General features: G+C 35.9%; 2 protein-coding genes across 2 annotated transcripts; one reads left to right on the forward strand and one right to left on the reverse strand.

The window, feature by feature from the left end:
• The first annotated feature begins 4,480 nt into the window (after positions 1–4,480).
• LOC124534260 lies at positions 4,481–32,236 on the forward strand. Its single transcript, XM_047110009.1, has 5 exons — positions 4,481–4,662; positions 25,262–25,308; positions 27,205–28,514; positions 28,701–28,868; positions 32,110–32,236. The coding sequence occupies exons 2-5, from the start codon at positions 25,284–25,286 to the stop codon at positions 32,149–32,151; spliced, it is 1,545 nt and encodes a 514-aa protein (XP_046965965.1). The 5' UTR covers positions 4,481–4,662; positions 25,262–25,283; the 3' UTR covers positions 32,152–32,236.
• On the reverse strand, positions 9,720–14,954 carry LOC124534172 (uncharacterized protein K02A2.6-like). The gene is made up of 4 exons (XM_047109883.1): positions 14,014–14,954; positions 12,877–13,905; positions 10,959–12,753; positions 9,720–9,836 (listed from the first exon to the last, which is right to left on the reverse strand). Exons 1-4 carry the CDS (start codon positions 14,952–14,954, stop codon positions 9,720–9,722), a joined length of 3,882 nt encoding a protein of 1,293 aa, XP_046965839.1.
• Positions 32,237–72,089: the final 39,853 nt, after the last annotated feature.

Consider the following 72,089-nt stretch of genomic DNA (forward strand, 5'->3'; position numbering starts at 1 on the left):
GAAAAATAAATTAACATATTATTATTAACCTTTGTCCGACCTAGAAGTGTAAACTAATATATTATTAAAGTTTCATATCAGTCGAAACAGTGATTTTGCAAGAGACCAGAAAAAACAATTGAAATTTACATCTTTATGATATTCCCAATGCTGGGTTAAGGTCTCATCTTCCATTAAGGAGAGGGTTTGAAACATATTCCACCGCGCTGTTCCAATGCGGGTTGGTGGAATGCACATGTGGCAGAATTTCGATGAAATTAGACACATGCAGGTTTCCTCACGATGTTTTCCTTCACTGCCGAGCACGAGACGAATTATAAACACGAATTAAGCACATATATACTGGTGCTTGCCTGGGTTTGAACCCGCAATCATCGGTTAAGATGCACGCGTTCTAACCACTGGGCCATCTCAGCTCTCTCTATGATATTAGTAGTTGTAAAAAACTAACTACAGTCTGGCTGCTTCAAATTTAACGCTATACGAATAAAATAGCGGAGGTATTTAATTGTTATTACCTGAGTTAATTTCATTTTAACCGACTTCAAAAAGGAGGATTCAATACGTCTGTATTTTTTCTTTTATGTTTGCTACCTCATGACTTTTCACTGGGTAAACCGATTTTGATATATTTTTTTATTGAAAGCTAATGCTTCCCTGGCCCCTTTTAACTTTAACCAGCTCCAAATATAACAGTAATTGTAAGTTCTACATTATATAATCGTAAATCGACTAATCTTTTCATTTCTTTTTACTTTGGAGTATTTTGAATACGTATTTTTTTACTTTTTAGTGCATATAAATTTGTATTGGAATCATTAATCATTGTTATTCGTTTATCTCGCTTGCACTTAATAGGTTTATTAAACACCATAATGATATGCAAAATAGTAGAGTCGTTATCGATTAATGTTACGATACGATTTTAACTATGTTTTATAAAATTATTAAAGATGAAAAGGAAATAATTTGTTTTAATAAATTATTTATAAAAATTTAATTTACTGGCTTTTTTAATTCAATTGATTATAAAACAAAATTGCATTTTATATAGGACAGAATTAAATTATTTAGTTATTAAAGTTTTCAATTACACATCAGATTACTTTCTCGTTTAAGTCCTCAATATCACTTTCGTTTTCCTGTAAAATTATTACCATAGGTCGAACTCAATTATCATCATCCTCCTGCCCTTATCCCAATTTTATTTGGAGTCGGCGCAGCATGTCTTCTCCTTCCATACTTTGTCAGACGTCATCTCACAAGTAACATTATTTCTAACCATATCGTCTTCCACACAATCCATCCATCGTTTCCTTGGTCGTCCTCTACCTTTATATCCATCCACATCCATGCTCAAGGCCTTCCTCACAATATGTTCCTCATTCCTCCGCATTACATGCCCATACCATGATAGCCGCCTTCCACATAACTTCTCGGCTATCGGTGTCACTTTCAAACTTCCTCATATGTACTCATTTCTTACTCTATCCATTCGCGTAACATCACACATTCCTCTCAGCATTCTCATCTCCGCAACATGCAATTGTCTTTCAGTCATCCCTTTTGTAGCCCAAAACTCTGATCCATATAGAACAGCAAGTCTGATTATGGTCTTATAGATCTTCCCCTAAAGTTTAAGGGGAATACGGGGTCACAAATTGTTCCTGTAACCTGCCGCCACTACATCCATCCTGTGTTAATCCTGTGCTTCACCGTTCGATCTATTTCGCCATCGCCTTAAATCAGTGAACCAAGATATCGGAAGTCGGAGCAGACTGGAAGAGCTGCGCCATAAGCGGCTTCAGGACCGGAGAGACCGCCGAAATTGCAGAACATGTATTCAGTCTTCGTTCTACTGATTTTCAGGCCAAAATTCTCCAGTTTCCGTTGCCAATCCTCTAATCTGCTCTGGATCTCAGGTCCATCTTCACCAACCAGTACAATGTCGTCGGCAAAAAGCATGTACCAGGGTGCTTCCTCCTGTATGTCCGCCGTTAGAGCGTCCATAACCAGCAGGAGGAAGTAAGGACTTAGAGCTGACCCTTGGTGCAAACCTACAACTCTAGGTCCAACTCAATTAATTCAAATAAATTAAAAGGAGACAAGGTAATGCAAAGAAATATGTTATTAGCGAGATCAGTGTTACAGGCACAGCTACAGGGTACAGAGTAATAATTAGTTAGTTGTTACTTTTAGTTAGATTATAATGCATATTATATCCTGAAATAGGGATGACTCCAATACAAATGACCGTAAAAATAATTTGTATGGAGACTAGCACCATCTAATTTACAACGTTTAATTCTTTTCCGATTTTCCGATTCTTAATTCTTTTTATTTTTTTTAATGTTGAATATACAAATTAAAAAATTCAAAATAAAATATTGTTTAAAAAATGAAAATCAAACTCACAGTAAATTTTTACTATGAATAAATTTATTCGAGATAACAATTTTGCAATGGCAATACTACCCATCACAGGGTTAAAACTTAAAGTTTAAAACTAAGCTTTTAAAAAAATCTAACTTTGTTTTCTCTGCTTTGATATAGATATATTATTTTTATTTTGAGCTTGGCCTGTTTTAAAGGACTCTAATAGTGCCATTTTTATTTAGGCTGTTTTTTACGAACACAGTCTCATATGCCTTTATTGATCAACTTCGGCATCGTTTTTATGTTGTTAATAATGGCGAAGATAGCCCGCAATCTAACTTTTATTTCGGGTAGAAGAAGGAGGTAAGTAAGTAAGGAGGTAATACATACATTTATTAACACGTGCACAGGACGATTGTCAGTTTCCTGTCACTTTGTCTAAAAATTACCAGTGCATTTTCTTTTCGCCAAATTCTTTCATTTAGCTGTATACTTGGCCAATGTTTGTTCTAAATTAGTTTTTATAAACTAATAACTAAATAATGTTAATCAGAGTTCCGTTCCGTTTAATATTTTATCATTAATTTAATATCTTACTTTTTTTCAAAATTTAAATCAACATACTTGGTATGAAGATGTTATTAATTTTATAATGTTTGTCTGAACTATCTGGCTTTACCAAAATACCTTAAATTTCAGGTTGCGGACATTATTTCTTAAACATTATATAAGCACAAATTATCATGTGTGTATGAATAAATTGCTGAACAATAAAATAATGTTCTTTTAACATTAATTATTCTACTCTTTAAACAACATCCCTCGAAGCAAATAAAAATGAATTATTTTTATATATCGCTCATCCAGAACGACATCGTCACAATTGCAAAAATCTCTAAAATGACTTTTTCATTCCAAACGATCTCATTCTATTGAAACACTATTATCCTGCATTCATTGTAGAACATTCCTGTGTGTGCTGTGCTCTGTTATAGAGAGTTTCTCGGATTCCCTTATGAATACTTTATTTAGGCTAGGTATATTACACAATGTCATATTTATAACTTAGCTATTGAACTGTTTCTGTTTCTAAATTTTATTTTAAATTTGTATTAAGTATGTCAGTTCAGTAAGTAAGTAAGTTTTTTTTTCATTTGTTTTTATTTTTAGTTAATTTTGTGAGAATTTTAAAGAGCGACCTTTCGTACGAATTCGTTCATGTTCGAATACGAATGTCCACCAGCTTCCTTTCTGGTGATTTTATTTCGATTGATTTGAAATAATTTCCTTCTTTTTATAAATTTTTGGAAAGCTAAGAAAATGGTTATGTTTTTAAAATAATCTGCAGGCCAAGTTTCATAAAGATTTTAGTAGTTTTTGAGGCATTTTTGAGAAAAAAAAATCAAAAAAATATTGAAATAAATTCGTTTTCCGTCTCGCATTTTTAAATTTGTACCGACAATAATTTTTAAATATTGACAAATATCTAGTGTTTAATCATTTTTATAAAACAAAAGACAAAAAATAGATTTTAATTGAAACTTTTTTTTTTAAATTTTTGAAGTTGCTTTTTTGACAAATTTTTAAAAAAACGAAAAAACGTAATTACTCAAAAATGGTTCACTTTTGGATTATGTATATGAGCGTTAAAATTATTGCAAATAGTCACCCCTATCACCTCCTAACGGATATACGTCGAGTTACCAATAACCCTGTAATTGTTGGAATAAACAAGCAACATCTGCGTCAAGTCTCACAACTTCCCTTAAAAACAAAGGCGGGAGATTCGTGGCTGACACATTGAGATCGCGAATGTAATTATTACGGTGTAATATGATTATTGATGGTTATTTGTGTTGTAGACTAAATGTTTTTCTTATGTGGTAGATTGATTGTTATTTTAAATTAAAGATAATTGTTTTAGAGGTTAACCTTCTTCCAACTTCTGGTTCTAAAAATATATATTCACATAATCTAAGAAACGCCATCTAGCGGACGGGCTAAGTGTTAATAAAGAACTGATTCAGTATATATTATTATCTATGCCCCCGTGTTTACGACCCGACCGGCGCGCCGTCCGCCGACCGCCATACGCTACGGAGTACGGGTACGGCCACTATCGCAAACGGGCATTTCGGTCTTGTGCGCGCTCTCAAAGTTTTAATAATTAAGAGTGTATTGTTGTTGTGTGCTTGGTGTAAATCAGCGTGTTTTAATTATTATTATGGGGTATTTGTACAGCGTTTAAGAACAGTATACTTTCATGTTTTAGTGTAAAAACAGAAGGTACGGTATATTTTTGTTTTTATTGCCCAATTATTTTTAAGTGTAAACAATTTTTTATCTAAAAGTATTCTGTTAAGTACCGATATATATATATTTTGGTGCATTTATTCCCTGGCTTTTTATATTTAATTCATATATTTAAAACCAATAAGATATATAAGTAACATTTAAATACAAGAAGCGATTTAAATTTTAATAGTGGTGTTCGTGAACACCAATGTGTTTCCTTGTAGGAAAAGAAATATACATATTATATACAAAGAAAAGGGAAAAAAGATGGAAAGCTAATTTAATTCTGTAAATACAGATGCTTCGCAATCGTTTTTATCTCTTGTGAAGTTTTGTTTTTGATTGATTTAATAATGATTATATGTCCTATAATATTAAGTAGATTCGACAATAATTATACCAAGAGTACTACATTAAAGATAAGAATCCGCAATATAAACGATTGCGTTGTCAATAAACAATAAGTGTATTAATAGGCTGAACGATATATAAGTATATACATATTATGTTTTATGTAGTTTGGAAGTTGAGTTGAACGCACAACATAAAAAATTGACCTTGACATTCCATTTAAGCTATATCAGAGTGCATCGTTTTCTCAGTATAAAGGAGGTTTATTAAAATAATATACTACATACTACGTTCTAAATTAAATAATGATTTTGAATGTCATCAACGAGTTCCCACGCGAGTGTGTATAGTGCGACAATTATGTGTTATGTTGCAGAATATATGTGCATGTTATAGGTCTAGTCAATGAGATTCTAATAAACAGATATGTTATACCCATACTAAACAACAGAAAAAAGAGTGCCGTGCCACGCCGTTTATTTTAGTTTATTTTTACATTTCGTTAAAAGTAAAAAGGATAGCTTGATAAAAACAATAAGTAAAAGGGATAACTAGATGTTTTAATTACGCAAAACGTATTACTACGTAATTATGATGTATTATAACGTATTACTACGTAAAACAACTAAAGGCAAACGTCCCAATTAGGACGTTTTCTAGTCTTTACTTTTTGCGCGTTAATAACATATCTGTTTACTACAACATCATTGGGTCTAGTAGTTCAGTAACTATTATTCTATTCTATTAAAAACTTCGAATTTGAGCTTTAGCGTTTACATTGATTTAATCATATCGGATAGTGAACAAGAAATTGCAGTAATAATTTCATCATTATCATTAAGAAAAATTGTCATTCTACAATTTCGCTACTCATGAGTAAATAAACATATTAATAATATGTAATCGGTATAAACCAGCCACAATACTTATTTTTCCTTGACTATTAAGGAAGGTGTAGCTGAAAAATGTTTCTGTTGTTTTAATATTAATGATCTCGCAGCTAGAACCATGAGTAAAAGAATTGACTTATATCAAAATCGTACCTAAGTCATTTTCGTTTCTATCTGTACCATAATATATCTAAGCATATATATATATTCGCTGGGAATCCTACATTAACACCCTCTTATACATATATGTCACCGTAACATACTACTTGAAATTTTACGGTCAAATAATATGGCGGATGCGGGGTCAACGGGGTGACGGGGGGCACATAAAGTTCAGCCAATCAGCGCGAGATGCATTCCACTGTACGCGAGTTCACAATTTGACCGCTTCCCATCGATAGATTACAATATAGCGAAAAATAATGCAACAAACAAAAACAACAACAACAGCCTGTAAATTATCACTGCTGGGCTAAAGGCCCCCTCTCCCTTTGAGGAGAAGGTTTGGAACATATTCCACCACGCTGTTCCAATGCGGGTTGGTGGAATACACATGTGGCAGAATTTCTATGAAATTTGTCACATGCAACCTCACGATGTTTTCCTTCATCGCTGAGCACGAGATGAATTATAAAGACTGAATGGATTTAAAGGGTTTGAACCCGCAATCATCGGTTAAGATGCACGCGTTCTAACCACTAGGCCATCTCGACTCTTAAAAAATAATGCGTTAAATTGCAATCATATATTACGGTTCACAAAATTTTGACAGTTTACAATCCTGACGAGATAGACTTTAATCTAACGAATTTTTTAATCTTACGGTGACATACCTATACAGTACCCACTGATTTTCTAATAGTTCTACGACATTTTACACTGCTGATAGTTAATGATTTATCTAACTTTAATAATGATTTGCACGTGTTTTATGACTCTAAGCGTAATGGATGGAATAGGATGGCGCATCTGACCCATCTATTCTTCTATTGTTGAACTTAAAAAAGACACTAATTAAAATAATAACTAAAATAACCAATAACTAAATAACAACTTGATGATGAGACGACTGTAATCGTTGCTGCGAGCCGTCAGTTCCACGTGCATCTCATCTCATCGAATTAAACATTGTTCGGTATTGTCCAATGATATTCTAATAAACAGATATGTTATAACCATACTAAACAACAGAAAAAAGTGCGCCGCGCCGGGGACCGTTTATTTTAGTTTAGTTTTACATTTCGTTAAAAGTAAAAAGGATAGCTTGATAAAAAAAATAAGTAAAAGGGATAACTAGATGTTTTAATTACGCAAAACGTATTACTACGTAATTATGATGTATTATCACGTATTACTACGTAAAATGACTGAAGGCAAACGTCCGAATTGGGACGTTTTCTAGTCTTCACTTTTTGCGCGTTAATAACATATCTGTTTACTAGATCATTGGTATTGCCTCAAATTAATGTAAAGTAAAGTAAGTAACAGCCTGTAAATTTCCCACTGCTGGGCTAATGACCTCCTCTCTCATTAAGGAGAGAAAAATTCTAAGGAGCACGTTAGCCATACTCGGCCGAATCTTTTAGAAACAAAAATTTTGACAAAAAAAAAACTGACTTCAAAAGACAAAGTAATAATATGCTCTAAAAAGTAAAAAATAATTGCTTATTATTCTACACCTTAATAATCTGACGAGATGGACTGTAATCTAACGAATTTTATAACCTTACGGTGACATATATAGTACCCAGTGATTTTCTAATAGTTCTACGACATTTTACACTGCTGATAGTTAATGATTTATCTAACTTTAATAATGATTTGCACGTGTTTTATGACTCTAAGCGTAATGGATGGAATAGGATGGCGCATGTGACCCATCTATTCTTCTATTGTTGAACTTAAAAAAGACACAAATTAAAATAATAACTAAAATAACCAATAACTAAATAACAACTTGATGATGAGACGACTGTAATCGTTGCTGCGAGCCGTCAGTTCCACGTGCATCTCATCTCATCGAATTAAACATTGTTCGGTATTGTCCAATGATATTCTAATAAACAGATATGTTATAACCATACTAAACAACAGAAAAAAGTGCGCCGCGCCGGGGACCGTTTATTTTAGTTTAGTTTTACATTTCGTTAAAAGTAAAAAGGATAGCTTGATAAAAAAAATAAGTAAAAGGGATAACTAGATGTTTTAATTACGCAAAACGTATTACTACGTAATTATGATGTATTATCACGTATTACTACGTAAAATGACTGAAGGCAAACGTCCGAATTGGGACGTTTTCTAGTCTTCACTTTTTGCGCGTTAATAACATATCTGTTTACTAGATCATTGGTATTGCCTCAAATTAATGTAAAGTAAAGTAAGTAACAGCCTGTAAATTTCCCACTGCTGGGCTAATGACCTCCTCTCTCATTAAGGAGAGGGCTTAGAACATATTCCACCACGCTGTTCCAATGCGGGTTGGTGGAAATTAATGTAATAATTTACTTTTAATTACAGTACTGTCATGATTTTTAAATAATTTTAATTGAAGTAATAATATTTAGTACTGCTTTAATTTTTAAATACGTTGTTTTTAAATTAAATAACATTTTTAAGTTCGGTTATCGACAACATATTGGTGCAAGCCCGTGCCTTCCTCGGGTGGCGTGGCGTGGTGTGGCGACTGGTACCGCCTGGCACGAGAAAAAGAGCAAAAGAGGATTGATTGGGAACGAAAAAGAAAAAAAGGACATTGTTGTGAGAATGGTGGTGAAGACTAGTTAATTTAAATATAATAAGCGGATACTTAATATTGTATGAAGTGATAAATTAATATACTGAAATAATTAAATGTTACGTGAGTAGTTTTATTACAGTAGTTATAAAATTACTTTTTGTAATACTATGGCCGTCAAAAACATATTCAAGGCTCATGCACAAATGTCATGATAAAAAGTTGACGACCTTTTTCCGAAATTCGAAAATAATTATTATAGTTTGTTTGGAATAATTCTCAAGAAATTCTTCTTTACTTTAATAACAAAATAAAAAGATCGGTGGAATGCGAAACCTAGATACTAATTAATGTTTGTAGATATCGCATAATCAATATAAATTATGAGAGCATTGAAAGAGTCAAATGTTAAATTTGCACGAATGAACGCGATAAAACATTGAGCTAATCAAAACATTTATATAGTGTAGCTTCAGTAGATTGACAAAATAAAATCACGTTTTATATTAATTCTCTAACAAATATATTTTTCAATAACTTCCATGTCATATTTCTCGAGACAACTCAATGTTTTTAAAAAAAGTAGTACAGATGACATGTATTTGATTAAAGATTAATTATTAAACACCTAATAACAACAATAATTTTATAAGTAACTAATAATGTAAAATAAATTGTTGAGATTATAATAATTATCTATGGAACGGCTGGACCGATTTTGACGTGACATTCACCGGCAGATCTATACTAATATATAAAACGGAAAAGTTTGTTTGTTTAAACGCGCTAATCTCAGGAACTACTGGTCTGATTTGAAAAATAATTCTTTTGTTGAATAGTCCATTTATAGAGGAAGGCTTTAGGCTATAACATTAGTCTGCGACCAATAGGAGCGCAGCGAGAGTAAGAAATGTTGCAAAAACTGGGAAAATTATTCACATTTAAGGACTTTCGTTGCGTGCGCAACATAAACGGTTTAAGTTGCTCAAACAATGTATATGAAAGATATATTCCTCTTTTAATAGTTAAAAAAAGTCCGTGACACTATATGTCTATTTGTTAAGAGTCTGCTAGCAGGCGGGGCGCGGCGGTGGATGAGAGGGAGGCGGGTCAGCCCCGCCCGCGCCGCCGCGCTCGTCAGTCTCACCCGCGGGTGTAGTTCTGCGAAGTAGCAATGCACATAACGACTTAAAAAAATTAACATTCTTAATAGTTAAATTATTTATCAAAATTAAGTTTTGATATCAGCTTATTTGCTCATTATTTTTTATCGTTTAAAATCGATTACATTTAAATCATAATCTGCTGTAGTTTTAACTATATAAGATCAAATTTCAATGAACATTCCTTCGTACTTTGCAAGTAAACAATTCAAACGTTTCACGGTATAAATAATGTATAAAAATGACATACACACACATAGAATATATACACACGTAAAAAAGTTCAAAATGGCGAGCGATAATTTCAACGATGCTGATTAATCATCACTGAGAAAATAAATTATGCAAATAAACAAATAGGTGAATATCGTTTAAAATGTTTGCATAAATAAATTAGTAGTATATTCAACACTGTTGTACTATAATCACCTTATGAAATAATAACACCAAAGGAGAAACAATCTAAACTTCTTATTGTTCGGTTTTTTTATCTTATTACGTTTAAGTTAATATTGTTTTTGTTACGTCAATGAAAGGCCGAGATCCAAAGCAGACTGATTTATTCAAATAATTCTCTATCTACCTTACATTACACATATTGTACATAACACCTTCCTTCTTATTATTAACTATACTTATTAAGCTAATACATCAAAATGGTATGGTAATACAACTTTTAAACGCAAGTGATTCTTTCAACACAAACAATATAAGCAAACAAAATATAATAACAAAACACTTATATACTATCACTATATTATACTAAAGAAAATGGTATTTTTATATAAATATAGTTATATTTAAATAATACCAGATTATGCAGTATGTTTATAAACCACTAATGACAACTGACAATGTGCAGATCAAATACTATACATTTGTGTTACATAACTTTTACTAATGACAAACAACAACAATAACAATTTAAAACTTTAGACATGATAATTATAAGCTAAACATAACATATTATATTATTATTTTATTTGACAATAAATTGGTACAGTTGGTATCTATGTGCATTGTACAAAGTAGTTCATGTATTATAATGAACGAGTTACAACATAATTATTTGCGGGGGCCGTTGGTCTTTTAAATATTTTATCTCACTTTTTTTTACTTTTTTTTAATCTTTTGTAAGCATTGTACAGCGGCCTGCCGCCGGACATGACCAACCGCCGCAACCGGGGACATATGGTCCGTAGATAACCTCGAGCTCTTTTCTGGAGACGAACGATTGACTAATTCATCCTTCTCCTTCAGCTCTCTAGCCTCACTGCCCTCTTCTGCTTCTACTCCAGGCCTATCATAGGCCTCGATTTTCGTAAGGGAGAAGCGTGATTTACGATTTTTATCGCACATTATCTGGTCCATGTGACGTTTGTGTATTTGACCGTCACTCGTTTTGACGGAGTACGACACCGGACTCGAACGATCTATAACCACTCCTTCCGCCCACTTCCGATTGCGTCTAGAGTAGTCTCGAATCAACACTGAGTCACCGGGAGCCACAACTCTCAGTGGTGCGTCTTGACGCAGCTCGCTAGCTAGTTGCCGGTCGCGGACGCGCTCATCAGTGTCGGGTCGTAGCAGATCGAGGCGACCACGCAGCCTCCTGCCGAGCAACGCCACAGACGGTTCCCGCCCGGTGGTACTGTGTTCGGTGTTTCGGTACGAGAATAAAAATCTACTTAAAGCAGTATTCTCGTCCTCGTTTTCTAAAGAAGCCTTTTTTAAAGCCCTTTTTACCGAGCGCACAGCATTTTCAGCCGCTCCGTTGCTAGCGGGATGGTACGGAGCCGTAAACGTGTGCCCTATTCCATTTCGTTGGAAATACGTCGCGACCTCCGCTGACGTAAAAGGAGGCCCGTTATCACTAATTATTCTTTTTGGGAATCCAAAACGGGCAAATATTTTCCTAAGAACAGAAATGAGGTTTGCTGCTGACGTGCTGCTGACCTTTTCTGCTTCAATCCACTTAGAGTGAGCATCAATAATAACAAGGTAATATTTATTATTAAAGGGCCCCAAATAGTCGAGATGGAGGCGGGACCACGGCTCAACCGGCCACGGCCACGAGTGGAGCGGAGCAGGCGGCGGCGCGGGCCGCACCGCGAGACACGCGCCGCAATCGCGCACTGCCCGCTCGATATCCGCGTCTATAGTCGCCCACCAAACGTAGTTACGAGCTATTTGCTTCATTTTAACGATACCCGGATGTCCGTCGTGAATTTCTTTTAGAATAGCGTTTTGCAACGTCCCTGGTATTATTATTTTGTAGCCCCACAATAAGCAGCCTTGATCGATATAGATATTTTCTTTACGCCTAAAATATGCAATGTACTCCTTATCCACGGCCGTTGGCCAGCCGTATAAGACGTAGCCATAAATTTTGCTTAAAATGGGATCTTTTGCCGTTTCACTTTTGATGTCTTTAAAACTGAGCGGGAAACTATCTTGCACAAAATTCAAGTAAGTCGCAGCCTCGGATTCCTTTGTGCCTCGTCCAACAGACGAACGCGGCAATGGGAGTCTGGACAGCGCATCGGCCTGACAGTTCTCCGCGGACCTCACGAACTCGACCGTGAAGTCGTAAGCGGCCAACTTCATGGCGTAGCGCTGTAGTCTGCTCGCGGCTGTTGTGGGAATACCTTTATTTTTTCCAAAGATATAACTGAGGGGCTTATGGTCACTGCGAAGTATAAATCGTCGGCCGTATAGATATTGGTGATGCTTAGTTACACCGAAAACTATAGCCAAGGCCTCCTTGTCGAGCTGAGAGTAGTTGCGTTCCGCGGCGTTGAGCGTGCGAGAAGCGCAGCTAATGGGACGTTCGCGACCGTCCGCGCCGCGCTGCATTAGAACCGCGCCAAGCCCGTAGGCGCTGCTATCCACCGCCAGAATGAGTGGCAGCTCCGGGTCGTAGTGAGCGAGCACCGGAGCACTACTCAATAATTCTTTTATTTTAATAAAAGCCTTATCGCACTTGTGTGTCCACACCCATTTGACATCTTTTTTTAATAAATCATATAAAGGTTTTAAAATCTCACTTATATTACATACAAACTTGGCATAGAAATTGACGAGGCCTATAAAACTCCTCAACTCTGTTATGTTAGTAGGCAGCGGCGCGTCGACGATTGCTTTTATTTTCTTGGTATCAGTATGCAAACCGTTTTTGTTAATTTTATATCCTAAATATGTAACGCTGTCCTTAAAAAATTGACATTTATCAAAATTAATACGAAGACCGTTATCTTTTAACCTCTGTAGGACAGCTCTTAAATTTTTAAGGTGAGTATCACTATCTTTACCCGTAATACAAATGTCATCAGCGAATACGGCAGTAGACGGCAGGCCGTTAAGTGTTTCCTCCATAATTTTCTGAAAGTTTTCCGGTATACACTTGATACCGAACGGTACTCGACGGTATACAAATGTTCCCACATGCGTTGTTATGGCCGTCATAGCCTGAGACTCCTCATGAAGAAGACACTGCTGAAATGCGCTAGATAAGTCAAGTTTCGTATACTGCTCGCCCCCCGATAAAATTGAAAATATTTCTTCTATCCGTGGCAAAGGATAGTGAAAATCTTTAAGTATCGGATTTAAAGTGATTTTATAGTCACCACATATGCGAATATCGCCATTAGATTTAATGACAGGCACAATGGGAGTGCCGTAGTCCGAACGGTCCACCTTATAGATAACTCCCTCGCGCTGTAAGCGCTCGAGCTCAGCCTCCACGCGCTCGCGCAGCGATAGCGGCAAAGGACGCGCCTTGACAAAAACCGGTTTCTTATCATTCAAATGTAAACGAATGCACGATTTAAAAGTACCTAGACCCTCCGCAAACACTTCTGGATATTCTCGTTTTAATCTACTAGCGATTGAATCAGGTTCGGTTATTTTATGACATTCTACAATTGATAACTTTAATTCTTTGATCCACGTACGACCCATCAAAGGTGGGCCTCCGTTTTCAACAACATATAGTTTTAGTTTAGCCGAATTTTGACCAAAACGTACATCCACATCAATATACCCGAGGGTATCGATGGTATCACCAGTATATGACTTCAATATCAAATTTTTACTATAAATTACAATATCATTAAAGTATTTATCATAAAATGTTTTGGATATTGCGGATATTCTACTCCCCGTATCAATTTCGAATTTACATTTGACATTATTGACAAACAAGGTAGCGTAATAAGGTTTATCACCTTCGCCACCCGTAACTAAATTATAAAAGTTACCATCGTCGCCCTCGGAATCACTACTGTTATTTATAAAGTACTGACCTTTCGACTTTGCCCTTCCAATAGGCCCCGCGTTATTACTTTTATTTAAACACATAACTTTTAAATGTCCTTTGATGCCGCACAAATCACATGTGAAATTTTTGTAACGACACTTACTCGGAGTGTGAGTAGCCCTACCGCATCGCGCACACGGCACGCGGCCGTCCGCTACTCGATCGCCGCCGCCGTCGCTCGCCGCTGCACCGCCCGCGCCGCCGCTCCGGCCGGCTCCGCTCATGCGCGCGCGCGCACGCGCCGCCGCTCCGCCGCCGCTCACCCGGTGCACCGCGTCCACGCCAGCGCCTTCACCGCCGACCGGAGCGCCCGCCGTGCTCGCGTGCCGCTCCGCCGCCTCGAGAGCGCTAGCCAATTCCACAGCCCTCTTGTAGTCGATGTCCTTCTCGGCGAATATTCTCGACCGCATTTCTTCACTATATAATCCGGAGACAAATTGGTCTCGTAGATTCTCTTCCAGGTTCGACCCAAAGTTACAAGTCTTAGCCAAATGTTTTAATCCTTGTAGATATAAACGAATGCTTTCACCTTGTAGCTGGGTTCTTTGTCTAAAAATGTGTCTCTCGGCTATCTCGGACTTCTCAGGTTCCAAATGATGTTTTAGCAACTCAACGAGTTCATCGAAGTCTTTATCTTCCGGGTGGTCGGGTGAACACAAATCACAAAGTAAATTGTAACACTCGCCGCCGACTAATGTTAGCAACGTGGCGACTTTAAGTCCGTCGTCGATACTATTTAAAGTTATAAACTGTTTTAGGCGACGCACGTAACTGTCCCAGTTTTGTGATTCAACGGAAAAAGGTTCAATTTTACCGATAGGCATTTTGAGATATATGTATATATTTATTTTTTAAAAATAACTTTTTAAAATCGATAATTACTTTTATAAGTAACCGACTGCGCCAATGTTACGTCAATGAAAGGCCGAGATCCAAAGCAGACTGATTTATTCAAATAATTCTCTATCTACCTTACATTACACATATTGTACATAACAGTTTTGTTTTCAACCTACTTCAAAAAGCAGGAGGTTATCAATTCTTCTGTATATTTTTTTCTTTTTTTTTTTATGTTTGTTACCTTTTCACTGGGTGGATTTTGATATTTTTTTTTTTGTTTGAAAGATAGTGCTTCCCGTGGGGCCCCAATTTAATTTTATCCTGTTACGATGATGGTATCCCTATGAAAACGATGTAAGTCTTAAATGTGCATTATGTATGTGCGCGATAAATAGGTGAATAACTCAAAATTGTGCCAACCAATTTTAATGATTCTTTTTTACTATAAAGGATATACTTCAAGCGTACTATGGTGAAAGTTTGGTAAGGTTCTGAGCATATGATCCATGACAAAGTAACGGTATGGAAGGGAACGGAAAAATTCTAAGGAGCTCGTTAGCCATACTCGGCCGAATCGTTTAGAAACAAAAATTTTGACAAAAAAAAACTGACTTCAAAAGACAAAAGTAATAATATGCTCTAAAAAGTAAAAAATAATTGCTTATTATTCTACACCTTAATAATCAAGTAGTAAGTAAGTTGCCCTCACCACTAAAAATCGGGCCCTGTTGCGCAAGCCGCAGAGGGTCATAGCAGTGCGAGGCATCAGAGGGTACCGTACGGTGTCGTGGACTGCGGCGACACTTCTCGCGGGCGATCCACCCTGGGAGCTCCAGGCGGAGGTGCTCACCGGAAGTGTACCGGTTCCGGGTCGAGGCGATGGACCGCGGCGAACGTCCAGGGTCGGCGGAGATCGGGCGGATCAGGGCTCTAGCCCAGCAAGCCCTGATCGTCCGATGGCAGGAAGATCTGGGGTCACCCACGGTAGGCCTAGCGACAGTGGAGGCGATCCGTCCCCACTTGAGTCGCTGGGTCGAGAGGAAGCACGGCACACTGTCGTCCAGACTGACGCAGGTACTTACTGGACACGGATGCTTCGGTAAGTACCTGCACGGGATAGCGCGGCGGGTGGAGTCACCCTTCTGCCACGAGTGTGGTGCGCCAGTGGATACGGCGTAAAACACCCTGTACTAGTGTGCTGCGTGGGGGCCCCAGAGGCACACCCTTGCGGCGACTATAGGCGGAGACCTTTCGCTGCCGAGCATGATCAACGCCATGCTCGGTAGCGAGATGTGCTGGTCAGAGATGCGCTCCTTCTGCGAAAGTGTCATGTCGCAGAAGGAAGCCGCGGAGCGGGAGCGGGAAGAGAGTGCTGCCGCTGACTCGCTCCGCAGAAGACGACCGGGGAGGAGGAAAAGGCGCTACGCGTACCTTCTCCGATCGCCTCAATAGGCGCCGCAGGGACTAGGGGGTCCCAGTACCCCGGGAATCACCCCTAGGTGTTAGAGGCCCGTATAGGTGGGCCGACCGTCAGGGCGTCACGGTAGCATGCGTAAGCGATCCCGTGGCGCCCATCGAAAGACGGAGAGGGTACCGCTGGTTTTTTTAGTGGGTAAACCCGGCGTACTTGGGCGCACTTGGCGTCCAGGGCTCCGGGGAGTCCCACACACACCGCCCCCCCACTTTCCATCACGTGGGGGAAGCGCGTAATGCGTTTTTCCAGCGAGAAAAAAAAGAAGTAGTAAGTAAGTTAAAATTATTGTTATTTTTGGAGGTGGTGTCAGCCAAGGTAAGTTTGTAAATAAATGATATACTACAAATTTGTAAATCTGGTCTATCGATAAATACATTTCTTGAGGTTTTTTTAAACCATACACACAACACACATATACATACAACACAATAAATACAACATATATATACAACACAACACCATATATACAACACAACACAATACAACTATACGTACATAGTGGTCCCATATAATGACAAAATTGGAATCAAAATTGAGTGCTTAAGCAACATGTCTACCGTCAGGTATTACAATTCATGAACTTTCTCCTAATCCAAGACAAAGAAAAGTCATTCAGATTTACTATTACATATCCTGTTGAACGTTTTGTTTGTTTTGGCGGAGTATGAATTTTGTTTATGATTTATTTATTTACAATTGACTTTTTCTTTTGTCTTACATCCAGATGTAAGACAAAAATATATTTGTTAACAATTCGAAACACCTGCATCGAATTGTTAACAAAAAAAATATTCGCAATCGTACACTATTGTACAATATTTCTTTTATGTTTAAGAAATGGGTTGTCATAACTGACCGTATACCAATAAGCAATAAAAACACAGATGTTGGTAATTATTAAATTTTATGACGACCTTTAAGATTTACACTGATGACAAAGAACAATTACTTTTTATGATAGTGAATATATATTATATATTTGTTTGGGAGGTGGGAGCTCTTAAAAGGACGTGTCGGACACGCCCGTAACCAGACAAGCGAAAGAAGCGTTACGAGTCACTTGACTACGAATTGTTTCAAACTTTTGTAATTCTATATCTACACCATCCTCACTGTTATCTTTCGAGTTAAATATCGGCTACATTTTTGTTTCACGGTTTGTTTGTGTTTAATGTGATTGTGTTACGTGTAATACGTAGTGTATTGTTGCGTTATCTTGACTGACACCGACACCAAAAATAACAATAATTTTAACTATAATATATTATCCTAATAACTTTGCTGACTTTTAAATAGTCTAAATATTTTTAATTTCATTTTACATAGTTTAAATCTAAAATATATTGTGATCATTGTTTGTTATTCATAGGTTTGTGTTAAGTTAGATTTAAAGTGGGTAGGTACATACTTATGTCCTTGCGTGGAAACACAGAACATACCTACATATTGGTAAGTAGAATAAGTTACTTGATTATTAAGTTGTAGAATAATAAGCAATTATTTTTACTTTTTAGAGCATATTACTTTTTTCTGTTTTGAAATCGTTTTTTTTTTGTCAAAATTTTTGTTTATTAGCTTTGGTTGTCATTTGCGTAATTATTCTGATTTGGTTAGGTTTTTATTTATTAAAACATATATGGTTATTTTACGTTAAAATATCGAAATAACCTTGACAATACTTTTTTTTCATTATACTATCGGGTACTTAAATATTTACTATACTTATTTCGGGTACTTAAATGTTTTGGTTTAAATTTAATTTCTCACTATAATGCCTAGAAAAAGATCTAACCTTTCTCGGCAGACTGCTAATGCAAAGCGTCTGCGGCTTTTGCGTAGCAATGAAACAGCGGAAGACAATACGCAGAGGTTGGCTAATCAAAGAACGGTCAGTGAATAACATCGTGCTAGGGTATCGAGCGTTGAACGTTCACAGAGGTTAGCCTTACAAAATTTCCGAACTTCGGTGAATCGACAACGGGAATCAAGCGCTGAACGTTCTCAACGTTTGACCGCACAGAATTCACGAACTGTGGCAAACCGCGAACGAGAATCAAGCGCTGAACGCTCTCAACGTTTGGCCGCACAAAATTCTGGAACTTCAGAAAACCGCGATCGGGAATCAAGCGTTGAAATCCCATCGACTAGCACAGCAAAATGCAAGATCATTAATAAATCAAACTCGCAGGCAACATAATTTTTTGAATTCTGCGTTTGCTTTTGATCGTTCTCTTGACTACGTTGCGTTAAATTATATTGATATTAATTATAAAAAAAATGGAGGGCAGAAAGTCCTGGACTGTGTTGTAGTGGTGGCAAAGTAAATATACCTAAAATTTCAGAACCAATGTCAGTTTTTAAAGAACTGATATCAGGCTCAAATCCATCCTCAAAGCATTTCTTAAATCACTCAAGGCAGTATAATACACTTTTTCAAATGACTTCATTTGGTGCGAAAGAAATTCGTCAGGGAAACTTTATGCCTACTTTCAAAATCCAGGGACAAGTTTATCATTTGATCGGTAATTTACTTCCAGCTGAAGGTGCACAAGCCGATTTTTTGCAAATATTTTGTGTCTCATGCAGATCAGATATCCTTGCGCTCAAACATAAACCCAACCTTGCAAATTGATCTTATCGAAGCTCTCCAAACATTTCTTCGCGATCATAATACGTATATTGGTTCAGAGTTTTAAATACATATTATACAATACAATCTCGAAAATAGATCAACGCATGATTTGAAACTTTTTATTCATACTGATGTGAAACCTCCTAACTAGCATCGAGGTCGGTATAATGCGCCAATAGTAAATGAAGTAGCTGTTCTTTTAATAGATGAAGGGGAAAGGTTCCCGAGATATTGTGTTGAATTATTTATTTATTTATACTTTATTGTACACCACATGTTACACATTATAATATGTTACAATATTATATATAATATTGTAGAGTACAATTATAGAGAAGGCCGGCTTCAACGAGTTTCTAAAACTCATAGATCGTATGACCCAATATCATTTACTGTTCCCCTTTGGAAGTGACGGATACTGTATAAATATTCCACAGCAGAATACGGCTGCTAGATCTAAAACAGTATCGTGTATGCAGTTTTATGCATTTATAATAATAATAATAATAATAATAATAATAAATGTTTATTTCATCAATAACCAAGACAGTACAATAAAATCTCAAAGGTTGACTTCTTCTTTTGAGTGCCGTGAGCTCCCGTGCCAGAAGAAGTCGCTCTTCCTTAACACATTCACACTTTAATTCAAAGTTATAAGATGAAACAAGCTAAGAATTAAGAATTACAAAAATACATATATATATATAATAGCTAAATATAACTTTAGACTCATGGTAAGAATAAATGCACAGCTTACAATACTTCAAAGCATTATTCGACCAATATTGTGTCGAAATGGCGGCAAAAATCTTTTCTGAGAGACTGGATTACATCAAAATAAATAAAAAAAAATTAAGAGCAGAAGAGTATATTCATTTAAGAGATGCCGTGGCTAATGACGGCAATACAGACGCTTCTAATATTGGCCAGCACGTTATTTTTGGCCACGAAATTGATCGCGATTTAGGAGAAAAAGTGACTAGCATTGAGGATTTAATATCAAAAGTTTACCCCAATATCGTCGAAATAGAAAATAAAGATTACCAATGAATGTGGCAAAGAGCAATATTGGCGGCGAGAAATAGTAGCGTTGACGAAATTAACGGCCTAATTTAAACCTAACTTGCAGGCGATATAACTACCTACACATCTATTGATAATAATGTAATGGATCGAGAAGATGCTGTCCATTACCCACAAGAGTTTCTCAATTCTTTAAACCCGAGCGGTCTTCCACCATATTCCCTGAAGTTAAAAATAGGTGTTGCGATAATTTTACTCAGAAATTTTAAACCACCAAATTTATGTAACGGGACCCGCCTTCAATTAAAATTCCTTCGCAATAACGTGATCGTTGCAACAGTTGTGACTGGTCCGGCAGTTGGTCAAATAGTGCTTATACCTCGCATCCCAATGATTCCAAATGATTTACCTTATAATTTTAAAAGAATTCAATTTCCCATTAAGTTATATTTTGCCGTAACAATTAATAATTCACAGGACCAAACATTTAAACACGTAGGAATCGATTTACGTCCAGACTCCTTTTCACATGGCCAACTATATGTTAAAACTAAAAGTATAATTTACCTTGAAGAACTGTTAAACATATTATTAAATCTTATTGACCATTATAATAACTAAAACCAATGTGAGCAATCAAACGATAATCATGATAGTGTTTCCGACAACTACGCGAAAGAATTCGCGGGCACAGCTAGTAACCTGATATAATAAGGGGTAACTTAATCTACAATAATATATTTTTTGTAGAAATTCAAACGTGTACAAGGACACAGCTGGTATGTAATATAATTAATTATGATATCCTATCTCGTAACACCGTATCTGAGGCTAGAGCTACGCGCTAACCCTCGACCATCCTACATATGCCGTCTGCGTCCTGCTCATTATTCTTATCAGCCAACTCCCATATCTATCAATCAAAAGAAACAGCAGCAGTATTGTCTTATTATTAGGAAAACTTAAAAAAATATGGATGTTTTATTACAGATTATACAGATCACATTCATTTTGTTTGTGACACAGATAACACAGATTCTAATTGTCACACAGATTATCTTTGTATGATTCTGTTTATCTCAGTAGTTACCATATTGTCCGTTAACTTAATTCAATAAAAACAATCACAAAAATACAATAACGTACAATAAGTTCAACATAACAACGCATCATACAACGTTTAAAACTTTAATAAAATTTCAAAAACCTTTCCTTCTCATAGATCCTATACAAACATCAAAAACAACTTGAATGGTGTCTGAAATGGTGTATTGGTGACTGGTACAAAGTCGGGAAACTGGTAGTGGATATTGACATATGTATGCATGTATAATTGTATATATACTACTAGTCACGTAGATTTTGCACTCTAAGATTTGATTTGATTTGATTAGATTTCGGGCGGCCGAGTTAATCTAAGAAATTCTAATAAATAAATTACGCTTTTTTAATTAACCTAAAAAGTCGTGAATGATTGTGATAATTTTTGTAATAAATTAGGTCTTTAAATTCCAAAAAACTACATCGATTGACGTTAGAGTTGCAATAAATCATCGTTCAAAAATGTTATATTTTGGCAGTTTCAAATAAAATATTTATTAAAAATGCGCTCAAAGTGCTTAAACATTGCCGAAACTAACACGGATCGCTCACGAACTTAGTACGCCCTACTAATAAAGGAAGCAAATAATTGTTGTCTTTGTTTCAGTAGTTACTGCATCGTGCAACGATTGTACATATAATACACATGCTATTGTTAGTATATTTATTTTAATATGATCATATTTTATTGATTCAATGTATTAAAGAAATAATTCGATTTAAATAGTTGTTACAATTTACGTTGATTGTCAACATCCGGCTTTGACTAAACTAAATTGTTTTATTTAAATAAATCAAAACAGGATGTTGCAACAGTCGGAGGAGGGGCCTGTAAACATTAAATACTAGGAGTAAGGCTAAAAATTGTCATTCTTACTTTAATTGTCGAATTGGAAGGATTGAGCAAAGTAGGTAATCAATCTTGTGCCAGTTTTTCAAAGTATTTATTGTGAGGAGAGTTTTTGTATTATTCCAACACTATGTACTACATAACTGCTATAATAGTATAATATTTGTTTTATCAATGATGTTATGTTGTTGAGTTGACGAATAAACTTCTAATTATTACCATGTCAAATCTTATAATTTCACTATACAATCATAGACGAAAAGAAAAGATAAAAACTAATGTGCCACATCTGCTAGATCATCCCGGCTTAATCATCGAACTAACCTTTCCGCCTTTTTTTCGCTCTCCGTCATTGTGAACAAATTTCCTTTGAACAGCTTGTCTACAACAACAACAGCTTGTCTAGTAGTATAGAAATGATAGTAGACCATAAAATTACATATTTATAAATATGTATGTACTATTATTTCAACGAGGGAGGATCATGTTGATAATGTTTTGTTAACACCATGGGCTTCAAAGAAAAAACACAAAGGTAAAATAAAGACAATGAAGTCATAAAAAAAAAGGAATATTTCCAGGTAATGCGCCCCAAGACTAAGGTTGCCTATAAAAAACTTAACAATGAAGATTCCCCGTAAGATTACGAAATTCGTTAGATTATAATCTAACGAAACAGATTTTATTCTGTAGAAATATTATGAACCGAGAAATATGATAGCAATTTAACGTATTATTTTTCGTTATATTGTGAGTTTGTGATATTTCTGGATTTTTTATTATTTTCAACTTTCGTTAATAAATGACCATTTTTAAACTCACATTGTCAAATAGCCTATTGCTACTATATTTTTCCTGATGCTTTTAATTTTTTGAAACCATGGACAATGACAATAACAATAGGCACAAGGGACATAACATCTTAGTTCCCAAAGTTGGTGCACATTGACGATGTATGGAATAGTTAATATTTCTTACAGCATCATTGTCTATGGGTGATGGTGACCACTTACCATCAGGTGGCCCATATGCTCGTCCGCCAATCTATAACATAAAAAAAATGAAGTTCCAACAAGTTCATTTACAATGTTGTCTTGTACGATACCTTGTGCGGTACCTCAAAGCACTACACTTCTTAATGTCGGCGAAATACAAACACCGTTTGATTCACAGCCAAATGCCGACAAGCCGACACGCGACGCGGTCCTTTTGACGTGTGGACCGATATTTAACAGTAGAAGACTTAGGCATGATAAAAATTATTATTTTATTTAAAAAAAAATATATTATAAAAATGGATTCTACCGTCAATTACAACATTATATTGCTTTAAATATTTTTTTCGTATGAAGAAAAACATTAATTCATGAAAATCTCCAACTACGGATTGAATAGTTAAATTGTACGATATATTCCCCTATTTATGCATCTTATCCGGTACACAGATATTTTGCGATATCGGAGATATACAGGTGTTTCTTTAAAATTGGCCAATGGGTGAAAATCTGTTTCCCTAAGATATCTGAAAACTTTGACGTATTAATTTTTTTGGACAAGTGCGAGTTGTGCATAAGAAATGCAAATAACCAAATTTTATTTTAATGTATATCGATGCCACATGGTGCCGAGACGTGGACCCTGACGTTCAGGCTAGTTCACAGATTGAAGATCGCGCATCGGACGATAGAGCGAGCTATATTAGGTGTCTCTCTCGCTGATAAATTGAGATATGAGGTTATCCGTGAGATAGCCAAATCAACGGAAATAGCTTGTAGAATCAGCAAGCTCTAGTGGCAATGGGCTAACCTTATCTGTCGTAGAACCGATGGCCACTGGAGCAGACGAGTCCTAGAATGATAATATTAAAAGAAAAGAATTGGGACGATCGTTGTTGTTTTTTTTAAGTTGGTCAAATTAAAAAAATATATTTATTCAAACATTTTAACCAACGTTTTCTATGGATAACTTGTCCTTGACTAAAATAACTATGTGACAATTGTTATGGCCGAAAAATAGCTAAAGTTTCCTTATAAAGTTCATTTCCATAAAGTTCGTATCCACTACAACAAATGTTCTTGTCCTTTGACAAAATAAAAAAAATAATATCTTAATATTCAGACGAGTCAGATTTGGATTCATTACGCAATTACAAATCCACACTTACAAACTAAAAGTTCTCTTGATCATAATCGCCAATAAATGTCTCAGTTCTAATCAATAAAGTTTTTGCCTCTTACGAAGGCTTTATGTATTTTGTGAAAAGATTATGACGTAGTTCAGTGGCGGTCTTCATTTGTGGCCTTTCTACAGAATTTTCTCGAATGGTATGAGCGATATCTTCTGAAGTCTTTATTTCGAGCTTCAGCAGCGTTTTCGGATAATTTTCTGTTAATGTGAGATTTTCATTTCTCCGATCATCGTCGTCAGATAATCAATCTCTGCCTTGATTGTATTATCATCTTTTAAAATGCTAAATTGAATTTCCTTGAGAAATTTGAGAAATATTGGGCGACACCAATATGCATAATTAGGAGAATCGTTTTCCCAAACAAGTTGATTACCAGAAACGAGCTCAATATGTAGCAAACTACCCATAAAAAGACTAGAGTCATCTTAATCGCCTTCTTCTGTGCTACCTATGGGTATTTTCCCTTATTGCAAACTCCGTCAAAACCCCTTTTACTGATCAGGTCTATTCTAGTATATCCATAGTAAGATCCAAAAGGATCTTTAATTCTATTTTTAGCCTTTAAGTTTTTTATTCTACAGTGCGTAATTCAAGGGAAATGTTAGCACTTGTTACTTCTTGGGTACTTTTTCGCAGCGTTTTAAATTGCCTGCCTACCTGCTAAAATTATGGATTCTGATTAATCCACGTAACTAATGACTCTGCATCTACTGATAAGAGATCCGGTTTTGACCCAAACAAATGACGTCACGGGAGGTGTGTGGAATATCATTGCATAAAGACTCCCCATATATTGATAAAATACCGGTTTTGAAATATAATCACTACATAGTATAAAATAATACTAAAATAAATATTTATATCACTGCGTTCCACAGACTACCTTCTTACTTTTATTTAAAATGTGTCATAATTTTAACGCGCTGTGTGCACTACCTTCTCGTTGTCTTGTTTCCTTATCGGCTGCCTTAATTCTAGTAAAAAGATTTAGAAATTTTTATTTACACTTTTTTTTTGTTACAGATTTTTGACGCATAAATAAATAATGGAGCTACAAAATACAGACAATGGTAATTACTAAAATGATTTTTAAGTCTTAACAATACGCATATGTATTTAATATTTATTTTACCAGAAAATGAACTTATTCTGTATTATCTAGTGCAGCGGTCGGCAACCTTTTGGTAGGCAAGGGCCACAAGGTAGCAAAATAAACTATAGGCGGGCCGTAGTCATAAAATTTACCTTATAAGCCCAATATACCTTAATTATTATACCCATGATTAATTAGTGTTAATTGTCATATTTCATAGAAAAAAGAAAATTGCTATTAAATTTTTTAATAATATACAGAATTTAATTCATACACATAATACTTACATTACAAGGTGTGTTCAAAGAGTATCGCGAATTTTAAATTTTCGCGGGCTACGTATTTTTGAATTTCGATACTTTTGTGGCTTTATGTTGGTACTCATGTCTCTCACTTAAGCCGACAAGGTCTTTGTGCTTTGCTTGCACGCGTTTTGGTTCGTCTTAGATTTTTACCTATTAAAAAAAATGAATCAAAGAACCTATATCAAATTTTGCTTGTAAAACGAAATTAAGTGCGCGGATGCATTTCGAATATTGACTGTGGCATACGGATAAGCTACCTTGGACCGAAGCAACGTTTATTGGTGGTACAAAATATTCCCAGAAGGCCGAGAAGATGTGAACGACGAAGAGCGTGCCGGACGCCCGAGCACTTCAACAACAGACGAAAAAATTAATGAAGTGGAGAAAGTGATATTGGCCAATCGTCAAATCACCGTTAGAGAAGTTGCTGAGGACCTAAACATATCGATTGGCTCGTGCCGTTCGATTTTTATCAATGATTTTGGGCATGAGATGGGTCGCCGCGGTATTCATACCAAAATTGCTCAATTGCGACAAAAAACAGCATCACATGAACATTGAGATGTTGGACTGTGTCCGCGACGACCCAAATTTGCTCCAGAGGGTCATAACTAGTGACGAATCGTGAGTTTATGGTTATGACGTGAATCCAAAGCTCAATTATCTCAATGGAAGCTACCGTACGAACCAAGGCTGAAAAAAGCGCGCCAAGTTCGGTCGAATGTGAAAGTTTTGCTGACAATTTTCTTCGATTGCGAGGCGTGGTGCATCATGAGTTCTTGCCACAGTGTAGAACGGTCGATAAAGAATATTACCTGCAGGTTACCGCCAGAAACGCCCGGGTTTGTGGAAGAACAAAAATAGCTTTTGCACCACGATAACGCCCCTGCTCACACATCGTTTCTTGTGCGACACTTTTTGGCCAAAAACAACATACTAATGATGCCGTAGCCACCATATTCCCCAGATCTGTCCCCCTGTGACTTTTTCTTATTTCCTAAACTGAAGAAGCCCATAAAAAGACGACGTTACGCTACGCTTGACGATATAAAGACGGCATCGAAGGAGGAGCTGAAAAAAAAAAATAGTTTTTGAAGTGGTTCGAAGATTGTAAAAACCGTTGTCACAAGTGTATATATCTCATGAGGATTACTTTGAAGGGGACAAAATAGGTATTCATGAATAAATAAAAACTTTTTGAAAAAACACAAAATTCGAGATACTTTTTGAACACACCTCGTATGTTTATATGTTTGGGCTTTATAGCTAGAAAAATAAAAGAAATAAAAACTACAAACGACCTAAATAGGAAACAGATTTTTCACAAATTTCAGTGTGATGTCTGAGGTTGCATTTGAGACGCTATTTCTGGTATGTTACCTGTCATATTTGTTATCTTTTTTAAGCCGCAACGAGTTCGCAGGCCGCGTTTTGCCGACCGCTGATCTAGTGTATTCTGTACATAATAGTATTTGTCTTTTCTCCGAATTTTGTACCAATTTTTTTTATTTATCTCTCATACCCGAAAGAAAAGTAGTACAGGAAATTAACTTATTATTATTTTTCAGATATTGTTCAGCATATGTCAACGTATAACTTTAATGCGCCTATCAAAGTAACCTTAGTTTTTGACGAAGCAGAAAGTAATGAATTGAATAAATCGGTCGGGAACCGCATGGATAATTGTTTTGAAAGTCCTGCAATGCAATCATTTCAAACCAGTAACATAGAATCGCAATCAAGATGCGTCGATGGCGTTAATTCCTCAAATGTTTGTTTTGATACTATGGACAACATATTGAACATATACGACTTAAATTACGAAACCTTGAATCTTAGATCTGAAGATAACAGTTCTCAAAACAACAATGTCGTCTCTAATCAAGTAATTAACCACGAAGGACCTAATTGGACAGCACAGACAAATACATCATTTCCAAAAGACAGTATTATACATAGTTACACAAATAATGGCAGTCGCCAACATATAAAACATTCAACAATTATAAATTCAGAAAATCATAAAACAAATATATTATATTTATTAGATAATGTATCGTATAATTTGATAGAAATTTCAAAATGCTTTTATTTCACCTTTATAACCAAACCACAGAACCATGTAACATACCTAAAAGCTGTCGAATACTATAAACATTTTAAATACAATCTCTTTGATCATTCGTACCCTACAGTCAAATCTCTCATATTACCGCTAGAAACACATCCGACATTCATTAAAAAAATTATAAACAGGACACTAGCACTTGCCTTTAGAAAGTCTTGGTACAATATTTCAAATGGTTATTTAGTCAAATTAATTGGAAATATGTTAGATTATACCAAGAACAGAATAGAAATGGAGTCTAAAAGCAGTGATCCTTCCTCTACCACATTTAATAAAAAGGAAACTTCGAAAACAATTTCTAAAAATGTGAATAGTAATAAAAAAAATGAAGACAGTAATTTAATTAATATACTGTCTTGTGGTCCTAAAGATAAAGAAATAACAATAAGTGTTGAGCCAAACATTCTTAACCGTACTCATAATTGTATAATTATAAGCGATCAGTTAATTAAAAGGCGTAGAACAGACGGCTCGTATAACCCTGAAATGCAAAGAACTCTAACTAAAGAAAATAATCATCATGGGAGAAGTAGGACACAAACTACGAGACATTTACCAAATGAAAGTATGTCTTTTGCACCACAAGAAACATTGTCTCATAACAACTTAACCTACAATGGACGAGATGTTATCAGTATAGATAGTGAAGATGTTAATGATAATCATCTTGCAATATCAAGATCATCAGTGTCTAGAGACAGTGGTTTTAATAGCCCTGTTAATACCGTACCATATTCTGAAAACCAAACGGTAATTATTTGTATTTTCTAAAGAAAGATCAATTAGGAACGTAATATGTAACGAAATATATTAATGATAGTATGATTTCACAACCTCGTAATCTCTCTTTTTTCTCCACGTTCAATGTTAAGACAGTTTATTTATAAAAAAAAAAAAACATATTACATATTAAAAAAATGTCTTTTCTAATTTCAGGGAAATTCAAGGAACGGTTTCGATCTCTTAACTACCTCTTCAGAACATACAACTACAATGAGTCGTGTAGGCAATGCACTACCTAATACTTGCAAAATTTGCTGCTCAATCACGACTAAAATGTGCTTAGGATGTTACCGAGAATATTATTGTACATTAAACTGTCAGGTATTGTTCACTCTATCTTAGCTCATTTTAAGACTAATTTAATGGAAATAAACAAAGCGTCGCACTATGGGAAAGCCCCATACAAGGCCCTCTCAAAACCGTTTTACGTGAAAGTCGTTGTTATGGAGTAAAAACTAATTAATTAATTTAATCTTACAAATAAACGTTCTTTTCTATAATTTTTTTCCTGACCATAATATGTATAAAACTGCATCAAAGCTAACTCATGTTTAATTGATGAAATTTGATGTGATTTTGGCACAATACATTACTATAATTCAGCGCCACATTACTGGAAAGTTTTTGATATAAATGTATAAGTATTATACATTTTTGAAATGCGTATTGCCTCCTCATAACGGTTCTTAAATAATATTATGTAAAATAAATAAATAAATTAATATAACCAATATAATTTAAGATGGTATGATTTTCGGGTTCCTTTTCTTTAACGAGACTTACCCGTTTGCCGCTGATTGCCATAATTTGTTGTATTACGATCTTTATACATTAGTTTACACAAGGAGAAAAAAAAGTTGCGCATACTTGCGCCTTTTCAGACACGGTGCCAAAACATATCGCGAGATAAACATTTTATTTTTTGCCAATATCTTTTTACTTCTCACATAAACATCTGTTATCTATTAAGGTCAAATTGATAAAATGGTCATTACAGTGATGAGTATTATTAATAGTTATTTGTGGTTTTGATATAGTTTTGACCACCTTATTTGATGAAATATGGTCACGTTATCTGTTTGGGTCAAATTAAAAACAGATTGGTTATGGGAAGAGTGCAAATATTAGTTTATCTTTTTGCACATAACACTATTTCATAGCCCAATAAAAGAAAGGCGAACCCTGAAACAACCACAGCGGTTCGTCAGAAGTTTATACCTATTTTCAAGTATTCACAGAAGTTTTGAAAATAATGGGTGAATTTGTTAGTAGTTTACGAGAGTTGTGCAATTTGTTGATAAATGGAAATAATATAGAAGACTACTGGTAAGAAAATTTCAATTTGTCACCAGAGGATATGGCTACTGTGGTCTTCTATATTAAAAGACCCTTGGTATCTAAATGTAACGAACGTTGGAGAAATGCATCCCGGAAAAGAGAACGCTTTGAAAGTAATAACGTCGACTGGTTAAATGGTGAATTTCGTCTACCACTGGAGTGTCGAGTCACAGTTAATGACTCATACTAAGCATATTCAGAAAAAAAAACAAAGAAACGATAAAACATGGAATTAATACAAGAGTACGGATTGAACTTTGTGCTCAATGCATATGCTCCGTAGGTGCGGTCGATGGGTGAGACGGAGGAAGCCACAATTTTTAATATTATACGAACTATGTCAAAAAATAATTAGAAAATGTTTATTATATTCATAACTCAGAACCCTGAAGGAAGGAATCTTTTACAAAGGAACAATCACTACGGACATTTATTGACTTAGACCTTAACAAAGAACAGCGTGGGAAACTTTGAATTTGTTTGGCGGACAATAACTTCTCAGTGTTTCCTTTTTATCCAACTTTAGCCGAAGCGAAGAAGATGTGTTACCCACCAGATTCGAGCATAACCATTACGAACATAAGTGCAAAAGTCAATCTGCTGGACTTATTGGATCATACTATGGCACGTTTATTACTAATTGGTTCAATTTACAAAAACGGTTTAGGACAGTTGAAACTATTCTGCAAATGGGATTGTGAGGGGTCATCAGGGCAAAGTGAATACAAGCAAGTTTTGTCCGAAGAAAGCGATTTCATATCAGATGCGAAACTTCTTAATGCTTCTCTTATACCCATTAAACTCATAGATGAATCAACTAATATTGTTATTTGGAAAAATGAATCTTGCTAATCCGTAAGATATTGCAGACCTATACAAGTGTTAATTTGCCAAATAAACACCTGAAAAAACCGCGTCTGTTGTGGCTGATATCAAAAATCAAATTAAAAACCTGACTCCGTCCACGATAAATAAGAATGGTGAAGTAATTGAAATTACTCATAACCTATTTTTAACCATGATTGATGGTAAAGTAGCACAAGTTTTAACTGAAACTCCTTCGAGCGCTTCTTGTAAAATTTGTGGTGCTACTCCTCAGCGAATGAATAACTTAGAGGCAGTTAAAGTTCATTTCAATATGTATTGTCAACACTACACGCTTGGATTAGAAACATGGAGATGATTTTACACATTTCCTATAACTTGTCTTTCCAAAATTGGTCAGCCACTACACCAAAACAAAGACGATAAGAAAAAACTGGCACAAAAGCTGTTTAGGGAGGAAATGAAGAAAAAGTAATGACGGAAACACAGCTCGGAGATTTTTTCAGAATTACTATTACTCGGCAGACAATACAGATGTGACGTAGAACTTAATAAATATAATATATAAAACGAATGTACATTATACTACAAATTATGTCATCTGGAATGGCTATTGATTCAAAAAAGTTCGATGAATACGCCTATAATACCGCCCAACTGAACTTAAATATTTATAATTGGTATTATATGCCTTCATCCGTAGATAAAATTCTTATTCACGGAGAAAAAATCATTGAGTACTATGCTATTTTACCAATCGGACAATTGTCCGAAAACGCCCAAGAATCCCGTAACAAAGATTATAAAAAGTTGAGACTTCATAATTCTAGAAAGTGTTCAAGAGCGGCTACCAATACAGACGTGTTTCATACGTTATTGTAAACTTCTGATCCATATATATCAAGTTTGAGAAATACTTCTAAACCAATATCGAAAGAAATTTCCATGAAGTCCCTTATTGTAGTCCCTTCTTGCTGTCAATGAAATCTGTAGGACCTTGCTGAATTTTGTACATTATTTTTTTCTCGTTAGAAACTGTGTATACAATGATATTTAATTCTATTTAAATTAATAAACATAATATTAATTTTTTTAATTTTTTCTATTAAACCTTATACTTTCACGTATATGTGTTCAAAATCGCAAATCATTTAGTTTTGAAACAACTGAGATACGGAGTTTTGAGACGAAACGTCCGCGATTTTCCCATAGTGCGTCGTAAGTATATAAGTGTGCTGCCTCGTTTGTCTAGTGGTTTTTATCAGTGGTGGCCCTGGATCACGAGTGCCTTAGTTCAGATCTAGTTTCAGTTCGGGTGATCAAACAATTAATTTAATAGTTTGTTAAGACCGTAAGACAGGCATATACTCAATAAACTAATAAAATGTTTTTATTTCAGATGAAAGATTGGCATCGCCACAAGCAAACATGTCAAAATTAGATTTGCTGAATGGAAAATACAGTAAATTTATTCAACATAAGTATTAAGAATACATTTATACAAATAAAATTTGATTCCTGAAATTTCTGGTTGTTTAATTATAATTTAAAGTATAATGTATTCTACTTGCATTTTTGAAATGTCTAAAGAAATCATTGGATGCCGCAACTACGTCCCTCCTCAGCCACAGTCTTTGGACGATGACGCAATCAGTATCCCAAAAATTAAAATTTCATATCTCTAACATAAAAAGATTACGAACTACCATACAGACTTTCAACTCTTGATTCACCCCTTTAGGGATAGAATATCCAAAAACGCTAAAATAGGTATCGACTTGTTTTGAATCAGTATCCCAAAAATATTTTTTTTATAACTTAAAAGTGATGGACTTTCATGCAAAGTTTAACACCTATTTCACCCCCTTAGGGGTAAAATTTCCTTTCCTTTCATAGTGGGTACTCAATAAATTTATGCAACTTACCAAATTTCAAATCCCTAACTTTAATACTTTACGCTCAGCGATTGTAAATATGTCGTTCAGGACTTTTTATTTTATATATATATAGATAGAAGGAACCGGTGTAAGTGGCTGCCATTGAAGTTTTCTATATATTTTTTTTTATATATTTTAAGATATCATAAGGGCAGACTTGCTGCGATCACGTTTTGAAAGTCGATTTTTATGCTTTTCGATTCCACGGCACACTCAAAGGAACCCTTGATGGAAATAGTGAACCGCCATTTCAAACCTGACAATAATATGGAGCTTGCTACTATAACGTAAGTCTGCTGATCACTGGCTCTTGGGCTATTACATTACATATGATCGCGGCGGCAACTGCTCAAAAGATACCGATAAAACATACGATCTTTTCAAAATTCAAAATCTATACCCATAATCATAAATAAATCGAATTCTCAGTAATTTGAATATGAATAGATGAAATACTCAGCGTATCAATATGAAATGAATACGTTACGAACTCAACAAGTCAATAGGAACTGGAGATTTTATATATCATCATCATCATCATCATCATCATCATCAACAGCCTATTTTTGTCCACTGCTGGACATAGGCCTCTCCCAGTGCACGCCACTGTGGTCTTTCTCCGGCTACTCGCATCCAGCTCCTGCCTGCCGCCTTGCGTATATCGTCACTCCACCGTGCCTGAGGACGTCCTACACTACGTTTGCCGAGACGCGGTCTCCACTCTAGAACACGTTTTCCCCAACGGTTGTCTGTTCTACGACAAATATGACCAGCCCACTGCCACTTCAGCTTACTAATCCGGTGGGCTATGTCGATGACTTTGGTTCTTTGACGGATGACCTCATTTCTGATGCGATCCCTCAAAGAAACGCCGAGCATAGCCCTTTCCATAGCACGCTGAGCGACTTTAAGCTGGTGGACCAGCCTTGTCGTGAGTGTCCACGTTTCGGCTCCGTATGTCATGACGGATAGGACGCACTGATTGAAGACTTTCGTCTTAAGGCACTGTGGGATCCCACAGATTTTATATATAAGGGACATTTTTGTATTCAAATTTGACACCACTTCACTTCACTTGCTGGTAGGGCTTTGTGCAAGCCCGTCTGGGTAGATACCACCCACTCATCAGTTATTCTACCGCCAAATAACAGTACTCAGTATTGTTGTGTTCCGGTCTGAAGGGTGAGTGAGCCAGTGTAACTTCAGGCACAAGGGACATAACATCTTAGTTCCCAAGGTTGGTGGCAAATTGACGATGTAAGGAATAGTTAATATTCAAAGTCAAAGTTAAAAACCTTTATTCAAAATAGAAGTGTTTACACTTTCTTATTGATTGTCGATAATCTACCACCGGTTCGGAATATAATACCTCAGACCTGAGAAGAACCAGCGAAAGAAACTCAACGGGATTTTTTTTTTTATAATGTCAATTTATAATTTACAACAATAAACATATTCTTGTTATTTGAAACAGCCTGGAGGCGATCATCTCATTCCCAAGGTGTGCAGTCAACTAGAAAGTCATTAGTGCTGTAATATCCTTTAGCACACAAACTAAATATATTTTGTTGAACGTTTTCTGGGATCCTGTTGTAAAAACGTATACATTGCCCCAAAAAAGAGTTACTAACCCTGTGTAATCGGGTACAAGGCGTAACTAGTTTATTCTTGTTCCTAGTATTAATGGAATGTACGTCACAATTTTTGGGAAAATCATTTATATTTATAACATTTGATTTAGTAATAATTTTTCAAAGATTTTGCTAAGAGTTGGTAGTACAGGGATGGGTCTATAGTTATTGGGGTCTGATGTACTACCTGACTTAAATATTGGTATTACTTTACTATGTTTCATGAGGTCAGGAAACACGCCACTAAGAACACAATTATTGAATATATTGACAAGGTAGGGTGCGATTACATCAATTATTGAATTGACTACCTTAACAGAGATCCCCCATAGATCGGCAGTTTTTTTAACATCTAGCGATCTGAAAGAACTTATGATGTCATTTACACCTACTGTATTAAATTTAAAACTTATATTACATTCTTTTACACTGTTTCTTAATAATGATTCAGCAACGGTGGGAGAGGCATTTAGTGAGCTAGTAATCGAAAAAGGAATGTCAGTTAAAAAAAATTTCAAAAATAGTTGCAACATCCCGATCTGAGGAAAATAAATTATTATCAATAGATAAACTAATGTCGCAGATGTTATTTTTCACTCTTCCAGTTTTGCAATTAATAATTTTCCATGTCATTTTAATTTTATCAGTAGTGTCAATATTTTTTTTATATGTAATGATTTGGCTGTATGACATCCACGTTTGAATAGTTTACAGTAGGTACTAACATAACTAATAAATGAAAATGACCTATTGTATGATCTTTTACTATGAAGCTCATACAACCTTTGCCTACTCTTGTGAATTCCGACAGTCGCCCAATCATTAAACTTAAGAAAATTCCTAGAACTGACTGTCTTAGGAGTAAATATGGCATTAAATTCTGTTCTTATTAAATTAAAAAAATTGTTATAAAGCTCATTCGAATTATCATTTAATTGTAAATATGAGAGCTTTGCCATGATATTACTTCTGAACTTCTCAATTCGGTACAAATTGATAGGAACAAATGTCTGTTTTAAACCTTTAGTATTATTTTTTATTTGCAAATTAAATGAAGCCAACTGTCCACAATGATCTGAATTTAACATATTTATAATACATTTATGATTTGGAACACAATTGGTAAATATGTTGTCAATACATGTTGCAGTGGATTCAGTGACTCTAGTTGGTTCTAGGAACAAGTTATTGAGGTTATATGAATATAATAATGATCTGAATCTAATACTTGTGCTATGGTTTTCTAATAAATTTATATTGAAATCACCACAAATAAAAAAATATTTACTCGATCCAGATAATTTCAACAATGCACTTTCTAATATTTTCTCATATGCTTCATATAACCCACTAGGATATAACACAATAGGAGGTCTGTATACGCATACAACAATGACATGCTCAAGCTCTGCACAGGCTATTTCAATAGTCTGCTCAATAGAGAGGCTCACAACATCCTTACGTTCTTTAAATTTTAAATTTTTATTAATAAGTATTAATTAGCCACCGCGTATAGCTTTTTTTCTACTGAACAGACTAGCCATCTGGTGACCACTGAAGTTAATCTATCTATATGTGTCTTATTTCTTACAGCGTTATTGTCTGTGGGCGATGGTGACCACTTACCATCAGGTGGCCCATATGCTCGTCCGTCAACCTATACCATAAAAAACACCGGTTTTGTTTCTTCTTTTTTTTCCTCCATGATTATCTACGTTTATTCATTACGTACTACTTTCTCCCTGAAAATGTTGGCTAAATACGATCTTCCAAAAAATAAAGTTGGCAACACTGTGCCGCACCGCTGCAGCACGGATTCGACAAAAGGACCGCGTCGGCTTGTCGGCATTTCGCTGTGAACCAAACGGTGTTTGCATTTCGCCAACACTAAGAAGTGCGGTGCTTTGAGGTACCACCACAGTTTAATTTAAAAATAATTAAATATTTCGATATATTTTTCATAACTTTTATTTAGTTTGTGTAACTTGTTTTATGTTGCGATTTATTAATTTACAACAGTTTATTTAAAACATTTAGCCTCTACTTCGTATAAGTTAATCTTTAAATGTGATTAATACATATCATAAGGATATCCGGTATAAATAATGAATTGCGCGCATACACTACATTATCAGTGTTTTGAGAGGCTACGTCAGTATAAAATAAATTATTATTTTAAGTTAATATTAATAATGGATATAATAATATATACACTCGCCGCCAAAAAATCGACCCACCCTTAACTTTTACTCGAGATGGCCCAGTGGTTAGAACGCGTGCATCTCAACCGATGATTGCGGGTTCAAACCCAGGCAAGCACCGCGGTTTCATGTGCTTAATTTGTCTTTACATTTCATCTCGTGCTCAGCGGTGAAAGAAAACAGCGTGAGGAAACCTGCATGTGACTAATGTCATAGATATTCTGCCACATGTGCATTCTACCAACCCGCATTGGAACAGCGTGGTGGAATATGTTCCAAAACCTTCTCCTCAAAGGGAGAGGAGGCCTTTAGCCCAGCAGTGGGAATTTACAGGCTGTTGTTTTAATTTTTTACTTACAAAGTTGTTATCTTAGCTATGCGACGACTTAGGTGGATTGTTTTACATAATATGTGGCGTTCATTTAACGTTTTATTACCCACTTGATATTGATTTGGATGAGTTATAAGTTTTATTGAGGATATTTGGAATATGTTTGAAGTATTGATAAGGCAACGTTACTTTGTGCACAAAGTACATGGTTAGTTTATTTCCAGTTCTTAACGCGGAAACATCTCGCTTCGCTGTTTATTATTGATTAAGTGTATAAAACTTTGTTGGAGCAGTAAATTGCACACCTTGAGAAATGAAAGCCGGCTTCAAGAGAATTTCAGATTAATAAAAATATATTTCGTTATTGTAATATTCAATTGAATAAAAAATGTAGTTCGGTCTTTTTAAGTCCGAGATACTTATTTAAAATGAGGTGATCATGTTCTGACAACCAATAAGCAAGTTAAACACTTCTAATAATATAATAAATAAATTTATTTTTCAATAAAATAGAGATTAAGGTTTAAACGAAGTATAATTTTTAATATAATTTAATATAATTCTTATAATTTTTAAGCAGGTAATATTATTAACAAGCTAAAATTAATTAAAAATTCGTTAAATCACAGATAATAAAAATGAAAATATTCTTCATTCTAGTAAGCAATTACGACGTCAAAAATCATAATTATTATGTAAATTTACCACCGATTTAGAAGGTAGATGCAAAGAGCAACAACCGGGAACTCAGTAGTTACATTTCTCTTTATTTCAGTTACAAAGTTTACGTCAAGGACTAAGTCAAAAAATCGACACCTTCCACGCATTCGTTAAAAAATCATATTTTCATATTTTCTTTAAACACTGATATTTTAACTCGCTACTGGTCTTATCATTTTTAAACTACCGCGTATATAGTCGTGTCTTCGGTTGCGATGATTTTCATTGATATATTAGAGGACACACAAGTGCACCCTGGCTGTGTTCCGACGTCGTATAATGTAAAAAGAACAAAATATTGCTACGTATGTATGTCCGACGCAAAACGATGTAACACAGAATTTGCGACTCTATGCTCGGTCGACGTTCGTGGATTATACGTGTAATAAAACTACTCAACAACAACAACAACAACAGCCTGTAAATTCCCACTGCTGGGCTAAAGGCCTCCTCTCCCTTTTGAGGAGAAGGTTTGGAACATATTCCACCACGCTGTTCCAATGCGGGTTGGTGGAATGCACATGTGGCAGAATTTCGATGAAATTAGACACATGCAGGTTTCCTCACGATGTTTTCCTTCACCGCTGAGCACGAGATGAATTATAAAGACAAATTAAGCACATGAATCAGCGGTGCTTGCCTGGGTTTGAACCCGCAATCATCGGTTAAGATGCACGCGTTCTAACCACTGGGCCATCTCTGCTCTAAAACTACTCACATAACATTAATTTATGTCACTATATTACTTTACCAATCGAAATATATGTTAACAATTGTAAAATAATCTATTAAATATTAAGAATATTATGACAATACGTGATAAATAATCCACAAGTAATGTTTTTTTGTAAATGGTAATACCAAAGACAAACTTCCGGTTTCCGCCAATTTTCTCTCATGGTCGATAAGTTAAAATGATTATCATCATGGCGTCAAATTCGGCAGTTCATCTTAGGTGGTAATTGTTAAATAAGAGAATAAAACGTGTACAACAATATACGAGGCGTGTGTATCTGTAAAAAAGGGTTTGGAAGGTCTACCCGTGACCACGAACGCTGTAAAGTGCTCGAAACGTCGGGATGTTAAAAATAATTAATATACGCGATTCAAATCCGTTAAAACCAGTTTTATTTCAAGTTTTGAAATAATATACGAGTAAGTACCTTTTAAATTGTGTTTGCTTTATCAGCTATAAAAGATTCCCGCCACAATCTGAACAGATAAAAGTGGGCCTCTTTAGTTCAATGTTATTTCAATATTAAATGATGTAGTTTTAGTCCACGGGGCACCACTAATTTATCAGTTCAAACTGTGTCACCCTGAATAGTAGCTTAACAGTTAGCTCCTTACAATCGAACTCTGTAAGAGGAACGCATAACCGTATATGAAATTTGATTTAAAGGCGGTATCGATTGAGAATCTCATTTACTTCCCCACTCCCCGTTCAAAATCAACCCTCTTTTGTTTTTCTCGTGCCAGGCAGTACCAGCTCGCCACACCACGCCACGAGAGAATCAATAATCATACTAATAAATGTTATTTCAATTAAAATTATATAAGTATATTTAAAAAATCATGACATTCTTTACTATTATATGAGGATAATTAATTGTTGTATTATATACCCACATTACACTTAGCTCTATTCTTAACACAGACTTAACTCGATTGATGCAACACAATATTATAATAATACTTAAATTTAAAAATAAAGCTCAAAAGATAGCGCGCTATTAATCTTATGTACAACATATCATGACATTTGCCTTAATAAAGTGCGGTGCGCCGCGCCGGCAATATAGTGAATGTTAATAGAGTTTGAAGTAAGCAGAGAAAATAGAGCGATTACATTCTAATAAATTATTTGTGTAAGTATGAGTGTAAGTGCAGTAGTTCGGGATGACCATATTAAAATTATGTTTTACAACGATGCTCCAATCTCTTTATCTTTTGTTACAATCCCTGCAATCATCCAATTGTTTTCTAATGTAAGGTTTTCTTTAATAATATATTTATTAGTAAAATGTTTTTATCAACTGGTCACACTGGTGGCCGCTTGGCGGCGCGCGGGATTCAAATCGGCCATCTTAGAGACGCGGACGCGGGAAGCGGATTCTTGGAAAAGTTTGTTTGAAAGTCTAAAGTTATATTTTAAAATATATTGTATGTGCAACTGAATATTGGAGTTTAATTGAAAACTTCGCCGACACCTACTGGAAAAGCGACTTTACACTAATGACAGCCCAATCATATTTAAAATAAGAAATAGTTTTACATGCCAGTATTAAATGCTATACTATATAAAATAATATTAATTAAAGTTTTACAAATTATTGATCAATTAATTACAGTAATAATTGTATATAATAAAGTAAATTCAACAGCCACTGCTATTTTCTAATATGTAGCAACAATGTGATACAATCAATAATACAGAACCAAATGACTACACCGTGTCGGAAACTAGGGTTACTCTAACATTTGTTTTAATTCATATATGTTTTTTTTATTAAGTATGCAACAGATCGATAGTCAGTAAGTAATTTATATTTGTTTCCTTTTATAAAAACACACGCTGTGCCAAAAATAATAGTGTACAGTTAATATTTACATGGACTTATTATAAGACCCTGTGTACAATCATTTAGTCGCTATTATGATCACTCTGCTCACTAGAGCTGCTATTATCTGTTTATGAATTCTTACGAGTCTTTCGCGGTGTCGACTCATCAGCGGATGAAGACGAGGAAGAGGAGTTCCTTCACCTTCTTCGTTTGTTTGCCTTCTTCGGCCGCCGTTGCTTTGGCGGCGTATCAGGTGACGTGTACGCTTTATGATCAGATGACATTGCCAATAAATTCTAAAACGTTTAAACATTACCTGAGACGAAATCCGATCATCACACAGGTACCATACTTACACAGCAATAAGCAATTAGTGAAAGTTAAAACAGAACAATAAGTTATGATGAGAAAAATTGAGTTTGTACTACTCCAAAAACAACAAAAATTTCAGCCCAATTGGTTGAAGATATCTGCTTCAAAATTAGGTAGCAAGAAGGCACCCGAACATACTTACATACATAAATACATTGCAAGCTAAACAAAAGCTTTTAAAGAAACAGATACTTGGTTTATGTGTTAGTCATAATATATTCACTTATTATCTATCGGGTTTAGGAATTCTCGGGTATGTAATTTCGAACATTAACAGGCATAAATGCAAGAAGAGAATTCAACAAGCAAACATAGCTTACTTTTAACCGATAACGATGCGCATAACCAGCACACAAGAATAGCATGTAAGCAGCGAGAAGTATACTCGCTATTAAAAAGGTAGACGCACCGGTGAACAAAATATAGTTCATAATAACATTATCCGATGAACAAACATAGTCACCTCCTGACATCATCAGATGAACAAACATAGTTCACCCCTAACATCATCAGATGAACAAACACAGTTCACCTCCTAACATTATGCGATGAACAAAGACAGTTCACCTCCTAACATTATGCGATGAACTAACATAGTTCACCCCTAACATTATCAGATGAACAAACATAGTTCGCCCCTAACATCATCAGATGAACAAACATAGTTCACCCCCTAACATCATCAGATGAACAAACATAGTTCACCCCTAACAGTATCATAACTCCTATAATATTTTAAGACTAGAAATCAATAAGATAATTTATTATTAGATTGAGACATAGAAGAGAGAAAATCAGCATTACGATTTGTTAACCAAATAAATATGTTTTCAGGATGGTAGATTTATAACAACAAAATATGTTTAATTTCTAATACATCACGTTTTAAATAATTTAATAAGCCGGCCAACCGCTGAATTCAAAATGAATTAGTTATATCCAGAATATTTGTCTGCGAGCAGTAATAAACATTAATTAACTAATGGTATATAATTTACCGCTGGTGGGCGTTGAAACAACAGACAAAATATTTGTTTAAACATACCTTTTTATCCGGTTCGTATCACTTCTGAAGTGTAATAACACTACTCACATAACATTAATTTATGTCACTATATTACTTTACCTATCGATATATATATATATTATTTTAGCTATATCCGTTAACCGCCCAACCAACCTCGAATCTCATTTACTTCCCAAACCCCGTTCAAAATCAACCCTCTTTTGTTTTTCTCGTGCCAGGCAGTACCAGCTCGCCACACCACGCTACGAGAGGAAATGACGGGAGGGACGGGAATAAAATATATTATTTCAATTAAAAAAACGTATGTAAAAATCAAAACCGTACTAAATATTATTATTTCAAAGTATAATTAAAGTCATGACATACGTCATAACTAGACATCGGATTATATGCACTATCAAAATGCTAAAATATGCATGCAAATATACACTAAAAATGGCGAAATATGCACAATAAAAAACCATTTCTACTGAGATTTTGACATTTATTTAAATTTTAACTTATAGTTATAATTAATTATAATATATAAGATCTTGAAAATCAAGAAAAATTTAACTGATTTATTTTAATTTTTGTAAGAATAAATAATACATATTCTTTCAGGTTTTCTACAGCAAACTTGTGACGTTTTCGGCTTAATATTGAATTCATACGCTGAAAATGACATTTTGACGTTACCGGACAAAACTTGTAATTTGGTGCCATTCGTGCAGATATGTCTTCGGGAAGAGTTTGTTCGGTGCCGTTGATAAATGCGACAATTTTTTTTATCCCGTCAAGACCGGGGTTTATTATATTACACGCCTAACATGTCTAACTGGTATTTTTCTGGTATTTTTCCTGATGTGTTAAAATAAAGTAAAGTAATCCCTTTATTTAAGTCCGGTGATAAAAATGATCCAAACAATTATGGACCTATCTCTAATTTGTACTTTTGTCAGTATTGAGTAAAATTTTTGAGAAAGTCATGCTTAATCAATTGTCATTATACTTTAACTCGAATAAGCTATTGCATTCTCAACAGTTTGGTTTCACTAAAGGTCGCTCGACTACTGATGCGGGTATAGCATTTTTTGAGCACATTTATGTTGCGTGGGAAAAGTCACACAACGCTATTGGAGTTATTTATGACTTATCAAAAGCTTTCGATTGCTTTAGGCATGACATTCTTCTAGAAAAGCTTAAATATTATGGTATCAGGGGCCCTGCATTGAAATTCATTTCCTCCTACCTTAATGAAAGATCTTTGTGGTTAAAGGTGCAAAATCAAATGGCGCTGTGGCGCAAATGAGTGTACCACAGGGTTCAATTTTGGGACTCCTCTTGTTCTTAATATATTTAAATAATTTACCTTATTTCGTAAAAAAAACTTGCAATATTGTACTGTTTGCAGATGACACATCTCATTTTTAAACTTGACAGAAAAATAAACAACTATGACGTTGTAAGCAGTGCTCTGTCGCGGGGTCTTGGTTGGTATGACATAAATAATTTAGTACTAAATGCCAAAACACTAAATGTGTTTTGTTTTCCTTGCCAAATGTGAAATCAAATCCTTCTGCAATCACTTTGAAAAATGAAAGGCTTGAGTTTGTTGAGTCGACGGTCTTTTTAGGGATAACCCTTGACTCCAAACTGCAGTTGGACATCCATTTGTATGCCCCAGCAAGGAAACTAAGTAGTGCCATTTATGCAATAAAAATAATTAGAAAACTCACGGACATAAGTACTGCTAGACTAGTTTATTTTAGTAATTTTCACAGTCTTATGTCATATGGAATGTTGTTATGGGGTAATGCAGCAGATATTGAAGTTGTTTTTATTCTACAGAAAAGAACTATCCGATCTATTTACAATATTAGCTCTAGGGCCTCTAGGACATTATTACGCGAGAAATTTAAGAAATAGGCGTATTAACGGCTGCTTCACAATATATTTATGATAATATAATGTTTATACAAAAGAATATAAAAATCATCAATACTGATATACATTCTATTAATACAAGAAATAATAATAAACTTGTAACACCCAGTTTCCGTTTGCATACGGTAAATAGAACGTTTTTGGGCAATGGTATACGCATATATAATAAGATACCGGAAAATATAATCAATTTACCATTTTAAAAATTTAAAAAGATTATTAAGACTAAATTAATAAATAAATCATATTATTCATTAAAAAAGTACTTTTTAGAAAAAATCGCCTGGAGTTAGGCTCGGGTTCCATCATAGGACACTAATTACTGTAAATAACAGCATTGTAAATCTGTTTATTTGAAAAGAGCAACTATGCGAGTTTCTTGCCGTTTCTTCTCGCCAGAAGCTGCTTTCCGAAACGGTGGTAGTATTTAAGTATTTAATTATTGTGTGTAATTACTTAAAAACCAAAATAATGACTAATCCAAAAATAAATTATAAAGCTCTAGATTATGAAGCTCTTTATAAAAGTGTCTCTATGGCTAACTATAAAAATTATCACTATAACTACATTATTTTTGAAAATTTTATTTCTACTCGCATACTGCAAAAAAAAGTCAATAAAATTAAGGTACTGAATCTTCCTCAAAGTGATTGGATAAATGGAAACATTAAAAACAAACAAACATTGCAAGCAATACATAGGCGAAATATACTGTGGCAATTACTAAATAAAAATAGAAACAACGAAGAAATTGAGGATAAATTTTCGAAAGAAAAAAGTAAAGTTATGTCATTAATTAAAAACGCAAAACATAATTATTATTATTCATTGTTTAAAAAATGTGGCAATAAATCGAAAAAAATGTGGGATGTGATAAATAATTTGGATAGGAATAAAGTTGTAAGGGGTTGTCCATTAATCACGTGATCTTTTTTTTAGCATTTTTTAACCCCCTCTCCCCATTGGTGATACGTAGTGAGGTTTAAGACCACCCCCCCCCCCTTCTCAACATCACGTGTATTTTTAGTACCTACAAGGAATCTTAAAATTTTCTGAATATTATCTTAATTTAAATATAGGTATAAACTATAATCTTATTTTATTCTGAAATTAAGGACCATAATAAAAATGTCTACACCAGGTTGCAAGTTTTTTTTATTGCCATATTATGGCATTGTTAAACATTGCATTGTTAAACAATAATAATAAACGAAGATTTGTTTAAAAATCGCGCATTAGACGAAAAAATAAATACACGAGATATCTTACTACAACCTTGTGTTATTTTCGTGATTTTTATCAAACTTGAAAGGGGGGAGGGCCCCCCCTTGCTTGCTTGCGTTGCCGGCCTTTCAAAAAGGAATACGCTCTTTTCTTGAAGGTTCCCATGTCGTATCGGTTCGGAAAAACCGCCGGGGAAAGCTGGTTCCTCAAAGTGGTTGTGCGAGGCAGAAAATGTCTGAGAAATCGCGCTGTTGTGGATTTTCGTACATCAAGGTGGTGCGGGTGAAACTTAGAATTTTGGCGAGATGTCCGAAGGTGAAATTCAGCAGCCGGGATTAATCCGAACAATTCCTCGGAACATTCCCCGTGAAAAATTCGGTAGAAGATGCAGAGTGATCCGACATCTCTACGCAAAGCCAAAGGATCAAGGAGATCGGAAAGGGCTTGATCGTCGATAACTCGAGCAGCTCTACGTTGGATGCGGTCAAATGGAAGGAGCTGGTACTGGGGAGCACCTGCCCAGAGGTGAGAGCAGTACTCCATGTGAGGCCGAATTTGTGCCTTGTAAAGTTTAAGGCGATGGGCCGACGTGAAATACTGTCTCGCCTTGCTGAGCACGCCCAGCTTTTTTGAAGCCAATTTGGCTTTGCCTTCCAATTGACCGCGGAACTGAACGAGGCTCGAAATATCAACGCCAAGTATTCCGATACTACCTGTAGCGGCTATCAGAATGTTCTCAAATCGTGGAGATACGACAAATGGTGTTTTTTTAGCGGTTAACGCGCAAACTTGCGTCTTTTTGGGGTTGAAATGGACTAGATTTAGCCGGCCCCAATTCGAGACTTCGTTTAATGAAGACTCGATTTCAGACACATTTGTTCCGGTTCTCTTCGACGTTTTCCCGAGAAATATTAGCGCGGCCGGTGTATAAGGTGTCAACGGTACTGTCGTCTGCATAGCAATGAATGTTCCCGATTTGCAACAAATCATTGATATGCAGAAGAAACAGAGTGGATGATAGAACGCAGCCTTGTGGAACACCAGCATTGACGAATTTTAAGTCGGAGCATGCACCATCGACAACGACCTTGATGCTCCGATCTGCCAAAAAGCTGGTAATCCAATTGCATAATTTCCCGGGAAGCCCATAGGAAGGAAGCTTCGAAAGAAGCGCTTTGTGCCATACACGATCGAAGGCCTTCGCTATGTCCAAGCTGGCTGCTAATGCCTCCCCCTCTCTCAACTGCTTCAGCCCACCTGTGAGTAAGGTAAACTAGAAGATCACCGGCTGAGCGACCCCGACGAAAACCGTACTGGCTGTCACTAATCAGCCGATTCGCCTCTAGGTACCGTAGGAGCTGGCAGTTAATAAGGGACTCCATTATCTTGGAGAGCAAGGAGGTAATGGCTATAGGCCTATAATTGGACGGGTCTGAGCGATTGCCTTTTTTAGGGATCGGATGCACCAAAGCTGTCTTCCAGGAATTCGGGACGACGCCTAATGTGTAGGATTGCCGGAAAAGACGCGTTAAGACCGGTGCCAACTCGGGAGCACATGTCCGTAGCACGATTGGAGGGATACCATCTGGTCCGCTCGACTTATGAATGTCCAAGGAAAGAAGTGCTTTATGAACTGCACTTTGCCGGAATTTAACCTCCGGCATCGTGGTATCACACCGCGGAATTGTTGGTGGAGATTTTCCTTGGTCATCCAGAGTCGAGTTCGATGCGAAGAGAGAGCCTAAAAGATCAGCTTTCTCTTTCGCGGTATGGGCCAATGACTCACCGTCTCTGTGCAGAGATGGAAAAGATGGCTGACAGAAATTCCCTAAGACAGCCTTAGCGAGAGACCAGAACGTTCGTGTTCCTGAAGGGAGACGCACCAGTCTCTCACCAATTCTGCCAATGTACTCCGTCTTCGCCCTAGCAATCACGTTTTTGAGGGACCTAGAGTCAGAGTTATATTCCTTTTTGAGTGCGCTGGTATTTACATCACGAGACGCAGACGCATTAGTCCAGGTTTGATAGCGTTCCCACTTTCGGCGTGATGCCGTTTTGCAGAAGCGACCAAACCAAGGCTGGGACTTGCCACCGATGGGTACTGCAGTGTAAGGAATGAATAGTTCCATACCCTGAAGCACCACATCGGCAACAGAGTCAGCAGCAGCTTTCGGATCATCCGGCGAGAAACAAATCTGCCCCCATGGGTAAGATGCAAAAAAAGACCGCATCCCATCCCAATCTGCTGACTTGTAGTGCCATACTCGGCGGCACCCAACAAAGCGAGGCCGTGAGTACCGCACAACCGGCACTGTACTCCGGACGAGACAGTGGTCAGACGAGCCCAGAGGGGGATCGACGATAACCTGATAGCCATCCGGAAGCGAAGTCAGCAGAAGGTCCAACAGGGAAGGTGTATGATCCTCCACATCCGGTATTCGCGTTGGCGAGTTGACCAGTTGTGTCAGATCATATGCTAGAGCGAAGTCCTGAACAGATCTACCCGCATGGTCGGTGGTGCGTGAGCCGAGCCATTCTGCGTGGTGAGCATTAAAGTCACCCAGAATAATGATCTCTGCGGATGGAATCTGCTGCAGTACGGAATCTGTAGCCATTTGGTCGTGCTCAACCAGTCAGTCGGTTTCGGCATTACCGCTATGGGACCTATAAAGGCACGCATAGATTCGCGGATGGTCATCGCAGTCTACACGCAGCCAGATAATCGATAGGTCCTGTCCTTCAAGGCTGCCGAGGCGTCGAGAACAGATATCATCTCTGACGTAAACGCATACCCCAGCTCGTGGTATAAAGGAATGTTAAAGTAAAGTCGTATCGGCAGGAGAAGATATCTGGGTCTCGGTTAGAAAGAGCAAGGCCGAATAGGAGCGCTTGACATTGATGACTTCGTGGTTGGGGCTTGTTTAATCTGAAGCCCCTGTCTTTCGATTGCTTTAGAAGCTTTTATTTTCTCCGGTAAGTCCTTACCAAATAAAGTCTCGTCTCGATTTTGATCTTGTATAACAGCGAGAAAGGATTTGTCGAGACCTCGAGTAATAAGTTTTGTTCTTACTTGTGTTTGAACATAATGGAGATCAGTAAGGATTCTGCACCCAACTGATAATATTTTTACTGCTTGGACCTTTTCGTCATGAGACAAAAGTAATGTCATCGCCCGGTTCACCGCGGCTATACCCAGACCTAGTTGATCTTGTTCGGTTTGAATCTTCTTGTCTCGATTCTTTACAATTTCTGTAGCCGCCGCTGTAAGCTCTGGGTTCACAATCGGTGCTTTCAACAGCCTACAGTTATCAGGAATGGTAAATTCTTTTAAAAGTTTTTATTTTGCTTCAGAAGGTAAACCTCTTTTTAAGTACAGGGAGCCAACGTTGTGCTAACTTACAATGTATATTGGGGCCATATGCTGGGGTCTCTTCAGAAGCATCACCCAAGGCCTCTAATAGCTCAGAGTCGGGTTCGGGTTCAGCCGGTTCGGAATCTATGTCGAGTGCCGCTGGTACAAGTGGCGGTGACGGCGAACGCTGGGTATGTGAAGTCTGCATAGGCAGCGACGGTGTCGGTGTAGGTGAACGAGGTTCAAGTTCTATAAGACAAAGGCAAAAATATATATATATATAAATGTTGAAAATATTTATAGGGTAGATGGAAAAAAAAAAACTATTTTTAATGATTTAAAATTTTTAACGTTTTAGCTTCAAATTTACACCTTCGTGTTGACTCGCAGTCAACCCCCAGGCTCATGCTTTTTGAGCATCTGCTTAACCGTTCTGTTAACTCGCAGTTAACCCCCAGGAAAGCTTACTGACACTGATTTAATAAAAATGTTTTAAAATCTTTCACTTCACTAATAACTTAATAATAATTAAACTTACCTCGATTTGTTTCTGAATCCGACGAAGAATATGTTATCACACGATGATATTTTTTACCCGTTCGCTTAGCTTTCAACTTTTTGATTTTTGCATTATAGTAATTAATTTTTTCTTCAGCACTTCGTTTAGGCATTTTACTATTATTAAATTTAAAGAGTATTCAGGTAACCGTGTTTTCGTTGCCGCGCACAATAAAAGAAAGAGAAACTCGAGCGCAGCATACTATGTGGTAGAAAGGGAAAAAGTCAAATTAGTTACTTTTATCCCTAAAAACCGTGCGAAGTTGCCAGCACAATAAAAGGACTACAGTATACATATATTTATATCAAAGAATGAAGCGTACAAATATAATAAAGCGTGGAATTAATACCTGTTGATTTCCAAGCAGGATATATTAATTTAAATAATTGTATTTAACTAACTTGACTTTGTATTTTTTTAAATGTTGAAAAACAGTGTGCGAGTAATTGTTATATTGCTTGGACCCGTTTCATTGTTTTTAGTATATTGTGAGTATCGCTTATCAGTTCTCGGAATTGTTTGCTAACGGCCGGTTCAAGTGGACTGGACAGGTTAATGATATTTAGACCTTATTGCAATAAGCGTGGATCCAATCTTAAGTGAAGTGGGAGAAGTATGCCAGGAAGAAATAATAGTACCGTCACCAATGATGTAATAAGGCGAAAAAAGACTAGCTAAAAGATGAAGGGGATGAGAAAGGTGTTAAAATCAGAAATAGAAAAGCAAGGCGAAGAGTAGTAATGAGTATTATAGATATTTTCATTACCTCAACAAATATTTTACCCAAACAATTTGCTTTAGCCAATTAAATATATAAATTAAATATATAAATCCACTAGCTTTACCCGCCCGATTCTCTGGGCATTACATTAACGTTACATTAACAGCCTGTAAATTTGCCACTGCTGGGCTAAGTCCTCTTCTGCCTCCGAGGAGAAGGTTTTGGAGCATATTCCACCACGTTGCGGGTTAGTAGATAAACATGTAACCGAATTTCATTGAAATTAGACATATATAGATTTCCGCGCGATGTTTTCTATTACCGTCGAGCTCGAGAAGAATTATAAACACAAATTAAGCAGTTGCTTGCCCGGGCTTTGAACCCGCAATTATCGATTAAGATGCACGCGTTCTAACCAATGAGACATCTCAGTTCGTTTGGTCGCTGGGCCTTAGTCACAGCAAAATACATTTTTAAATTTTTACTTTGTAATTAATTTTTGATCATTAACAATGTGCAAAAAATTAACGAACAAATCAAGAAACATGCGAGATCTTCAATTCTTAAAAAATATTTTAATTAATATTCGTCATCTATTTCATCTTCTTCGATGATGTTCTCGATAGGCTGCAAACTGTTCATGACACATCTCCTTTTTATTGAATCCGGAAATATATGATTCATGAGAATGTTTTCGTTGGTATAATTTAAATGTAAAGTTGTGTGTGTGTTTGTGTCGCTTAGTGAAAACAATACCTCATTTGTAATTACTGTTCTGAAAGTTACAGCTGTGACTTCAGGAGCCATGGGAGCATTAAAGCGCCTTTCATGCTCATTCAATGGCGTTCTTTATGTATTAATATTGACTTTAAAATCATTAGTTGTTTCTCTTTCAGAGCAATTTTAAAATGTCTAAATAAACAATGGTTTTCATGAAGCACGTTCCTCATTTAAACGACGAGTTCTCGATTAGTCGTGGTACTGTTATGAAAATGTGTTGGTGTGGCGTTTCAGTATCTTTTTTGATTGTATGACGCTGCGCGTTTCTCTTCGATGTACCAACCTTTTAAATTTGTAATGCCTTCGAAAATATTCATTTAAATCATATGCTGTAAAGGACCATATAGATCAATATTTAATCAATATATATTAAGGGTATTTTAGTGGCTGGAATCCCAATATTTGTGGTAAAAAAATATATGACAAAAAATGCTATTGTGGGTTATAACTATTATGTTTTTATAATATAATATCCGAATATAAAATTACATTAATTAATAAATTTATCGAATTGAAAATGATTATGTAAGAATTAATTATTATTATTATAACTAACAGATAAACACATACCATGGCGGAGTTTTTTGTAGACATTGTTTGAGTTGTTTAATTCTGTAGTACTGTATTTTGATCTATCTAGTAGGGTTCAGCCAGCGTTTACAACGTAAGTACAAAAAAATATAAATTTACGACATCACATTAGAAACTTATAAAATTATCAATGTTACTTAACTATATTGTCTATGTATGTAGTATTATATATAAAACCTTCCTCTCGAATCACTCTATCTATTAAAAAAACGCATCTAAATCCGTTGCGTAGTTTTAAAGATTTAAGCGTACAAAGGGACATAGGGACAGAAAAAGCGACTTTGTTTTATAGAATGTAAAGATATAAAATAAACGTGGAGGTAACTAACGTGTGCAGTATGGAGAAATTAACTTCATGCGAATACCTTCTCGGGTTAGGATGGAGATTTCAACGACCAATGGAAGTTGCTCTTTGCTATTGTGTTATCAAACACATAGAGCTGAATTTGTCTGAAGAAGAATTGCTAGATGCTATCACTATCGCATATGAGGTAGTTAGTTTGATAAGACTTAAGCGTCGGGCTGAAGTAGAGGGAGGTTGGACAGACAGTGAAGCTGTCAGGCTTGGATTTAATGGGCCGCCTTTGCCTGCCTGCATACATAATTATAGCATGCAGGTGAAGTGAAGTGCTCTATATGTTTCCAGTGACGCAATGCTCTAGATGCTGGCGGTTCAGGCATACTATTAAGATGTGTCCTACGAAAACAGTATTTTGTCCAAAGTGTGGTGGGAAACATGATAACTGCCCAACGACAGGGTATAAGTGCATTAACTGCTCCAAAGACCACATGGCGTTAGATCGTAGCTGCCCGGAATATCGTAGGGAAAAAAGATACGGGAAATAATGGCCGAGTTTAATGTCATACTGAAAAGCTATTTTAATGTTGGTTCCGCCGCTACTTAATGCAAAGGAGCGCCCACCGAACCAAGGTTATCCTGATCCTCGTGCCCCAACGCGGGCATCTACAAATCATCAATACCCGGCGAAATCTACCACAGAAGCCCTGACATATGCACAATAACTCGTGTGCGGAAGACAGATATTACTAAAATATGAAAAAACAAAAAAAAAACAAGAACTGGAACCAAACAGCGATGAAGAAAATATGATGATTACAGACTCCGAGGAAAGTGTTATTATTCGAAAAGGGAGAAGAGTAGGCAAAAGGGAAAGAGACTATCAAGTGATGTAACTTTTACTTGTCTAGTTAAAGAATTTATTAATATTTTTTGTAGCAGCAATATTTCAATAAAAGATAAAAGAGAAAAGTCAGCAAAATTATGTGTCGAGTGGATTATCTCTTGTATATAACAAAACGTCTCAAGATAATATTGCAATGAAATGCCCAAAGCTTAAAATCAAAAATAATTGAGTTGGAACAATTACTGTGTCAGGAAAAAATACATTTTGCTTCATTGTATGAAACATGGCTTAGTTCAGTAAATACATTCAAACTTACAAACTATAATATTTACAGGTTTGACAGTGGAAATACAGCCATTGAGGTTATGTCGGTTACGGTATTGAACTGTGAAAGATTAGAAAACATAATTCAAGTGTACTGCCCGCCAAGTGCTTGTACAACAAACGCAGATTGGGATTTTATATTCTCAATTTCACATAGACGGACTATAATACTTGGGGACTACAATGGACACCACCCAAACTGGTGCAATAAAACTGACGTCAGAGGAATGCAAATATTTGACGCACTAATGGACCATGATTTTGTTACGCTTAATGATGGTAGACATACGCGCGTAAAACTTGCAAATGGAGTATTACAACATTCGAGTCCTGCTATCTCTATAGTCACGTCGGATATTTCATTGGGGTTCTCCTGGAATATTTACAATAAATGTCTAGGCAGCGACCACCTCATTTTGCCTTAAATGTCTTGTGGATGATGTAATGAAAGGCAATTGAGTATAGATATATGTATTGTAATATAATTTACAATATTTAATTGTTACGACGATATTACAGTGGGATTCATATAATAATGTATTAATTGACAATGTAGCATATCGAATATCGACTTGTTTCTAGGTTCCATTATGGACACTGAGTTTTGCTTACATTATACTAGCGGCAAGATACGATGGCCGTTTTGACACATTAAAAAAGTGATGTCAAATCAATTCAATCAATTTGTTTTTTTGCAAGTAATTTAATTCAAGTTTTTGTTGCAAGTAGTATCTGATTAAAAAGGTTTAATAAAAAAAATATAAAATAAGTTTAAGTAATATATTCGAATGAAATCAATTTAAATCAAAAATTGGAATTAAAATGAATAACTTTATAAACACATTACACACAACAAATAAATTGATACAAAAAATAAACCAAAAACACATGTGGCTATATTTAATCGGAGTCGTCCATACTGCTGCTTTCACTCTCACTGCTATCGTCACTCACATTAATTATAAGTTCATTTTCTAAAATATTATCTATTTTCAAATTTATTTCATAATCGTCCTTTATTAATTAAATATAATAGTTCTATTCACAACCTTTTCCCATTCTTCTTAAGTCACATGTTCACAAGCTTTTTCTAAAATTTTTTGCATTTTTGTTGTGGTAAATGGGGGTTCTGTATTCTGCCTTGCAGCATATCCTTTAATTTGGGCATACACCAACTCAGGCATTACAAAAATTTTCATCATTTAAAAAAGTATAGATAAAAAAAAAACAAACTCAAAACTGGAAGTTCAAATCAAACAGAAAATGTAAGAAAATACGTATTATCATAAATAATTCCACCGATTGTTTACCAATTGAAGGTGATGACGACTGTCGCACAAAACATTCGAAGTTTGTTGAAGATTTCGGAATAATTCCAAAGACCAATATTACCATTTAGGTAGATATTACCATATATTCAGATGTATTTATACAGTTCATTTAAATATATTCCATACAAAAAAAAAGATATATGAAAATAAGCCACCAAGGTTTTCGATTTGATATAATCAATGGAAATACAGCCAAAGTAACAAAATTGTTATTAAGTTTATTGTTGTTGGGTTCAGTTTTATTTATTTTCCTTGAAAAACCGTCTTGAACTGAGACACAATCTGTCAATATTATTTCATATTATTAGGTACACTTTATTCCAACATTAAGATGAAAAATGCTAAATTTTTGACAGCAAATTGACGCAATATCATTGGCTGGGCTTGATTATATAAAATGGCGTGATGGTAAATGGTCACCATCACCCATAGACAAAGACGCTGTAAGAAATATTAGCTATTCCTTACATCGTCACTGCGCCACCAACCTTGGGAACTAAGACTGGCTCACTCACCCTTAAAACTGGAACACAATAATACTGAGTACTGTTGTTTGGCGGTAGAATAACTGATGAGTGGGTGGTATCTACCCAGACGGGCTTAGACAAAGCCTTAGTTTTGCATAATATAGCTAAGTTATTAGAAAATTTCATGAAAAACAGAGTCTTAGATTGATTATCTTTATTCCTACTTCCATCGTAATTGGCTGTAGATTAACGCTACTCTGTATTATTATGTTATTTTAGAATTCTACTTTATCTAAACTATTGAATTCCAAAATTTTAAAATTCGTATCTTCAAATCGAATCGAATAAAACATAATTGCATTCTAAATAAACAATCACACATCACATCGTAATTATAAAAAATAGTAAAATTAAAACGACAATTACTATGATCAAACTGCCGAAATCGATAATTAGAATTTGTAGCGTCTGCTCAATTCTAATGAGGGATCGACGTCTGCACATGCAGGCATATAATTCCACGGCAAATAACAAAAGAGAGAACTTTGATAAAACGTGTATATATAAGAAAGACGAACTAAATTATTTAATAGTTTATTAAAATTTGCCAGATACAGTACAGAGATAAATATATAAGTCACAGGAAAGCAAAATTTAAAAGGTATGCTTATCCCTATAAGATATTTCTTCCAACATACCCAAAAGATTGAAAATAGACAGAACAGTGAAAGGTAGACAGGCAAGAGTTTACAATTACAAAATAAAACTAAAACAAATACTAAACTAAAAATGAAAAACGAAATATATACATACATATATATATATGTCGGAGACGGCCATGAATTCCATAGCGTAACGAAGCGCGGCACGAATCCCGCGAGGCGGCAGCACTATCGTTACGTCACGACGCGACTAACTTCGTGCTACCTACGGAGCCTACCCGGTGGAGGCGCTCAGAGACGACTCACTTACGATTCCGCTCTCGTGAAGATCAGTACCTCCATCCTAGGAACTGTCATTCGCTTCGTTGCCAAGTGTGAAACAGTGTGATACTGAATTTGTGTATTAAGTACTTTAAACGTAGAATAAACGTGTTCCTGTATTCGCGGTTTCCTCTTTGCTCGATCACCCTAGTAATACGCCCCTATGATGCCTGACGATCGTAATGATGTCGCTGTCGATCCGACATCAGAAGTGGGATTCAATCGAGTAAATGAGAAACCAAGTGAAAATAATATTCAAACAAGTCAATGGCAGAAGATGCTCGACATGCAAAATGAGCAAATGCGCGCGCTAATTCAAGCACTGAATACGCCGCGATCCAGCAACAACGTGACTCAGCCCGAGTTCAATCATGACAAGCCAGAAGCGGATCCTCAATCGTGGTGTGTCAATGTAATCTCAAATGAATACTAGATTACAAGGACTTGCGATTACTACCGAGATTTCTTCACTCCACAACCTACAGAAAGAATTACAAGCGTACTCAAGTAAACGTACACAAGACGTAAACGTAGCAGCAGACACTGCGAAGCGAGACCGTATGTCAACGTTACCGCTCAAATGCTACGTATGCGGGAAACTCGGACACAAGCAAGTCGATTGTCGCTTCAGAGCGAAGGAAGAAGAAGAGAGAAGAACCCCAGTGACTACACAGGCCCGGTCAATGCAGCAGTCAATACCGAAAGGAGCCCTCATCTGCTTCAAGTGCGTGACAACCGGGACACATCGCTTCGCGCTGCGGGAGCGTCTTCCCTGCCGCTGCCTCCGCCACGTCAAGCGCCGTGCCCTGAGCTGAACGCTGAGTCGACCTGTGCATGGTCGAGCCTCCTTCAGGATTACTAACGCATTACAACGGTCAGTCAATAATTTTTCACTTTGATTCAGGAGCCGAGTGCTCGTTAGTACAAGAAAGTTGTGCTAAGAATTTGTGTAGTAAACGTTTAAACAATGTTGTTACGTTGTTAAGAGCACTGTACGAATGTTGTGTAGTATAGTGATTAATGAGTATCCGACAGAAATCTTATTTCATGCCTTGTTTAATGAGTATTTGCGTAGCGATATTATTATGATAGGTCGCGAGATTTTGTTTTCGGATTTTGTTGTTAACATTGGAACGATCGAGCTTACTCCGACAAAAAGAAAATTTATTAATTCGTGTGCTACTAAAACTGTACAAAGACGACCGTATCGTTGTTTACCGGAGAAACGAAAAGTAATGCACGAACGAGTAAATAAGTTTTTAGAATCCAAAATAATAAGACCGAGTAATTCACCATTTACAAGCCCCACTTTATTTGTTGAAAAATCGAACGGTACAAAGAGCATGTATATTGATTACTACGAGCTGAACAAAAATACCGTCCCGGATAGGTACCCGTTACCGTTAATTCTGATCAGATTTCGCGACTTACTGGTGCAAATATCTTCACAAAATTAGATTGCGCTAGTGGTTTCCATTTGATACCGGTAAATAAAGAATCAATTGCACGAACCACGTTTGTAACGCCTAATGGGCAGTATGAATTCTTAGCTATGCATTTTGGTCTTCGTAACGCTATTTCAGTTTTTCAGCGTGCTTTGATGATTGCGTTGGATAATTTAAGCTAAAGCTACATTGTAGTGTATGTTAATGACATTTTGATTATTTCGGAAACTGGAGAATAGGGCTTAGAGAGATTAAAAACAGTATTGGATGTTTTATCTAAAGCAGGTTTCTCACTTAACTTCAAAATAATAATCATTTTTAAAGACGCGTGTACAGTTCCTAGGTTTTGAAGTAAAGGCAATTGAGATTCGCATGTAAAAAATCGAAGCTTATCGCGGTTGAATCGAGCGATAAGTCGTGGCAGGATGCATTAAGCGACGTAAAGCTTGCGTTAAATGGTACAGTCAACAGGGTGACGAAAAGCGAGTCCACTCGAATTACTTATGGGTAAAGTCGCACGCCCTCTTAATTTAAAGATTTATGACGGTAATAAGGACGTAGATATCGAACGAGTCAGAGAAAACGCACAGAAACGATTTCAAGTGCGGCTCAGTATGACAAAAAACGGTTTGACAGTACAAGGCGAGTTTGAATAAGTTTTCTGTCGATGGCTTTGTGTTACTTCAAAACAAAGAATTCAACCAAAATAAATAAGACCCAAAATTTGAAGGGCCACTTAAAGTTGTTGACGTGTTAGATGGGATACGCCATAAATTATGAGCACTAAACTGTAAACGTACTTACAAGTACGCGCATGATAGATTAGGTCGAATGCCCGAGGGCCAAGTACCACTGGAAGTTGAAGAAATTGAATTGAGTGATGACGGTAATGATGGTGCATCTTAGTTCGGCTGGTCGGACCGTACCAGTAGCCATTTCGTAGCCGTAGTCCGTTAGAAATCGGTATCTGCTTTAAGTAGTCCGTGGATACGCGGTGCGCGAGTGGCTCTGGCGGAGGTCGGGTCTTGTAGAGACCATAGACTCTGGGAGAGTCGGCATTGGTAGAATGCAAAAGAAAGAACACAAGGTGTGTTGGATGGGCTTATGGAAAAGCCACAGGCCACGAATAAGATTCATTGTTCAAGATTCATGTATAGTGAAGTCAGATCAAGTCCAGTAAATTTTAATGATTTAATGATTGTGGATAGTGACACAAGCGGTACTTAGCTGCTCTAGCATTTCTGGTTGTCTTAATTGTAATTTCATTAGATGATTTGTTTCTTTCTGTTTTCTTTTGAAACTTAAATGATAATAAATCAAAATTGTTACATAAGCCAGGAAGTTTATTTTAGTTTCATTACAATGCCAAGTTAGTTGTAATGTTTAGTGTCAGAGGTGGCCGAACGGTGTATACTGTGCTACGATTTCATTATTTCAGAATAACACACGGGGACGTGTGTTAAGCAGGATGGCCGTGTCGGAGACGGCCATGAATTCCATAACGAAGCGCGGCACGAATCCCGCGAGGCGGCAGCACTATCGTTACGTCACGACGCGACTAACTTCGTGCTACCTACGGAGCCTACCCGGTGGAGGCGCTCAGAGACGACTCACTTACGATTCCGCTCTCGTGAAGATCAGTACCTCCATCCTAGGAACTGTCATTCGCTTCGTTGCCAAGTGTGAAACAGTGTGATACTGAATTTGTGTATTAAGTACTTTAAACGTAGAATAAACGTGTTCCTGTATTCGCGGTTTCCTCTTTGCTCGATCACCCTAGTAATACGCCCCTATGATGCCTGACGATCGTAATGATGTCGCTGTCGATCCGACATATATATATAATACATTAAAGTTTACATATATACATACAGCTGGACATAAATTATTATAATTATTAAATGTTAATATATTCGTTATGTACAAAATATAACGATTCATTAATTAGTACAAAGGTAAATGTCTGTAATAGTGTAACTTACCTTCACAATTACATGTCTACTGATCATTTTGCTATCTTCCATGTCGCCCTTTGTCAGATTTATACCTGTAATAAAAAACTGAAACTTAATAGCACAATCAAGTCTCATGGAAGCGGAATATTTATTCTCACAAGAGGATACATCTCGTTCTATGTAATATCTTGACGAAGTAATTCAATAAATAAATCGTATAAATAAAAGTATTCAAAGACGTCCTACGAGTTATTAAATCGATTCTATAAAAGTTAAATTACGTCACAGCAAACTTCCGGCGATTGCGCGCTGTTACAAAGAGCTTAAGCTCCTTTTATATAATAATTTAAAAGCATTAAGTATATTTAATTTGAATTTAGAATGCAAACGCAACAAAATTACAATACATTTACATTTTAAGATTACTTTTAAAATCAGCAAAATGTACAAAGATACCACTTGTAAAACTTTAATCAGAAGGTAGCAATGATTAGGGAAATTTCCAGAGCGTCATATACCTACACAAATGCATCGCTAAATCGGTATTTTATTACTGGTAAGGCGGTAACCGTATAACTCTGTGTCCATGTTCTAACGCTATTTTATCAAAGACGTATCGGATCTTGGTTGGTTTATCTTTTAAAAGACATAATAATTCCGCCTTTAACATTGTTATGTTTGCATCTACGCCATTTTTTCTTAAGCTATGCGACGATATCAGCTTTTTTTTGGGATTGGGCAGGTGGCTTGTTAATTTGCATCGAGTGGTATGGGGCATTGTCCATAATTATAATAGATGGTTCAGGGAGCCTACACAACATTGAGGTAAACCATTCAGTAAACTATACCCCATTCATTTCCTCATGGTGACCTGTGGTTTTTGAGGCAAAAGCCATGAGAGAACCGTCGACGAACCCGTTGATGGTTCCGGCGCACAGTGGCGCGAAAGCTTGTTTTGCGTCTCAAAAATCTGTAACTTTGTTATCGATTTATATAAATGGCTGAAATTTGGTATGTAGTTTCCTTAATATATATTCTTTGAAATGAAGAAATATATGTTCTAAATTTTTTATTAAAAATACATTTAAAAAATAATACAAAAATATAGACTACACTTTTTCATACATAAACAAAGTTTACTTTTTTTTTACATATAAATATAGTTTTATGATATTAAACTACTTTCCTACCTTTTAGTTCACATAATTTAGTGAAAAAGTACATAAACTAAATTTGAATTGTCTAGTTCCCACCGTGATAGCAAATATTGTCCATATCATAGAGTGCGGTAAAATGTAAATTAAGACATTTCCTACAACTTTTACTATGCCTAGACTTTTATTTATTTAGTAAAAGACAATATTATTTATGAATAAAATGTCAGAAAAGATCTCCTTTTCAAAAATATCGCGATACAAATCTTAAATTAAATGAATTATTTATTTTGTGTTTCTCCTTTCTAAGGCATTTTTGATCTTATTTATTCCAAAGCTCGAATCATAAGATTCGGGCAAATATTTTTTTTTTGCCTTGGCTTTCATATGAACTCCTCTATATGCGAGTATAAAAATTACAACATCGGTAGCCATCGCTAACTTTCAAAAGTCTATTCAAAGTTTCTGATAACAATAAAATATAGGAAACTGTAAAAATGGCTGTGTACCTCGTCAGTTACTACATAATGGTTTATTTCTAAATTTTTTAAATTATATATTAAATAATCTTTCTAACGATATGTGACACTAAGAGATTTGTATTAAAAACAATGAACATTTGGCCATGTAAACTTGCGAAATTTTGTTTTGTGTGTTATCGTCATTTTCCCTTCCTTAGGTATTTTTGACTTTATTTCAAGGGGGGTAGATTCGGCCAAAAAATTTTTTTGCCTTATTTTCTATATAAACTCCTTTATGTGTGAGTATAAAAATTACGACATCGGTAGCCATCGCTAACTTTCAAATGTCTATTCAAAGTTTCTCAACCATATATAACATTTGTACATTTGCATTAAAAATAATGAATGCCCATGTAAACTTTCGAAATTTTATAATACATTTTCGTTATTTCTTGAACATCAACTTGTAAGTCAATTTTCAATAAAGAAATATGAGAAATAAAATATTTTAAGTTCAATATAATGTGAATTGGACATTCCATTAGAAATGTACATTAACAAAATATTGAATATCGAAGATTCATTAAACCTATTTATGAGACGCAGAATAAGCTTTCGCGCCACTGTGCGGCGTGACAAATGATAAGTCGTGATCCTTTTCCAACAGAAACTTTGGAAGAAGAAGCTGCAGTGTCATCGGTCCAAGAACGGCTTACCGTATGGTTAGCATTAAGCCATGTTTCATCTAAGAACACAACATTTTGCCAATTTTCAATATTTTTCACTTGTCGTAAAAAAGTATACTTTGCCATAACGATATCAAATCTTTCCATTAATACTTTGCGTTTGTTTTGTTTTTTTTTCCCCCAATTTAAGTAGCTGAAGCACTTGTGTTATGGAAATCAGAAGTAACGACGGTACCACAAACACCCAGACCCAAGACAACATAGAAAACTAATGGTAATCTACATCGACTCGGCCAGGAATCGAACCCGGGACCTCAGACCTCACACCACTCAACCATAGAGGTCGACGCTGTTTGTTACATTGTTTGTATCGAAATCCAACGTTCTTTAAAATCTTTGTTAATGAACTTTGCCCACCGATGAACAATCCAGCGTCCTTTAGTGATTTCGCTAACTTATCTCGTGTTGGATACTCCTTTCGTAAATAATAGCCGTACACATGTCTTCGAATAGCATTGGCATCAAAACAATCGATGCCTACGACTGGTTTATCTCGGTTTCTAGTTTTTTGGTGTGTGAAGCTTATTTTCTTCTTTGCCAGTCTCGCCATATTTTTCTTTAGTTATTCGTCTAACAGTACGTTGTCCAATATTAAGTGCATCAGCTACTCGTTCAACCACTGATGATATGGGTAAAATTGGTCCTCCATTTTGAGCTTCACGTTCGAAATAGTTACGAAGGCGTCCAACGAACTCACGTGTTTGACTGTTTAGAACAGTTCTTTGTGTACGTTTGGCCATATCGACGAAATCCAAAACAAAAGGCTTAATCAAAATTCAAATGAACCACCAAGGGTGAACAAATAATGTAGTATCAATATCGGAAATCCAAAGCCAGGTCAAAATAATATCAGAATCGCCATGCACTCACAGTTTGTACTTTTCCTAGCAACGTCAAGTCGAAACTGCTGCGTTTTGCATTGAGCATTGCCGCGAGTTTGCCGAAATTGGTAATTCTGCTAGCCAGCGATCCTATATGACGAGCATATTACGTTGATTTCATTTTCAAAAAAATTTGAATTTCGAAAAACAAATGCCGAGTTGTATGGCAGTTTGAACCACATTTGTCCCGTCCCGCGTGGCGCGATGCGGCGTGTTCTGACAGCGAGCGTGCACACTATTGTGGCGCCTTCTGATGCAAATTCTAAATAGTATCAATTGGACCATTTCAGCACTAATATATTTTGCTGTTTAGGCACTTACTAAGAACGAATTTTACAAAATTCTAAAAAAATGTTCGTTTGTAAAATCTAATTCCGTGGTCACAATTGCTTGTAATGTAGTATAGATACTTCCAGATACAATTAATAATACCCTCTATAGAATACAAAGGGTTATGTATAAAGCAAAACTTGTTTTGTATAAAGCAAAAGTTGTTTGCAAAACCAACATAACAATAGTGTCTTCTAAACTAAGAAACTGAATAAAAAATAACATTTTATCAAACAGGTCTGTGTAGTTAATATCCTACAAATCAGGACAATTTCCACACATAAAAATCGCGGGTTCCGTACATATTCGCTGCTCACATTTTCAACTTTGCTCATTGTATCGTTTTTCTACCTGATTTCTAAACCCACTTACAGGATCTAACATAGGTGAGTTGTGATGGTGAAGATTATTCTAATGACCGGAAATCCTCTTTCGTCTTTCCCATGTAATGATGTAGGTACGTTCTGTTGCCTGTTCTGAATACTAATATTATTTCTATTATCATTTTCTACGATAAACATATATAAATAAAATAAAATAAATAATTTATAAAATATTTACTGTCAACACAAATATAACACCGACTGCGAGGTCGAGTGTGAGAGAGTGATCTACAAGTTTACGCAAAAAAAAAAAATATATCTTCGCGGTACCCTAATATTTGTAGTTTAGAAATCACATTCGATAAATTTTATGACTAACTGCCCGTCACTATTGACAATAAAAAACAACAATTTGCTCCTTCGATGTAATTATTTATTAAATACGAAACTTAATGAGCGGGCAAACGTCAAAACGGCCATCATAGCGTGCCGCTACTATAATAAAAGATAATACGTAAGCACTACACTACCCTTCCTTTAAAAAAAATAAAATAATAATGATAAGAAGTTTTTTTACGCAGACATAAATCGCACTGTAGATTTGATTGTTATTGTTATCGTGGCCCCCTCTGCTGCCGTTATGTACTTTGGAATTTGTTATGAATACTTCAGCCTTATTTGATAGAGCGTATTGTATTTCTGAGTTATTGTGCATTAAAAATGCAGGTTCGATAGAGATTGTTTTTATATTATCGGAGATCATAATTTTCAAATATTTATCTCCTCTCTCAATGACTTTATGAGGCCCAAAATATGGGGTTGTTAGGGGTTTCGTGACATGGTCGCAGCTCACAAATACATGCGTACATGATGCTGTGCGGTCGCTTCGGTACGGTGCTTTGACGGCTCAAAAAAATCTCCTGGTATTTTAGAGTAGTGCCGTAAACCATTTCCGCGGCAGAAATGCCTGTATCGTCTCGTAAGCTTGATCTGAGGCCTATTAAAACGGTTGGTAGCTCCTTTACCCAATTTTCGGTATTTCCACGTGACATCAGTGCTGTCTTTAGCTTTCTATGCCACCTTTCTATCATAACGTTGGCTTGTGGATGATAAGCTGTAGTGCGAATTCTTGATATATATTTTGCCAATTTACAGAAAATATTTGATTCAAATTGGCGGCCTTGGTCTGTGGTAATTTTGGAGGGACAACCGAATCTCGTAATCCATTGAGTATATAATGCGCGTGCGACGCTTTCTGCGGTGATGTCCTTTAAACATTTTACCTCAGGCCACCCAGTCGCTCTGTCTATCGTATCAGTATGTATCTATATCCTTGACAATACGTTAATGGACCGATAATGTCCATGTGTAGAATTTCAAAACGGCTACAAAATGGAAAAGAGCTGAGTGGAGATATTGTATGGCGTTGAATTTTCGATTTTTGACAATTAACGCAGGATCTTGTCCACTCGTTAATGTCCGAATTCATAGATTTCCAAAAATATCTAATTGTTATAATTTCTAGTGGCGCGCGTGCCACTGTGACTAATTCCGTGAATCGCTTTAAAGGCTGTATGTAATACGATAGTCATGCGGTAGGTAAGGGCGCGCGCACTCTTTTGATATTTCACAATATATCGGTTCATTGCAATTTGGATATACGATGGCTTTAAATTTTTTTTTTATTTCAGCAAGTATTTTAATTCTTCGTCGTTTTGTTGAGCCTTGGATATTTCTGTATAGTCGATTGGCGAAGGCATGTCTATCTGTTCGATTCTTGATAAGGCATCCGCCACGATATTTTGCGAGCCTTGAATGAACTCTATTGATTTACAAAACTGACTTATGAAATTCAGGTGTCGTAGGCGTCTAGGTGTATCGGTGAAACTCGTAGCTTTTTTGTGTAAGGCGTAAACGGTATCGTACGTACGTACGTAACGGATCAAAAGCCCATTGACCTTCAATCATGTACTTAAAATGTTTCACAGCCATGTATATAGATAGTAGCTCCCCGTCGTAAGCACTATAACGTTGCTGAGCTTCGCTAAATATGCAGGAAAAAAGGATAGCGGTTTCCATTTTTGGCCAATTTTTTGTTGAAAAACAGCGCCTGCGCAGGATGCGTGTAGGATGCGTCAGTCATAATAGCTAAAGGTGCTCCGGTATTTTTACACAATTCAAATGCCTCTTCAGCGTCTTTGCTCCATGTGATTGGGGTTCTATCGTTACGTTTTGTATTATGTAAATATGCATTCAAAATTGTATGGTATTTGATATATATAATGACTTCTGTAAAAGTTAATCATTCCCATAAATCGGCGCAATTGTGATACTGTTTTTGGGTTGGGATAGTCTGTAATGACCTTCACTCTATTACTCAAAGGTCGTATGCCTTCTTCAGATACGTGGTATCCCAAAAAGTCTACTTTCGCTTTTCCAAAATCGCACTTAGCTTAGTTGATTGTAACACCGTATTGATTAAGACGTTTGAAAACGGTCTCTAAGTGCATTCGATGTTCCGATTCCGAGTTTGAAAAAGAATACTATCATCGATGTAATTAAATACAAAATCCAGACCTTCAAAAATAACATGGTTCATAAAGCGCTGAAAAGTTTGGGCTGCGTTCCTTAAGCCAAAATTCATTCGTGGAAATTCGAACAGGACAAATGGAGTTATTATTGCTGTTTTTTCAATGTCGTCCGACGCCATCGGAATAAAGTGGTATGCACGATGTAAAACAATTCGGGAAAATATCTTCTTTCCACCCAGTGGGTATGTAAGTCATGAATACGCGGAATTTGGTACCTATCTGGCTTGGTGATGGCATTCAGACTGCGATATTCGCCGCAGGGTCGTATTTCACCGTTCTTTTTAGCAACAACGTGAAGTGGACTGTCCCAACAACTCTTCGAAGGTCGACATATGCCTATTTCTTGCATGAATTCAAACTCTTTCTTAACTCTCATATATTTGTTGGCGGAAAGAGGTCGAGCGCTGGCGAAGACAGGGGGTCCAGTAGTCTCGATGTGGATACACCACATCGAGACTACTGGACCCCCTGTCTTCGCCGTTATGTTTTGGCACATTTTTGTAACACATAGGTTTTGTTATATCGGGATAAGCTGACAATAAATCGTAGTACGGGTTGGTGACCTGTATTGTTTTGATAGTGTCTTGTTTGCAATTTACATTAAACCCAATAACGTTTAGACTCGTAACAGAATCCACTAAGAGTTTGTGGTGATTTAAAAAATCGGCACCAAGTATAGGCTGTTTTACGTCGGCGAGTATAAAATTCCAAGCATGAGGTCTTCTTAATTTTAAATTTGACTCTAAGCGCTTAGTTCCATATGTTCGTATTTCACTCCCATTCGCGGCATAAAGTCTATAACTGTCTCTATCACTGTGTCTGTAGGGTTTTTTAAAGGCTGGCAACACAGAAACGTTGGCTCCCGTGTCCACCATAAAACTTAGACCACTATTTAAATCGGTCACGCAAAGGCGGTGGCATGGTAAAAGGGTGCAGACATCCGCCACTGACTGCACCTTGTTTAGTTTTTCTTGTTCTGGGTATTTTGTTTATTCCATGCGCACGGCTCTGTACATTTGTTAGCTCTATGGCGAAATCGCGCATGATAATACCAAAGATCATCGGCGCTCCTTGATTTACGTCGTATCATATCACGGCCACGGGATTTTGATCGGTAGCGATTATGAATATTATAATTTCGTTTTTTGTGTTGAAATCTTTGAATGTTCTGCAATTCCATCACTTGTAAAGATAACTGAGCCACTTGTGCTTGCAACACGGAAAGCTGATGTCGACGGCTTACTACTAACCTCCGCTATTTGAATAGGCCTTGTATTTTAATTTTGTCTGCAGTAGTGGCCAAATTTTCCAAATCTTTTACATCAATGACGGCAAGCACGGAGCGTACTGCGGCTGGCAAAAGACCTTGCCACATGATACTCAGCATTTCATCGGAAATTTTCCCCCTGGCTAAATCTCGCATGCGTCTCAATAGTTGAGATGGTTTCTCATCGCCAAGGTCGATTTCACTCAAAAGTTTTTGGAGTTGACGATTTTCTGATTCTTCGTACACTACTAATAATCTTTAGGCTAATCTTTAGCTTTAGGGTGTCATATTTCTTCGTTTGCGGTTGCTGAAGTAGAATGTCGCTGACTTGTTGTATTACGTCTTTTCCCAGCTTCGTGGCGACTGAGTTGAACTTCGCTTCGTCACTTAGTTTTTGAGGTGTTAATATGGCTTCACATTGCACAAACCATAAGCGAGCTTGATCGCATCAAAACTCAGGGTTTCTTGATGACACTGTGACTGTTGTTAACTCGGATGCTGTGACTGATGGTGTTCTATTTTCACTGGTCATTTTATAATCACTTATAAGTTCGTATAAACTGACTGAATCACGTCGGGGTCACCAATTTGCCTTAGATGTATTGTGGATGATGTAATGAAAGGCAATTGAGTATAGATATATGTATTGTAATATAATTTACAATGTTTAATTGTTACGACGATATATTACAGTGGGATGTTAGAATGGCGACTCGGCGACAAAACATATAATAATGTATTAATTGACAATGTAGCATATCGAATATCGACTTGTTTCTATGTCCCATTACGGACAGTGATTTTTGCTTACATTAATAAAAGATAATACGTAAGCATTATTAAAATTATCAACATCTTCTAACTATAACCCTATATTTAACAAATAACGGAATTACAAATAAGCAGATTGGGAAAACTATAGGAAATCGATAGAAAATGACCTAGTATAAATAAGTTTGCCAGTTGAACCCCAAAAAGCTTACGATGTTTTTGCTAACATAATTAATAAAGCAGCAAATTTATGCATTCCATATACTAAGGTATGTGTCAACCCTAATCCTAAATTTGTTGCAAAAACCTACTTGAAACTGGAACTTTCTAAAGCCGTAGCGGAAAGGAGATTGGCATTATCAGAGTTTCGGAAAAACCCAATACAGTTCAAACGCTCATTAGAAAAGCAAAGAATAAGGAATGGACTTTTGCTCTTCAATAAATGAGGAAACTTCTGCTAATCAAATGTGGGTGCGAATGAGATGGATAAAAGGACACAAATTTGCTAGGCGTATGGTGGGCAAAACCATAGCCGAAACGATATTATATAACCTCACACCCGATTTTGTTACTCCATGCCACCCTTGCACATCTCGAAGCTTAAAATTAGAATCCATCATTTCGTGAATGATTATGATGACATGAATTAGAAAAGTATTTAAAATCTAAGGACACGGCACCAGGATTAGGCGATGTCTCATATTCAATGATTTTTAATTTACCTACTATAGGAAAGACTACTTTACAAAAAATTTATAATATGTTCCTCAATAGTAATATAGTTCCTAATCAATGGCGATACATTCGCATACTTCTCAATCCTAAACCTGGCCGGGACTGTACCCAAGTATCATATCTTAGGCCAATATCCCTGATGTATATGCAAAATTTTTCATGCTACCTTAAAGAATAGAATAGAATGGTATCTTGAAAAAAATCATATATTTTCTGAACAAACAAAAGAGGTTAGAAAAACCCACTCTTGCTTAGATAATGTAACAGAATTCGTATCTATACTCCAGCCACATTCGATCTGGAATTTTAGTAAACAAACCATGTGTCATCATAATTAGGGTTGATACACTCTTAATAAAAAATAATAATTATTAAAATTACAACTATATTCATTATAACACAATTTCCTGTTTAAACACAAAAAATTTAATTTAATACAGAATCCAAAAAAATTATTTAGCCGGTCAATACATAATTTATATGAAAATTTGCTTAAAATAAAAGTTTAAAAATCTTTAATTACCACTATAATATTACTACAAAACTAACAACCCTATATTTTAATATTGACGTAAAGAAATCGCAGGTTTGTAACATTTGGAGTGTTTTTTAAGCAATTGGCAGATTTAGGAAGGTATATAATAGCGATACAGCATCTTCGTAATTGGTGGTGTATATTTTTAGTCGTATAATTTTAATTTTAAATAAAAATATATACTTATCGCGCATTCCTAATAAAGTATAAAATATTAATGCTTAAAAAACATACTAATACACTAGCATACCAACAGACGCTGCTTTTTCCAGTATTAGAGCAATTGTAATCTCAAACCTCTCATTGACCCATTCAAATATACACAAAATTAATCTAAATGAGACCTGTCGTTTGGGAGGCGATAGATAAAGTTAATAAAGCGAATTATATAACTACGAGGTAATTTCTGGTATCATTTTAAAATCTACATTATTCCAGATGATCATAAGTATTATAATTATAAACAAGAATGCGCTTAGTCCTTTGTCTTAAATATTTTATTATTCATCATCAATTTTAATTTTTATTAATATCAAAAATAATTGTTTTACATATTTCTAAAAATGTTTTGAGCATCTGCCTGATGTTGGTTGCTAAGCAACGCTTTGTTATTAAACATTCCACATCGAATTTGGCTGGAGTATAGTGTACAAATTGGATTTAGTAAAAATCTAATGACAGTGGGGTATTTTATAGACGTAGAAAATGCTTATGACAATGTTGATGTGACATATCTTATTTGTAAATTGTGTAAAATTTTATTAACATAAGAATTAACAACATTAAATTCTTAAATATATATATTATACAAATGTGAACTAAAACTGTATAAATCTTGACCGCGTGAAATGGTGGCAAGAATGCTAGCAGCATTTCCCCGTTGAATCGCAATTCCAATCCTCTGGGCAAAAAATGAACCAGCCCTCCTGTCACCAGTGGAGGCAATGAGGCGAGGTGTTATACTTTTGATGAAGCTTTTTGCACCACTACTCCAAGGGCCAAGCGTTTCGATAGCAAATCGAACAAAAAAGTAATTAGATATAATACACGAATATTTAGTTATTTTTTTGGCTTCAGCTTTTTCCGCAGCGGCACCGGCTCTTAACATTGATTCTCGGATATGAGATGGGGCCAACGTGTCAACACAGATAGCGTCCCACACAAGGGCCCGACCTCGTTCCCAGGGAACCAATGGTAATCCATCAGGTCTCTTACCATCATCACGACTAATTCCACGAGGCTCAGTAAGAGCAAAAACGTCGATGGTGGCAAGAGCCCTTTTTATTATGTCATTAAGAGAACCGTGGCGGAAAAGCCTACCTGAACTCCTTTTTTAAATTAGATTTATTTAAATTTTTAAATAATTTGTAAATTAGATCAATTAGGTGTAGGCAGTAGGCTTTGTAATTATTTGTGTGAATTTTTACATAAACGATTTATGTTTATTGCAGGTCAAGACTTTAAAATTGGAAGATGTACGGGAGTAGGCCTTGCACAGAGAGATCCTATATCTCCATTACTATTTAATGCTGCAATAATTGATATATGTGAAACTATTAATTCGATGGATTATATTAGTTTTTCGCAATATGCCGATGACTTTGTAATATTTACATCATCTGATAATTTAGTTGACATTCAAAGCCGATTAAAAAATTCCATGATATTAATTTAGAAATTTCATCAACAAAAAGCAAAATATGTATTTTTTCAACAGGGCACAAAGTGCACAATGTTGCTATAACTCTAAATGATATAGTTTTAGAAGTCGTGGATAATGTTAAGTACCTGGGGATGTGGCTTGATCGCGGTCTTAGATGGAAACTTATTATAAACATATTTTATTATTATATAACGTCTAGGGTGTCTAAGTTTTTAAATATTTTTTAGGTGTTTACAAGATTAGGTTGGGGAGTCCATCCAAAACATATTCTTAAGCTATATATAACGTTACTTAGAAGTAGATTAGATTATGGTTCATTTTTGTATGACAATTGTAGTAAAAATTTTTTATCGAAATTGGACAAAATTCAAAATCAAGCAATGTCAAACATTAGAAGGTTTATAAGGACCACTCCCATACATGTGATGGAGAGTGAACTTTATTTACCTTACCTTATCTTTGTATTTAAGAAGATTATATTTGGCAGGAAAATTTTGGCTTAAAAACAGATCACTCTATTATAATACATCTTTTACATTAATTAATAAATTAACAGATCTGACACATAAACGATTCTGGAGTAACAAGAAAAAACCTTTACTTACACAAATTTCCGAGACGTAAAAATCTCTACCATTCAACTCTTCCTCGAGTTTAGGCGTGTTATCATTAAATCAACGGGTAACTAGTATTGATATGTCAAGCAGTCTTAAAACAAATATCTAAGGATTTACCGGTTCTAAGCGAAGGTATCATCAAACTAGTTTGCGAAATACCATAAAATACATAAATTCCAATAACTCCAACTGTCAAAAAATTTTACAGATGATTCGAAAGACAAATATGGAATAGGATGCATTTTTGGACTTTAATTTGAAAATTTATTCTAAATTCCAAATTAAAGTAGAGGTATCTATAATGGAAGCTAAGCTTGTGGCTATTTTAGAGGCTTAAGGCTATATTGAGTGTACATGCTATAGTAAAGTAGTTATCTTGTCAGACTCCAAAAGCGCGCTTCAACACCTAGCTCGGTGTACCTCGATCTGTCGAGGGTTACCTGTAGCTTACGCGATTCTAAAGCTTCTATCTAAGTTACAATCAGATGATAAAGTAATTTTCATTCAATGGTTACCATCTCACGTAGGCATAGAAGGGAATGAACTAGTAGATGTACTAGCCAAAGAAGCTATATCTGACTGTGTTGAAGTCTTCTTTACACCTTCTTTTATAAGTTACTTGTCCATTCTAAAAGTGCATTGCTATGATTTGTGGAAAGAGTACTTTGACGAAAGAGCTAAGGAGAAAAGTATTTGGTACCGTACGATCCAGCTTCATCCATGCAGATATCCTTGGATTGAGAATAGTAACATAATTTTTAATGAAACGAAGTTAATTTTGTGACTTCTGTCTGGGCACATCCCATACAATAAGTTTACATTTCTGATGCGGAAATCAATTTCTCCGAACTGCTCAACTTGTAATGTACCTGATGATCGTTTGCACGTATTGATAGAATGTGCTTAGAACGAACCTGATTAAACTAGACTTAATTTAGATATAAAGGCTGTTGGCCAATGCAATGTCATTCTGGCAGATCCGACGTCTCAAATCTCGCAAAAATTTTGTCCAAATTAAGTCATAGACCTGTGGTTAATTAAGGTAGTTTTAAGTTCAATATATTCTATTTTTGTATTCTCATAAGAATTCTCAACCAGGGCGGCATGTTCGCTTATGCGAAAAAAACCTTTTTTAATAATAAATAAAATCTTCTTATTTCAGGTCATTTAGACCCATAAAAATTATTAGTATCGGAACAACTTAAAACTATGTTAGTAAGCATATTTCATTTAATTTGAGTAACAAAAAATTTCAATTAATTTAAATACCTTCCATACCGCACTGAAGCACCAGCTACATAAACATGAATGCTTATCCAATGCCTCAGTATGGAGCATTCGGGCTTATCGGCAACCACCCTCAGCATGGTGTTGGTACTTCCCCTCACCCTGCGCAGCAGCGATGCGACTCATTTACGTAAGACTGTATAAAAGTCATCCGTGTGCCCGTATGCAAACATTGCCGATGCGTAGAAAGCCTAGGAAGCCCCAACATCAACCTGAAGGCGTTATTGTACTGTACTCTGAGAGCATTATAGGCCCTCCACGTATATAATAATAACATAATATGTATAATAACCTGACCCATAGGTTGCATGTGTATAAAGCTTTAAAAAGCGTAATTTTAGCGTCTAAAGAGCATCGAGCGAACCTGCGAGCAATATGTTGATATTGCAACGGACGGCTATAGGCTATAGATCTCCTTTCTCTCTCCATGTC

Source organism: Vanessa cardui, chromosome 12, assembly GCF_905220365.1.
Source record: "Vanessa cardui chromosome 12, ilVanCard2.1, whole genome shotgun sequence".
NCBI lineage: Eukaryota > Metazoa > Arthropoda > Insecta > Lepidoptera > Nymphalidae > Vanessa > Vanessa cardui.

Coding starts and splice junctions, on each gene's coding strand:
- LOC124534172 (XM_047109883.1), bottom strand. CDS start 14,954: ATGCCTATCGGTAAAATTGAACCTTTTTCCGTTGAATCACAAAACTGG. Junction 13,906..14,013: donor AAACCTTATTACGCTACCTT/GTTTGTCAATAA, acceptor TGTAATTTATAG/TAAAAATTTGATATTGAAGT. Junction 9,837..10,958: donor ATGTCCGGCGGCAGGCCGCT/GTACAATGCTTA, acceptor AATTTTTTTAAG/TCGTTATGTGCATTGCTACT.
- LOC124534260 (XM_047110009.1), top strand. CDS start 25,284: ATGGAGCTACAAAATACAGACAATG. Junction 25,309..27,204: donor GCTACAAAATACAGACAATG/GTAATTACTAAA, acceptor ATTATTTTTCAG/ATATTGTTCAGCATATGTCA. Junction 28,869..32,109: donor ATTGTACATTAAACTGTCAG/GTATTGTTCACT, acceptor TTTTTATTTCAG/ATGAAAGATTGGCATCGCCA.